This window comes from Oncorhynchus clarkii, chromosome 7 (assembly GCF_045791955.1).
Source record: "Oncorhynchus clarkii lewisi isolate Uvic-CL-2024 chromosome 7, UVic_Ocla_1.0, whole genome shotgun sequence".
Lineage (NCBI taxonomy): Eukaryota > Metazoa > Chordata > Actinopteri > Salmoniformes > Salmonidae > Oncorhynchus > Oncorhynchus clarkii.
The window spans coordinates 10,406,016-10,478,104 of record NC_092153.1 but is presented as its reverse complement, the minus strand read 5'-3'; the positions used below and the strand labels follow the sequence as shown (position 1 = coordinate 10,478,104).

General features: G+C 42.6%; 2 protein-coding genes across 2 annotated transcripts; both read left to right on the top strand.

The window, feature by feature from the left end:
* The first annotated feature begins 23,326 nt into the window (after positions 1-23,326).
* On the top strand, positions 23,327-34,865 carry LOC139414075 (adhesion G-protein coupled receptor G7-like). The gene is made up of 18 exons (XM_071161958.1): positions 23,327-23,363; positions 23,803-23,907; positions 25,579-25,615; positions 27,110-27,297; positions 27,451-27,555; positions 27,672-27,781; positions 28,355-28,498; positions 28,616-28,701; positions 28,807-28,940; positions 29,152-29,265; positions 29,714-29,883; positions 30,421-30,573; positions 30,717-30,829; positions 31,595-31,926; positions 32,149-32,230; positions 32,693-32,851; positions 34,267-34,426; positions 34,653-34,865. Exons 1-18 carry the CDS (start codon positions 23,327-23,329, stop codon positions 34,863-34,865), a joined length of 2,442 nt encoding a protein of 813 aa, XP_071018059.1.
* Positions 34,866-57,151: 22,286 nt separating this feature from the next.
* LOC139414000 (general transcription factor II-I repeat domain-containing protein 2A-like) lies at positions 57,152-61,934 on the top strand. The gene is made up of 3 exons (XM_071161885.1): positions 57,152-57,231; positions 60,918-61,510; positions 61,849-61,934. The coding sequence occupies exons 1-3, from the start codon at positions 57,152-57,154 to the stop codon at positions 61,932-61,934; spliced, it is 759 nt and encodes a 252-aa protein (XP_071017986.1).
* The last annotated feature ends 10,155 nt before the right edge of the window (positions 61,935-72,089 follow it).

Below are 72,089 nucleotides of genomic sequence, written 5' to 3'. Positions count from 1 at the left end.
CAGCAAGAACAACAATTTTCAAGAAAAAGATGTCAAGTGCTTTGAAATCTGTCTCTAATGTTGGGATCCCTCTTCACACTAGGAAGTTCAGTCTATGGCGAGGCGAGCACAGTGATAACGTAGAATCATACACACATCTGGACACTGATCTGTCATTTCCACCTTGGTCCTCACAGACATCTAGCTGATGGGCTGTAAGTTCAACCTCTGTTGTAAAATATCTCATATACCTCCACTATTGTCCTATAATATACAGTATAATGCACACAACATTTTGACCTGTTGTAAAATATGTCATATACCTCCACTATTGTCCTATAATATACAGTATAATACACACAACATTTTGACCTGTTGTAAAATATGTCATATACCTCCACTATTGTCCTATAATATACAGTATAATACACACAACATTTTGACCTGTTGTAAAATATCTCATATACCTCCACTATTGTCCTATAATAAACAGTATAATACACACAACATTTTGACCTGTTGTAAAATATCTCATATACCTCCACAATTGTCCTATAATATACAGTATAATACACACAACATTTTGACCTGTTGTAAAATATGTCATATACCTCCACTATTGTCCTATAATATACAGTATAATACACACAACATTTTGACCTGTTGTAAAATATCTCATATACCTCCACTATTGTCCTATAATAAACAGTATAATACACACAACATTTTGACCTGTTGTAAAATATCTCATATACCTCCACTATTGTCCTATAATATACAGTATAATACACACAACATTTTGACCTGTTGTAAAATATCTCATGCACCTCCACTATTGTCCTATAATATACAGTATAATACACACAACATTTTGACCTGTTGTAAAATATGTCATATACCTCCACTATTGTCCTATAATATACAGTATAATACACACAACATTTTGACCTGTTGTAAAATATGTCATATACCTCCACTATTGTCCTATAATATACAGTATAATACACACAACATTTTGACCTGTTGTAAAATATCTCATATACCTCCACTATTGTCCTATAATATACAGTATAATACACACAACATTTTGACCTGTTGTAAAATATGTCATATACCTCCACTATTGTCCTATAATATACAGTATAATACACACAACATTTTGTATCAACGTATATTCACTGTGAATTCCCTCAGAAGTTGTGTTGTCCAATGATTTTTTGGCACAAATACTGTAGAACAGTTGTTCTTTATAAAATATTACTGTTTTAAATAAATCTGTGATTATTCTCTTTTAAGCAGGTGTTTGTTTCAGTATACATAGTGAGAACAACCACTATTTTACACAATATCTCAGAAAATAGATTTAGACAGTGTAGCCCAGGGGTGTCAAACAAATGTTCCCCTCAGGCCACATTTGGTCAGATGGGACGCACTTAAAATTGATTAAGAAGCTTCTACTCCATCGGCCTGTACAGCACAGGAATCAAGCTGCAGCTGCCAGTTACATCTGTGGTAGAGGACTACAAGGCAACAAAAGCACGTCAGCCTATGATGCTGCGGGACAGCAAGGATGAGAGGGTTCGACAGGCAGAGATCGTGGTCAGTGGTCACAAGTGGTCAACCAGCGGAGCGCTCACAGAGGCGGGTCTGGGATGCACAACCATGTCAAGCTGGAAGAAAGCAGATCCAAAGTAGTGCTGTGGTGCAGATGGAGGTCTGAAAGGCTGAGGAAGAAAATAGGCATGTCAGAGTTGTACCATGAAAAAACAAGGCAGCTGGACATGCTGGGGGAGCGTGAGAGAGTGGTCACTCACCTGGAACATGGAAGGGCAGCGGATTAACTTTCTGCTTTGCTCTGTGTACAATGTTTTTGTACACACCAACAAACCTTCACACGTGGGGGTTGGCAGACAGCCCAGACAGCTGTACACTATGTGGACGACCAGACAATCTGAAGCACATGCTCTCCTCCTGCCACGCAGGTCTGACAAATGAAAAATTCAGGTGGCAGCATGACCAAATACTGACTCAGCTAGCCGCGGGACTGGAGCAAGCAAGAAGAAAGCTGAAGCATCTCACCCAGGGCTTCTGTTTCATCCACTTCCTTAGGTCAGGAGAGAGCACATCAAAGTGAACAAGGAGCAAAGGAATCTTGATTACAAAATAGTACCAAAATAATCTAAACTTGAATAAGTAGGTGTGTCTAAACTTTTGACTAGTACTGTATACCAGTCAAAGGTTTAGACACACCTACTGGTGTAGGCTGTCATTGTAAATAATAATTTGTTGTTAAATGGCTTGCCTAGTTTAAATAAAGGTTAAATGAATAAAACATTTTTGAACATGGTTTATTTTCATTTGGCCTATTTAGCATAGCTCTGTTCTGCCCTGCCCTGCCTCCTTGTGGAGCTCAAAAGTGACTGTTTCTTACTGTTAACTCCAATTTGTGATTTTGTGAATGCAATATACTATTTGTATAGCAGTGTTTATTATGTTACTTCTTTGTAATATTGTTTTATTGCTTTATCCTCATATTATATTCTAATGAATAATTCATCTTTATTCTGTACTTTCATAAACCACAAACAGTACTTGTCAATATCATACCTGGAACTGGAGCTGGACATGTTTGGAGCTGAAGATTGAGGCCAGCTTTTATATGCTAGTGTACATCCCTGAACAGTTTACCTGGATGGAGACACAGCAAGAAAACACACAGGCCAATATGTAATACTTGTCTATCTTATTGAAGTATTGGTGGTGGTTTGTTGAACAACAACAACTTATTTTACTAGAGGGAAAAAACCCAGAATATGCATAACCCATATTTAATATTCATGCAGCGACTGAACAACAACTGCATTTCCACTGCCACCTCTAAAGGCATAGTATCATGGCGGGTTACCTGTCAAGTCACCTGCCAGGTCAGTCAGTCACTAATTGTGCTCAATAGTGCTTGAGCATATGATACTCCCCAAAGCATGGTGAAATACATAGAGGTATCACAAGCTTCACACATATTCTGTCAACTTCCTCTGCTTACTTCTCCTGGTGCCAGACAGGCTGACTTTGCAGTGCCTCCGTGTGTGACTACCTTGAGCAGGAGTTTGAGGGACTTTGCAGGGGAAATGAAGTGCAGTGAGGCGTAGGGGATTGTCCACAGCAGCTCTCTCATGAGATTCTCTCTGAACTTTTGGTAGGTCATTACTTTACCTCTGAGGGAGTGGGGAGGATGAGGGAAGGGAGAGGATGATGAGGCAGTGGGTAGGTGTGTGAGATATTGTCACTTTAATTGCATAATGGAACTGTAAGTGAACTGTACACCCAATTACAAAAAATACCTTGTTCAGTAATCATCTCACCTGTTAGTTGGCGGTGAACTATGTGGCCATTGAGGGCAGCAGTGTCGATCAGATGGAAAAAGTGCATTCCACAAAGCTGTTTGTCATGTCCGCCGACATGGTTGCTGTATGGACAGTGGAGAGGACATGGACGTCTCGCTTGTCATGCCACTTTACTGCCAGCTGTTGACCATTCTCCTGGAACTCCACCTCCCCTCTCTGCATCTTCCTGCATCCGAATGCCGGCATCCCCTTCCGGTTCGACCTGACTGTGCCACAGGCCTCTGTGCTGTTGGAGAGCAGATGTTGGAAGAGTGTGGGACTGCTGTACCAATTGTCCACGTACAAAGTGTGTCCCTTGCTGAGATGAGGAGCCAGCACTGTCATCACCACGGACCCGGACACCCCAAGCCTCGTAATGTTGGATGTCAGTGGTGGACATCACGTCACACATGACAAAGAACTTGAACCCTAACCTGTGCCTTTTGGAGGGAATATATTGACGGAACGCCAGCCTACCTTCCCATAATAACAGGGACTCATCAATGCATAGGTTCTTGTATGGCACAAAGACCCGACCAAATGCTGATGTCAGTCTGGTTAGAACATTTCTTATTTTGTATAACGGGGAATTTAGGATGGCAGTAGCATTGTTGACGAAATGCAGGCATCGAAGCAGAACTAGGAAGCGGTCTTGGGAAAAGAGGGTGGCAAAGAAAGGAGTTGCAAACATAGGATCTGTGCTCCAGTATGCTCTTAGGGAGTTCTTCTTTACTATCCCCATGAGAAGAACTGGCACCAGGAAGGTATACATTTCACTAATTGTGGTTGTCTCCCATTTAGCAAGTTTCCCCCTCACTCCTGGCTCTCTCTTCTCCTGTAGCTCCAAGGCATAGCCATTAGTCTACGTCTCCCACCAGCTCCTCTGTCAGAAACCACTTAAAGCACTCTGCCTCAGATGGAATTGGCAAGAGGCGTTGCACTCCAAACTGGGACTCATCAAAGCAAACAGCAGGGCCAGGAAGGGTGAAATGGCTGTCAGCCTTACAGCTATCACAGAACTCCTGTACTTCATCCACTGTCGGTCTGCCTCCATCACCACCAGCATCTTCAAAGGGAACTGGGACTTTGTTAGTGGACAAGGGGTCCTCAGATTCAGAGTTCTCAATGGCTGGGGGGCGTCTCCTCACGGTCACTGTCAGAATCTGATTCCTGACTTTCATACTCATTGTCGGAATTTTTTTAAATGTCCAGAATTTCCGCATTTGTGAGTTGTCTCCTTTTGAAAGACATTGCTATTGCTACAACACTGAATGGCTCAGAGTGGGAGTGAGAGGTTACGTGATTGACTGCCGGCAAGCACCACTTGTATCAATAAATCACTATGAGAAAATGTTTTGTGTGGTAATTATTTATATATTTACTGTTTTATTCACATGTTTTCAGGTACTGGTGACAAATCATGCATTCTGATTCTTGCATAGATTGTAATGGGCACATATTATGTGTCACGCCCTGACCTTAGAGAGCCGTTTTATTTCGCTATTTGGTTAGGTCAGGGTGTGCATTCTATGTTCTATGTTTTTGTATTTCTTTGTTTTGGCCGGGTACGGTTCTCAATCAGGGACAGCTGTCTATCGTTGTCTCTGATTGGGAACCATCCTTAGGTAGCCCTTTTTCCCACCTGTCTTTGTGGGTAGTTAACTTTGTTTGTGGCATTTTGCCCTGTAAGCTTCACAGTTGTTTTTCCTAATTTCTTGTTTTGTTGGCATCATTTTTATAATAAAAGAAAAATGTACGCTCACCACGCTGCACCTTGGTCCACTTCTTTCAACATTATATGTGTAAAATTCTTTTTTGAAGGTTGTACTGATTATAATGACCTAAGCAAAATCCAGCTATGTGTGGAGCCATGTTTGTTGACATACAATCAATTATAGGTTTCATGTAATTGGACCAAAGATGTTATAACAAAATGAGGTGAGGAAGGATTCTGTCACGGTCGATGGAAGGAGTGGACCAAGGTGCAGCGTGGTGAGCGTACATGTTCTTTAATGAACAAAAGACTCCGAACAAAACAATACACACTACAAAACCGTGAAGCTTAAAGCTAAGTGCCATAAAGAAAGACAACTTCCCACAAACACTGGTGGGAAAAAGGGTACCTAAGTAGGGTTCCCAATCAGAGACAACGACAGACAGCTGTCCCTGATTGAGAACCATACCCGGCCAAAACATGGAGATAGAAAATCATAGAAACACAAAACATAGAAATGCCCACCCCAACTCACGCCCTGACCAAACCAAAATAGAGACATAAAAAGGATCTCCAAGGTCATAGAGTGACAGATTCACTAATTTTTTGAGAATTTCCAGATGTGAACAATGGTAGACGACACAGCCTACTCAACATGCATACTATGTATAAACAGACCAAACTAATCATGTCTTCTCTTATCTTTGGTTTCTGTGAGAAAAAAAGCATAGCTGTGCACAGAAACTACCCATAGTTGGATTAATTTCGATTTCTAGAAAGTGTTTTACTCAATTTTTTTGAACAATGGTGAGCTCACCCGTGATGTGATTAATTATACATAGTAATTGCTATTAGCTAATTCATATTGTCGTTTATGTCAGCTGAGAGATATAAAAATATGAACACTTGTATTATGTCAATCTTTCCTCAGTTAGCGCTAGGACAAATGTAGCCTACATTTTTCCGGACTGTATGATTGTGTTATGCTGTAGATTCTTCTGTGAATGTCTGAACATTCCATCCAAAAATAAACTGCTCACAAACTGCTCTGGACATAACTTTGTAAGGACTGTTTGTACAAAATGTTTCTGAAAAACGTGTGGCCAGCCCAAATGCGGATTATTGCGTCATTTGAAACTGGCTGTTCTAAATAAGCATTCTAAACAAGCATTCTAATCACACTGGTTTGATCGTATGCTACAGGGACCACTGTAGAATGATCACACAGGTGTTTTGGTACATGATAATTTGTAGAATTTCTTTCCTTAATGCATTTGAGCCAATCAATTGTATTGTGACAAGGTAGGGTTGGTATACAGTAGATAGCCCTACATGGTAAAAGACCAAGTTCATATTATGGCAATAACAGCTCAAATAAGCAAAGAGAAACGACAGTCCATTACTTTAAGACATGGAGGTCAGTCAATCTGGAAAATTTAAAGAACTTTGAAAGTTTCTTCAAGTGCAGTCGCAAAAACCATCAGGCGCTATGATGAAACTGACTTTCATGAGGACCGCCACAAGAAAATAATTAGTTGATTCGAGTTACCAGCATAAAGAAATTGCAGCCCAAATAAAGTAACAGACATCTCAACATCAATTGTTCAGAGTCGACTGCGTGAATCAGGCCTTCATGGTTGAATTGCTGCAAAGAAACCACTTTCAAAGGACACCAATAAGAAGAAGAGACTTGATTGGGCCAAGAAACAACATCCGATGAAATTGCAGTGCTCCAAATTGAAACTACAGAAATATCAATATTCAACATTCACGAAAATATAGGTGTAGTACATCAAAACAAAGCTTAACTTCTTGTTACTATGTCAGATTTCAAAAAGGCTTTATGGCGAAAGCACACCATATCTGAGGACAGCGCCCCGCATACAAACACATTAAAATAATTTTTCAACCAGGCACGTGCGACACAAAGGTCAGAAATAACGATATAATAAATGCCTTACCTTTGAAGATCTTTTATTTTTTGCAATCCCAAATGCCTCAGTGACACAATGAATGATCGTTTTGTTCGATAAATTCCTTCTTTATATCCCCAAAATGTCAATTTATTTGGCAAGTTTGATTCAGAAATGCACCGGTTCCAACTCGCCCAACATGACTACAAAGTATCTAATAAGTTACCTGTAAACTTGGTCCAAACATTTCAAACAGCGTTCCTAATCCAACCTCAGGTATCCTAAAATGTAAATAATAGATCAAATTTGAGACGGGATAATCTGTTTCCAATACCGAAGAAAAATAACACGGAGTGCGCTCCTGTTCACGCGCAACAAAAGACTAGGGACCTTCAGAGTGACACGTACAAAGAACAGCACTACTTCTTAATTTCTCAAAAGAAAAACATCTACCAATTTCTAAAGACTGTTGACATCTAGTGGAAGCCATAGGAACTGCAACCAGGTTACTAATAAATAGGGTTTCCCATAAATAGGGTTCCCATAGAAATCCATTGGAAAATCCTATGACCTCAATTTTTTTCCCCTGGATGGTTTGTCCTCTGGGTTTCGCCTGCCAAATCAGTTTTGTTATACTCACAGACGTTATTTTAACAGTTTTAGAAACTTTAGAGTGTTTTCTATCGAAATCAACTCATTATATGCATATTTTAGCTTCTGGGCCTGAGTAACAGGCAGTTTACTTGACATCATGGGAAAATCAAAAGAAATAGGCCAAGACCTCAGAGAAAAAAATTTGAGACCTCCACAAGTCTGGTTCATCCTTGGGAGCAATTTCCAAATGCCTGAAGGTACCACGCTCATCTGTACAAACTACAAACTACAAACAAACTCCCCATCAGGAAGGAGAAGCATTCTGTCTCCAAGAGATGAACGTACTTTGGTGCGAAAGGTGCAAATCAATCCCAGAACAACAGCAAAGGACCTTGTGAAGATGCTGGAGGAAACCGGTACAAAAGTATCTTTATCTACAGTAAAACGAGTCCTATAACGATATAACCTGAAAGGCCTCTCAGCAAGGAAGAAGCCACTGCTCCAAAACTTACATAAAAAAGCCAGACTATGGTTTGCAACTGCACATGGGGACAAAGATTGTACTTTTTGGAGAAATGTCCTCTGGTCTGATGAAACAAAAATAGAACTGTTTGGCCATAATGTCCATCGTTATGTTTAGAAGAAAAAGGGGGAGACTTGCAAGCTGAAGAACACCATTCCAACCGTGAAGCATGGGGGTGGCAGCATCATGTTGTGGGTGTGCTTTGCTGCAGGAGGAACTGGTGCACTTCCCAAAATGAATGGCATAATGAGGCAGGGAAATTATTTGGATATATTGAAGCAACATCTCAAGACATCAGTCAGGAAGTTAAAGCTTTGTCGCAAATGGGTCTTCCAAATGGACAATGACCCCAAGCATACTTCCAAATTTGTGGCAAAATGGCTTAAGGACAACAAAGTCAAGGTATTTGAGTGGCCATCACAAAGCCCTGACCTCAATCCTATAGAACGTTTGTGGGCAGAACTGAAAAAGCGTGTGCAAGCAAGGATGCCTACAAAACTGAATCAGTTACCCCAGCTCTGTCAGGAGGAATGGACCAAAATTCACCCAACTTATTGTGAGAACCTTGTGGAAGGATACCAGAAATGTTTGACCCAAGTTAAACAATTTAAAGGCAATGCTACCAAATACTTATTGAGTGTATGCACACTCGGAAGGTAATGAAAGAAATAAAAGCTGAAATAAAAAATGTGCTCTAATTTTATTCTGACATTTCACATTCTTAAAATTAAGTGGTGATCCTAACTGACCTAAGACAGGGAATTTTTACTGGGATTAAAATATATTGTCTGTATACAGTTGAGGTCGGAAGTTTACATACACCTTAGCCAAATACGTTTAAACTCTGTGGTTCCTGACATGATTCTGAGTTCCTTGAAGGAGGAAGAAGGAGTAGCGATTGCGGAGCCATCCGGCTCACAGAAGACTCAGGATGGAGACTACCTGTCAGGTGAGCTGACAGCGATGACACACATTGTATTTTAGATATTATACTTCCTTGCAGTCAACATTTGCTCAAAATGGCCTCTGTTCAGCACTTTTGGAATTTTCAATGCTCCCTGACTGTCTAGCTTTTGTTTGACTTTTATCAAGCTGGACAGAGTGAAGAGACTATAAACGTATGTCCATTATCATTTCAACACAGTTTAGATTTGGTTTGAGTCATTTCCATGTTGTTTTTTTTCTCCAGAAGATAAAAATAAATATATTTGTATTTATTAAGGATCCCCATTAGCCTCTTCCTGAGATCCTAACACATTAAGACACTTACATTACACATAAAACAAAATATAAACCAGTACATCATATAACATTATTATACCACTACATATCTACAATGAAAATGTATAATACCACCATACAACAATATTACAATATACTTGTGTGTGTAAAGTGCGTGAGCTAGAGTTTGTGTGTGTCCGTTTGTCTGTACCTGTGTGTGTGTCTCTGCACAGTCCCAGCTGTTCCATAAGGTTTATTTGTATCTGTTTTTTCAATCTTATTCTATTGCTTGCTGTCACGCCTGCTCCCGCTCCCCTTCACTGGCGCTCGAAGGCGCCAAGCTCCCCAGCAATACCCACTCCTGCCACCATCAGTATGCACACCTGCCTTTCCCCGACACTCACATCAGCGTATTATTCGACTCACCGTGACTCGATCACCTGTTTATTACATCCCCTATTTTCGGCAGTTCCCCATCTATGTTCCCCACTGCTGCATTGATTGTTGTTTGTCATTGTGTGCTGATGATTTTTTTAAATGTATTTTTGTCTTGCTCTTTGTCTGTTCATAATTAAATGTAAACTCCCGTACCTGCTTCTCGCCTCCAGCGTCGGTCCCTGGCAATCAGTTACCTGTTGTGGAATCGAGTTCCATAGTCATGGCTCTATGTAGTACTGTGCGCATCCCTCCCATAGACTGTTTTGGAATAGGTGATTATGAAGAGACCTTTGGTGGCATTGTGGAGTATGCATCTGGGCCAGATTGAATGGGCTCACTGGGTCGTGATGTATCCAATCGATATTGGCCTAAACTAGACAAGGGAATAATAAGATTACAATAGATATATTTCAATATATTTTGCATAAAGGATGACTTATGGAGAGTTGATGCTGATGGTAATGTAGCTGTGACCTAAAGGGGTGATGTTGATGTCACCAGGAACTATGATGCTCATACTGTACTGTATATCTGCGTTGTGCTCCTCAAACAAAGTCTGATGTGAAGTTTATACAAATTCTAATTTACATATGATTTGGTTTTTCTCTACCTCAACAGGCACTGATATTGTCACTATATATGACAGTTAGGATATCTCCTTGGTAGCGTTTCAAAATCCCAGGAACTTTCAATAAATTACATTGTTTTCTCGAAATCCTGGTTGGAGGAATGAGGAAGGAATAAGCAGGAAATCCAGAATCCTCAAACCAGGATATTTGGAAAAACAGGGAATTTATTGAAAGTTCCCAGAATTTTGCATCCCTACTCCTTAGGTACCCAGTGGTGTAGCACATTCACACCGTTAGTAAGTCTCAATGCATTGAAGTATGCATGTCACTGTGTATCTATTAATTCTGTCACTATTTATATTATTGATCTTTAACTCTGCATTGTTGGAGAAGGAGCCATAAGTAAGCATTTCACTGTTAGTCTACGCCTGTTGTTTACAAAGCATGTGGTAATTAACATTATATTTTATTTTGACACCAACATCTCTGTTTCTACCTTCAACTGCCATGTGGTGGCGCCAAACTCTTCCTCTAAAGGGGGATTTAATATGGCTGTGGAACGTTCCATCCAAACTGTTCACCAGTCTTCTCATTATTGTGCAGATAAATAGAGATGTTTATGAAAACACTTTGAGCATATTCACTGTCACTTATGTATGTCTAATTTCAATAATTCAAGGTTCATTTGTTTTATAAGGTTCATTTAGGGGTACACTCTTAGAGAACTGCAAAACATTTTGCCCACTATTTCAGGGAAAAAAGGGACAGTTCAATAAAAAGTGTTTCTTTATTATTAAAAACAATGAGTTCAGCCTTTGAGCCTCCATTAGGGCCATGCACCGTTGGTTGGAATGCAAACAGCAACAGACTGTATACTTCTATTTTGCATGTCGGTTAGAGTAAGTCATCACATCTCAGTGAGCTGCTGTGTGCAAACCATCCCTCATGTTTGGCATTAGCGGAGGGTTCTTAGGATGTACACTGACTGGTAACAGTGACATGGCGCATCAGCCATTTTTTATGTGCACATGATCTGGCTCCTCTTAGCTGCCCAGGTGACGGTGAACCAGCTGAACCTAGTGTCCCACAGTGTGGTGGCTGCTCCCTACCAGTGGGAGTACCCCTACCTGCTCAGTGTCATCCCCTCCCTCTTCAGCTTCATGGCCCTGCCCAAAAACAACATAATCTACCTGGTGATCTCCATGATCAGTGCTGGCCTCTTCTGCATAGCACCGCTCATCTACGGGGGCATGGAGATGTTCCCGGTGGTCCAGCAGCTGTACCGTCACGTTACTAAGAACTTTACAACCTCTGGGTATCAGACATAAAGATAATTGGAATTTATGAACATTGATTACAAAATTACTGAACAATTTGGTCCTTCGAGCGGATTTCCAAAATCTGTCCCAGTCGTCCGAAGATAGCACGCCGAAAACCGTGCACGGTCCCTGAAATTGGGGTTCAAAGAACAGGCCGGTATATATCTAAGGGCGACAGAGACGGTGACGGAATCTCACAAACATTGCTTTTCCCAGCCTACAAACTGTCAGTAAAGGTCAGTAAAACTTTATTTGCGGATTTGGGGAATTGACGTTCGGGCTACATTTGGAGAAATATGTTTAATGACTCTTGTGTGGTTTAGACATTATTTTTAAAATCCATGGGGCATTCTGATCTGGTGACCATTCTTTAGAATTTTGTGTAGAGAACCCTGATATAGGTAGTATTCTATGCAATTGGAAGACAGGAATTGGATTTAGAAGCCAAATGTCGTCAGCGACTTAGGTCCAAAACGACTAAGGGTATCTGCACTACCAATGTAAACTAATTAATATTGAGATCTAAGTTGGAACCTGATCAAGAGTATATTAGTGGGTCGGTAAAGAGACGAGATATAGGGGGCTATAACAAATGAATGTAAACTCTTTGTGAACATAGGGAAACTAACGGAAAGGAGGTATATACGTAGATTGTGAGAATATACCGTAGGACAAAACTATAGTTAAAAAAGCACACACATAGATCATAGAAGCACATACACCTAGATAGGGAGAATAAGCATAGTAACTACAAAGTTAACTAGCAATGGGCAGTAAATCCTCAAAGGAGGTCCCAGAATTAACGGGACATGAGAAATTATGCAGGGAAAAGATAAGAGGAACACCTATGTTGGCCCGACATGGAGAAGTAAGTACGAATTTGACAGACTTTTAAATATAGAAAAACTGGGATCAATGAAAAACAAATAAATAGGGTTTGTGGGGACAAGGTAGAGAAGCAACGGACAGAAGGGCTCGACACCGCTCGTATGTGGTTAGCTGAAGCGAGGAAGGGACCTAAGAGAGAAGAAAAAAAAGGAAAAAAAATAGATAGAGATAAAATGTTTTAATTGCGATGAGACAGGACATGTCGCCAGGGAGCGTAAGGCTCCCTGCAAACATTGTGACCGAGTAGGAGACAACCACCAAAATTACTGAGTAGAGAAAGGGTGAGAGTAAGTTTAAAGAAGGATATCAGCAAGGGAAAAGTTATGTGCGTGTGAGATAGGTTTATTAACAAGTCAAGAGTCATAAGAAGCGGTAACTCATTTACAGTGGGGCAAAAAAGTATTTAGTCAGCCACCAATTGTGCAAGTTCTCCCACTTAAAAAGATGAGAGAGGCATGTAATTTTCATCATAGGTACACTTCAACTATGACAGACAAAATGAGATTTTTTTTCCAGAAAATCACATTGTAGGATTTTCAATGAATTTATTTGCATATTATGGTGGAAAATAAGTATTTGGTCAATAACAAAAGTTTATCTCAATACTTTGTTATATACCCTTTGTTGGCAATGACAGAGGTCAAACGTTTTCTGTAAGTCTTCACAAGGTTTTCACACACTGTTGCTGGCATTTTGGCCCATTCCTCCATGCATATATCCTCTAGAGCAGTGATGTTTTGGGGCTGTTGCTGGGCAACACAGACTTTCAACTCCCTCCAAAGATTTTCTATGGGGTTGAGATCTGGAGACTGGCTAGGCCACTCCGGGACCTTGAAATGCTTCTAACGAAGCCACTCCTTCGTTGCCCGGGCGGTGTGTTTGGGATCATTGTCATGCTGAAAGACCCAGCCACGTTTCATCTTCAATGCCCTTGCTGATGGAAGGAGGTTTTCACTCAAAATCTCACGATACATGGCCCCATTCATTCTTTCCTTTACACGGATCAGTCATCCTGGTCCCTTTGCAGAGAAACAGCCTCAAAGCATGATGTTTCCACCCCCATGTTTCACAGTGGGTATGGTGTTCTTTGGATGCAACTCAGCATTCTTTGTCCTCCAAACATGACGAGTTGAGTTTTTACCAAAAAGTTGTATTTTGGTTTCATCTGACCATATGACATTCTCCCAATCTTCTTCTGGATCATCCAAACGCTCTCTAGCAAACTTCAGATGGGCCTGGACATGTACTGGCTTAAGCAGGGGGATACATCTGGCTGGATTTGAGTCCCTGGCGGCGTAGTGTGTTACTGATAGTAGGCTTTGTTACTTTGGTCCCAGCTCTCTGCAGGTCATTCACTAGGTCCCCCCGTGTGGTTCTGGGATTTTTGCTCACCGTTCTTGTGATCATTTTGACCCCACGGGGTGAGATCTTGCATGGAGCCCCAGATCGAGGGAGATTATCAGTGGTCTTGTATGTCTTCCATTTCCTAATAATTGCTCCCACAGTTGATTTCTTCAAACCAAGCTGCTTACCTATTGCAGATTCCGTCTTCACAGCCTGGTGAAGGTCTACAATTTTGTTTCTGGTGTCCTTTGACAGCTCTTTGGTCTTGGCCATAGGGGAGTTTGGAGTGTGACTGTTTGAGGTTGTAGACAGGTGCCTTTTATACTGATAACAAGTTCAAACAGGTGCCATTAATACAGGTAACGAGTGGGGGACAGAATAGCCTCTTAAAGAAGACGTTACAGGTCTGTGAGAGCCAGAAATCTTGCTTGTTTTTAGGTGACCAAATACTTATTTCCCACCATAATTTGCAAATAAATTCATAAAAAATCATACAATGTGATTTTCTGGATTTTTTTCCTCATTTTGTCTGTCATAGTTGAAGTGTACCTATGATGGAAATTACAGGCCTCTCTCATCTTTTTAAGTGGGAGAACTTGCACAATTGGTGGCTGACTAAATCATTTTTTGCCCCACTTTATGTGTGAGACCTAAATAGTCTATTGTATATGGGAAGTAGTCTGAGACTATGAAAAGTGCCGATAGATATATTAATCAGTTGAGTCGCAAAAACGATAATTTGCTCACGTGTGAGACCTAATAACTTATCAAAAGTCACAATAGTAACTATTCCTAAATTCTGATAGAAGAGAGAGAGAGAGAGAGTAAGGAGAATCATCGCCGGAGAGATGCCTTGACCTTTAACCTGTCTAGGACACAGGTTCCACTAGCGGAACCCCCCCAACATTCCGCTGAAAAGGCAGCGCGGGAAATTCAAAAATATATATTTTTAATATTTAACTTTCACACATTAACAAGTCCAATACAGCAAATGAAAGATAAACATCTTGTTAATCTACCCATCGTGTCTGATTTTTAAAATGTTTTACAGCGAAAACATATATTTATGTTAGATCACCACCAAATCCCAAAAAACACACAGCCATTTTTCCCAGCCAAAGATAGAGTCACAAAAGCAGAATTAGAGATAAAATTCATCACTACCCTTTGATAATCTTCACCCGATGACACTCATATGACATCATGTTACACAATACATTTATGTTTTGTTCGATAATATGCATATTTATATCCACAAATCTCGGTTTACATTGGCGCCATGTTCAGAAATGCCTCCAAAATATCCTTAGTAATTACAGAGAGCCAGGTCATATAACAGAAATACTCATCATAAACTTTGACGAAAGATACATGTTTTACATATAATTAAACATACACTGGTTCTTAATACAACCGCTGTGTCAGATTTTTTTTAAACCTTACGAAAAAAGCATACCATGCAATAATCTGAGATGGCGTTCAGACGTAAAATATATTTCTCCGCCATGTTGGAGTCAACAGAAATACGAAATTACATCATAAATATTCCCTTACCTTTGATGATCTTTCATCAGATTGCAGTGCGAGGAATCCTAGTTCCCAATGAATTGTTGTTTTGTTCGATAATGTCCAATTAGCTACTTTTGCTAGCACGGTTAGTTCACATGTCCAAAAGCTGGCGCTGGTCCAGGCGAACTCGGACGAAAACTTCAAAAAGTTATATTCCAGGTTGAATAAACTGGTCAAACTAAGTAGAGAATCAGGATGTTATTATCATATATATCCACTAACGTTCCAACCGGAGCATTCGTTTTTGTCTACAGAGTAATGGAACGCAAGACGATATCAAGAGTCATGTGCGCAACCAGGAACTGGCATTCTGCCAGACCACTGACTCATTCCCCTCTCATCCGGTCCCACATCACAATCAAGGCTTCATTCCACGTTCTACTGACTGTTGACATCTAGTGGAAGGCGTAGGAAGTGCGAACAGTTCCATATCTTACTGGGATGGGAATAGGTGATGAGTTGAAAATCAACCAGCCCCAGAATTTCCACTTGCTGTTTGGAAGTTTGCCTGCCCTATAAGTTCTGTTATACTCACAGACATAATTCAAACAGTTTTAGAAACGTCAGAGTTTTTTATATCCAATAGTAATAATAATATGCATATATTAGCATCGGGGACAGAGTAGGAGGCAGTTCACTATGGGCACGCAATTCATCCAAATTGAAAATGCTGCCCCCCTATCCCTAAAATTTAGGGTTATTTTTGGGGGAATTGTCTCGGTGCCGGAGTTTGGGACTACCGATAATTATAATAACAGGGTTGTTGTCGGGGAGGCTCCATCATTCCAATAGTGATGGTGGTTCGGTGTTTAAGACCTGAGTTTGGTTCCTGGTAAATGCTCTGACTAAAATCTTAGTTTTGATTCAAATTAAACTATTTGTATGTTTTGCCTGGAAAGATACGGTCACTAGTGTTTGTATAAGATAAATTGAACTTTTGAATAGATTGTCTAGGTTAAATTGAGAGACTAATTCATTCAAAATAATAGCGAAGTGAATTTAGATGAAAGACGGTGTCTGTTGCCTAAATTATCTGCTAGAATAATGTATTGAGAATTGAGTCGTATTTAAATTACTGAATCATAGAAGAGACAGTTACCTAAATCTAGTGAATTCTAAATAATAACGGAGAGATAATTACGATAGTTGTGCCCATCAAATGTTTTTTATTGTTATGGATTGACTGACATACGTTATAAATTTAGCGAAGTACATGGTACTTTTACATTTTGGATTAGAGAAAGTTGGAAAGTTTGGATTTACTCTTACGATAGAATTAAAGCAGAACTCAGTTGGAGTAAGGGGTATATTTTTGCCAAGAGGCAGGAACAAGAGGGTTGCTTGCAGCGTTGTCAACTAATTTTCAGGGTAAATTGCTGGAGGAAGGTTGATTTGTTGCTAAATGTTGTTGTGATATCATTGCTTGATAACGTAAAACTGCGTCATTACATAGAATATACAATAACATTACTCAAATGGATTTGACAGTTACAGACTCCCACTCTTTTCTGTACTTTTGGCAGTACAATTTAGAATTTTTTATTTTGCTAGGCAAGTCAGTTAAGAACCAAATCTTATTTTCAATGACAGCCTGGGAACAGTGGGTTAACTGCCTGTTCAGGGATAGAATGACTGATTTGTACCTTGTCAGTTCAGGGACTTGAACTTGCAATCTTCCAGTTACTAGTCCAACGCTCTAACCACTAGGCTACCCTGCCCCCACAATGGAGAGATGGAGAAATGTTGATTGATGTTGAAAGTTCTGTTCAAGATCAAACATATGTGACCAACTATATTCATTGGGTTTGGCTTGTCGAACGCGTACTACTGCTGCTGCAGTCAGCCAACAATTAGTTGCAATTCGCTGAAGTTGCTGCTGTCTGGGCACGGGCTGAGCGCCTGCTGCTGACGTCACTCACTGTTGTGACTGAGGGTGACAGAGAAAATATTTGTGTCATTTAGATGGAAAATGCATGCATTATAGCTTTGAGTCACTTTTCAAAAGTTGCAAAAATTTCCAAACACATTTTTAAAAGTAGCTATATTTGGCTATAAGTGAGGGAGGTCTGAATAGTTGTATCTTAAAAGTTTTGTAATAGTTCCCGGTTATTGATTTTGGTTTGAGTGTTCGGGTAACACCAGTGAAATTTAACAGGCAGTTAAGGTATACTAACGTTATAATCTGTTTCCATTACGGGGAACAATGAAAGGTCCGCAAAGTGGATTGCAGGCTGAGTTTATTTTATTTTAAAGGGACAGGGCATGTTTATCACAGTTGTGTGTGTCTAATGGCAGGGTATTCCTATCAAGCATTTTGGGGAGACTATTTGGAGAAGTACTGAATGAACATTGTGGAAATTTAAAAAATAATTATTGGAGGGAGTACATTTCCATTTTCCAAGAGACATATCTTAAAGGGGTACACTCACATATGGATTATTAGAAGTTTTGTTTTCTGAGTTTAAATTAAACACGTGAATTCTTTAGATAAAGAGATCTTCAATTTGTCTAAAATAGTAGGGAACACGACGGTAAAAGGGGTGGTATGGCTCCTGCCCTCTATCATGGCTTTCCCTTGTGGTCTGATCAGCCTCATGGGAGGGCCGTTTGGATAAGGAATTTAAGGTCATTTGTGATACTGATTTTAAGGTAAATTGAGTAACTGATAATTATGAATGAGTATATAGTTCTTTGACATAGTTGTAATTTGAACCAATAAGACGAATGAAATGGCATAGCCTTGGACTAAGGGCAGACTTTCTTGAGTCTCTCTTCCGATGGCCATAAGGGTACAATAATTTCTCTTTGTGGAGGGTTCCAGAGTAGTAACTCTGATCTGATCATGTTATTTGAAACTTCGTTTTATCTTTTGACCGGTAGTAGTATTTTTTTATATATATACGATGCTCCGGGAGAATAGTGGGTTTAAAGAATCCCCGGCAGTGGAGGGACTCAATGATAGTCAATAATTCAAAATTGCTTTCCTCAGTGGAATGCGTGCCGAGTTAAGCCATACCATTAAACAGAACTTAGTAGGGTGGGGGCGAGCCGAGCGAGGAGAGGTGGAGAGATAAGCAGTTCACTAGGAGCAGCAAGACTCAGAGGAGAAAGTGGAATTGAGGCAGGACAAGTTATGGGGAGCGGAGGAATAAACTCTGTTGAGGAGGAGGAGGAGGTTAAGGATTCTGTTGTAAACACTGACTGAAGGTTTCGAACTAGCCACTATTGATTTGGTATTACAACAGGAACAGATATCCTATTTATCATCAGTAATAAATGGGGGAGGATATGGTCCTTTGAGGTTTGGACAGAACATAGTTTAAGCAAATAAGGCAGGAAAATAGATTGAGATAGAAAAATAGAGATTTTATAAGCATTAAAATTAATTATGAAAAAAAAGATGTTGCTGTTCTTAGGGATGGTAAATTACTGTAGATAATGTATCCCACATTATGCAACATATATTAAATGATTGATGAGACTGATTTTAAGGTTAACCCATGTTATTGTTAGATAAAACACAGTGGACTCCCGATGGAGGGATTTCATTAGTACAGGAAGCAGATGATATGGTTAGCATTCGTTTTGGCTTTATTTGATCAGTAGAATTGTTTTTATTTAAATAGTATTAAAATTGACAGGGATATATGACATCTGTGGTGATTTAGGATTATTGATAGGATGGAGATTAAGGTTATGTAAGGACTTTAGAGATTGCCACCATACATATGTTTTTTCTAAAATCCGTGTGCTCAGATAATGCCAAACAGTGAGACACTTAGTCAATAGTTGGTAACAACCCATATTTGATACTGACTGCTATGAGAAAGAGCGAAAGACAGATAGGAGGAAGGGCAGACGGAGGAGCCCTCCCTGCACTGCTGAGACCTTGAAGGTTTGAGAGCAGAGAGGAGAAGGTTTAGAAGGGGGGCCAGGAAATGAGCAAGATAGGAGTGACACAGAATGGGTACATAAACAGTTACTGAGTGGAGTCAAAAGGGGAATGAATGTTTAGTTGGTTTCAGGAACTAAGGTGTAAAACACGGAAACAATGCCCAGAAATTATTCGGCACAGCAGGCCGAAATAGTAGCATTGACTAGTGCCTGTGAAATAAGAAAGGAGAGAAAGGGGTTACTGTTTAAATAGACAAGCACATATACATCTAAGAACATACAAAGCAGCACAGATAACGCTTAAAGTAGATAAGACACTTGACAGAGAATTGATACAGGATAGACATGAACGGACGCCCAAGGGAGAATTGGACATGTGGAGAATGAAAGGGGCGCTCCTACATGATAATGTCAGACAAAAGGATAATTTACTAATCTTACCTAAGTCAGTGTTTAGAGTAGGCAAGGTTGTTACCTGGGCAGAGCCAGGTATCAAAGGGGGGATGGGTAAGTTGTGGTCTAGGATAGGACGGGGCCTAAGGGGGCCTAGGAAAGGACACTTTGTGGCCTATTGGATAATAAACGAATAAATAAAAAAATTCTAGCTAACAAGTAGGTATGGAAGTTAAAGATATACAGTGGGGAGAACAAGTATTTGATACACTGCCGATTTTGCAGGTTTTCCTACTTACAAAGCATGTAGAGGTCTGTAATTTTTATCATAGGTACACTTCAACTGTGAGAGACAGAATCTAAAAAAAAATCCAGAAAATCACATTGTATGATTTTTAAGTAATTAATTTGCATTTTATTGCATGACATAACTATTTAATACATCAGAAAAGCAGAACTTAATATTTGGTACAGAAACCTTTGTTTGCAATTACAGAGATCATACGTTTCCTGTAGTTCTTGACCAGGTTTGCACACACTGCAGCAGGGATTTTGGCCCACTCCTCCATAAAGACCTTCTCCAGATCCTTCAGGTTTCGGGGCTGTCGCTGGGCAATACGGACTTTCAGCTCCCTCCAAAGATTTTCCATTGGGTTCAGGTCTGGAGACTGGCTAGGCCACTACAGGACCTTGAGATGCTTCTTACGGAGCCACTCCTTAGTTGCCCTGGCTGTGTGTTTTGGGTCGTTGTCATGCTGGAAGACCCAGCCACGACCCATCTTCAATGCTCTTACTGAGGGAAGGAGGTTGTTGGTCTCACGATACATGGCCCCATCCATCCTCCCCTCAATACGGTGCAGTCGTGGTCTAACCTGCCCACCAATTGGACCGGTAGTTGTGCACTCGTGCAGCTAGGCATGCTCTTTACCCTTACCCAGAGCCAGGTAGAAGAGAGAGAAGGAGTGCTCCGTCAGGATCTTTTGCCAATAGAGTTTACATTGAGAGCATTGGAGTTCCAAGGGGTTTACCTGTTGCGTTCTGGATTGGAATCAAGCATCTTCTGGTGATAACAGCTGCCACTAGGTTGATGGGATGACAGAATAGAATAGCCTTGGATATGTTACTGGCTGAAAAGAGAAGGGTGTATGAGGTTCGGAGCAGAATGTACTTTCATCCCCGATAACACAGCTCCAGACGGATCAGTGACCAAGGCCCTGGCAGAGAACTGGAGTAGATAATGCTCTAACAAATTGGTTTGATAGTGTGTTTGGGAAAGGAAAAAATGTCATGATCACGGTGTTGTGGGCAACTTTCACCTGTGTGACTGTGTTAGTTTTGTGCGGATGTGGTTTGATTCCGTGAGTGAAAGTTCTCATTTCCAGGACTCTGGAGAGATTGATGACTCAACAGATCGTGAGATACGGAACAATTCAAAGCTCTGACCAGTGGGATGAAGAATACAGACTTCCAGGCCTAGGAGAGGGCTCTGTGTCTTTTAATTACGAGGAGCCTCTGTTTGATGAGACCATTTTTGATGTATAGGTTTCCTTGTTTTGATGTTTAAACTGTTTATTTGATGAAGATTATAACAAAAATCCTGATATGAAGAGTTATGATTCTGAAATAGGCCTAGAACAGTCAATGTAATTACATATATTGGTAGCTGTTACTTTGATTTTGGATAACAATAGATATTTCTAATAAAAATCGATGTGTGCTTGTGAGTATAATATTTAGTCAAAGTGTGGATTGTTATGGGATTTTTAGGAATATTGACTAAATTATGTATACAGAACTATAACTGGCAAGAATTCTACCCTGTCTTTCTAGTAGTGTTAAATAATGTTTGTTCATTAGGAAGGGGTTATGTAGCATAGATCTAGGAAGAAAGGAATGCATGTGTGTGCCTAACGAAAACAAAGAGGCTCCTTAACCTATGTTTGAACCGACCCAGCTATAACTCTGGGGAGATAAGATAGGACAGGGAGAGCCCCTCCAGGTTTCCCGTATCTGGGGAGGACTTGAACTGTCAGCTGAGTGGTAAAAAACTGTGGTGAGACTTCAGTAGAAAAAGAGAGAATCCAAATGTTAGTGTGTATGTATCTGCGTAGGTTAGGATGGTATAAAAGGAATGTATCTGTGTGTGGACGAGAGAGCTCTCGCAAATAAATCTGGATCTGATCAATTGTGAGCTGGGAATTCTGTTTCATTTAAGACCAGAACTTTACAACCTCTGGTTATCAGACAGATAAAGATAATTGGAATTTATGAACATTGATTACAAAATTACTGAACACACTTGTTCACTGATTTGAAAGGAAATGACTGGAATAATAAATATGGTAGAAACTCCCACTAGACCAGGGACATGCAGCTTTGATGGGGTGGGGACCACAAAACATCTGAACTCATAATGAGGGGGCTGCAGTGCCTCGCGGGTCTACGTAACCTCATCCATACTCACACATGCAGTCAGAGCCGGCCCTAGCCTTTTGGGGCCCTATGTGGAATTTTGTGTGTGTGTCCCTGATGTTCTACACATTTTGACATGGGGCGGAGAGAAATTTACAGTTTTCCAGCTAATTTCCTGAAATTTTACGCTTTACTATTGGATGGAGAGAAAGGTTTGCAGTTTTTTAAATGATATCTGAGTGAGAGTGGCGACCACGATTAGTACAAGTTTAGATCACTGGCTAGACTATCTTACCAATCTAAACACATATTAGCAGACATGGGCTAATTGAGTGACTATCAGAGACTAACAAAACAAGAGAACAACTGCTGATGCACAACCAAATATTGAAATTGCACCTTGTGTATTCTACTATTCTAACTCTCAAAAGTAAGTTGAAACCCACATTTTTTTCTTTCATTTTTTAAATGTCTACACTGGGCCAGCAGTTGCCCATCTCTGAGTTGGACAATGCCTCTGTGAATCCAATGTTTTTAGATTTGTGGATGAAATTGTGAACGAGTGTACACTTCAGGACGAAGGAGATATTTTTGGGACATACCCATGACTAGGTCAGGGCATGATGTGGCCTAATGAGAGGAGCCATTCAGAACTGAGGGGCAGGACTGAGTTTGGAAACCCTGTTCTAAAGAAGTATACCTTCTAGTGTCCTCACATTATAATCCAGACCTCCAAGACACTTCCATTACTTTGTTTTATTCTTCCCCTCTAATCAGGAGATCGAATTACACCTGCTCTAATGCAAAAAAGTTATGTTTACCAAAACATATACTTTACCTCCCAGCTGCAACCAAGAATGTTTTGCATAGAGAAGGGTAATGCTATTGGTTGACTGGTCCTCACAGTATCCATCCATGTGTATCTAATTTATTTATCCAGTCATGTCTGATCTATTTTCAAAGAATTTGTGTCATTGTCTTTACTGATCCTGTTGACAACATTGATTGTGTTGGAGCCAATGTACAGTACTTTTCCCTTAATTTCAACACTAAATCATTAACTGGTACCTGTACGTCAATGCTGACTCTGTAATAGGTGGAGCGCAGCATAAAACCAACAGACGTCCTAATAATGTGCAGTCTGCTGACACTGGATGACTGGAAACAGCAGAGATGAAGGAGCTATGGGTTATGGTTGTCTTTGCTACAGGTAAGACTTGCTCTATATTGGATTCATTCAGGGTGATTTAAGATGTTCAGATGTATGATGCTGTTAAGTTTGTTTTATAATCAATGATTGATTGATGTTTTGTCTGTTTGCTGCGAGGGATAGCATCAATAAAGACATTGTTTCAGACTTTATTTTTATCCAAACACTATTTAGATGTATCGCTAGGCCATTGTTTACATACTGTGAATAGACTACTGTCAGGTCTCAGATACAGTTGATAACAGAGTAGCCTTTGCTATCAACCGTTTATTGGCAGTGATAATGACTTATTTCTCTCATAAACTACAGTAGAAAACATTTCTACACTGATGCAGACACAATGAAACTGGAACAGCATGGATCATCTGCTCTGATTATAGGAACTGACACTATGTACCCTTGTTCGTGTGCTTTACTGAGTTAATTATCTTTTTTTAAGTCTCTTCATCACAGGGGGATCTCACCATATCATCTGCCATTCCAACCACCATTGATATAACTACCCCAACTACTGATGTCCTTTTAAACCCTGACCCTCCAGCTAGTCCCCCACAAACTACCTACACTCCAACTACCGACACGCCAACTACTTACACTACAACTACTGCTGCCCCTTTAACACCTGACCCTCCAACTACTGACTCTCCAGCTACTGACACTCCAGCAGCCGACAATCCAGCAACCGACAGTCCAGCAACCGGCACTCCAATTGCATACCCTCCAACTACCGAGAATCCAACTACTGACACTCCAGCAACCAACACTCCACCAACCGACCTTAAAACTACTGATCTTCCAACTACCGACTCTTCAACTACCGAATGTCCAACTACTGATACTCCAACTACCGACTTTCCAACTACCGACACTCCAACTATCGATACTCCAACTACCGACTCTCCAACAACCGACACACCAACTACCGGCACGCCAACGACCGACACTCAAGCTACAGTCACTAAAACTACCGACTGTCCAACTACTGACTTGATAACAACCTACACATCAACATCTGACACTACAGCTACTGAAACTCCAGCAACCGACACTAAAACTACTGATCCTCCAACTACCAACCCTCCAACTACCGATATTCTCGCTACCGACCCTCCAGCTTCCGAAATATCATTAAACTACACTGCAAATACCAACTTACCAACTACCCACTCTTCAACTACCGACTTTCCAACAACGGACACTCCAGAAACCGACACACCAGCAACCGACCTACAAGCAACCGACCTTCCAGCAACAGACTTTCCAACTTCCGATACTACAGCTACCAACACTCCAGCAGCCGACACTCCAGCAACCGACACTCCAGCAACCGACACTCCAACTACCAAAACGCCCACTATCGACACTCCAACTACTGAATGTCCACCTACTGACACTCCAATTACCGACTCTCCAACCACCGACACTCCAGCTACAGTCACTAAAACTACCAACTGTCCAACTAACGATTGTCCAACTACCAACTTTCCAACAACTGACACTCCAGCAACCGACACACAAGCAACCGACACTCCAACTACCGAAACGCCAACTGCCAACACTCCAACTACGGAATGTCCAACTACCGACACTCCAATTACCGACTTTCCAACTACCAACACTCCAACTATCGATACTCCAACAACCGACACTCCAACAACCGGCACGCTATCAACCAGCACGCCAACAAACGACACATCAACATCTGACACTACAGCTACCAACCCTCCAGCAACCAACACTCCAGCAACGGACACTCCAACTACCGACGCTCCAACTACTGACACTCCAACTACAGTCACTAAAACTATCAACTCTCCAACTACCGACTGTCCATCTACCGACTGTCCAACTACCGACGGTCCAACTACCGACACTGCAACTACCGACACTCCAACTACCGACACTCCAATTACCGACTTTCCAACTACCAACACTCCAACTATCGATACTCCAACAACCGACACTCCAACAACCGGCACGCTATCAACCAGCACGCCAACAAACGACACATCAACATCTGACACTACAGCTACCAACCCTCCAGCAACCAACACTCCAGCAGCGGACACTCCAACTACTGACACTCCAACTACTGACACTCCAACTACAGTCACTAAAACTATCAACTGTCCAACTACTGACTGTCCAACTACCGACACTCCAACTACCGACTGTCCAACTACCGACACTCCAACTACCGACACTCCAACTACAGACACTCCAATTACCGACACTCCAACAACAGGCACGCTATCAACTGACACGCCAACAACCGACACCTCAACATCTGACACTACAGCTACCAACACTCCAGCAACCAACACTCCAGCAACCAACACTCCAGCAACGGACATTCCAACTACCGACGCTCCAACTACTGACACTCCAACTACTGGCTGTCCAACTACTGACTGTCCAACTACCGACTTCACAACTACCGACACTCCAAATACCGGCACTCTATCAACCGGCACAACGACATCTGACACGCTAACAACCGACATGCCAACAACCGAGACGCCAACTACCGACACTGCAACTACCGACACTCCAACTACCGACACTCCAATTACCGACTTTCCAACTACCAACACTCCAACTATCGATACTCCAACAACCGACACTCCAACAACCGGCACGCTATCAACCAGCACGCCAACAAACGACACATCAACATCTGACACTACAGCTACCAACACTCCAGCAACCAACACTCCAGCAGCGGACACTCCAACTACTGACGCTCCAACTACTGACACTCCAACTACAGTCACTAAAACGATCAACTGTCCAACTACCGACTGTCCAACTACCGACACTCCAACTACCGACACTCCAACTACAGACACTCCAATTACCGACACTCCAACAACAGGCACGCTATCAACCGACACGCCAACAACCGACACGTCAACATCTGACACTACAGCTACCAACACTCCAGCAACCAACACTCCAGCAACCAACACTCCAGCAACGGACATTCCAACTACCGACGCTCCAACTACTGACACTCCAACTACTGGCTGTCCAACTACTGACTGTCCAACTACCGACTTCACAACTACCGACACTCCAAATACCGGCACGCTATCAACCGGCACAACGACATCTGACACGCTAACAACCGACATGCCAACAACCGAGACGCCAACAACTGACATTCCAACTACCGACATTTCAACTACTGAACATACTTCACTTCCATACACAATGGTGTGTGGACTAATTACCACTCTCCCCATCACCTCTCCCACCACCACCTTTCCCACCACCAACTCTCCCACAACTTCTACCACCACCCCCACCACCACCACCACCACCCCCACCACAACCTCTACCACCACCCCCACCATCACCTCTCCCACCAGACCCTCTCCCACCACCATCTCTCCCACCACCCCCACCACCACCTTTCCCACCACCAACTCTCCCACAACTTCTACCACCACCCCCACCACCACCACCCCCACCACAACCTCTACCACCACCCCCACCATCACCTCTCCCACCAGACCCTCTCCCACCATCATCTCTCCCACCACCCCCACCACCAGCTCTCCCACCACCACCTCTACCACACACTCTCCCACCACCTCTCCCACCACCACCTCTCCCACAATTCCCACCACCAACTCTCCCACCACCTCTACCACCACCGCCAACATCATCTCTCCCACCACCACCTCTCCCACAATCCCAACCACCAGCTCTCCCACCACAACCTTTCCCATAATCCCCACCACCACCTCTCCTACAATCCCCACCACCACCTCTCCCACCACCATCACCTCTCCCACCACCATCTCTCCCACCACCTCTCCCACCACCACCTCGACCACCACCCCTCCTCTGGTCTGTATCAACGGTGGTAAGCTACAGAGTCAAGTTTGTATCTGTCCTGATGAGTGGACTGGAGAGACCTGTTCAGATGGTACATTCACAGTACACACCACTACACTACTATCCCTAACCCTGGATCTACCATTCACAGTACACACCACTACACTACTATACCTAACCCTGGATCTCACATTCAGAATGTATATTTCATGTTTGCATGTTGAGATGCTTTTTATGTCGATAGGGAATTTCTGCAATTCAACCAGCAAGGATAGATTCTCCTTCCCAAGAACACCGGTTGGCTGGTTTGCTTATTCAGTAGAGTCATGTGATGAGAAGACAACCACTGGTATGCTACTTTTATTCACCTAAAATGAACCCATTTTATTCACCTGTTACAGTCCTAATTAATGTTTTATTAGGTAAAACAAAACCTTGACTCTCTTTTTGTCTTGTTTCCTCCATCCGGTTTATCAGAAGCCTCAGCAAGATGTTTGAATGACACCGGCTCTCCGATGTTTGGTCCTCCTCACATTCTGCAGTGTGAATTAACCCTCAGTGACATTCAAGGAAATGTAAGTCAATAGGCATATTTTTTATGATCCTGATTCATGACCCGTCTTGATTTAGTGTTCTTCTTTCTTTGGGTCAATTACCTAAACCAACTCAACTACCTCATACCTCACTGCATTGACTTGATACTGGTACTCCCTGTATATAGCTTCGTTATTGGTATTTTATTATGTTACTATTTCCTCAGGTGCTAATTTTGATACTTTTTACCTCTGCATTATTGGGTCGTAAGTGAGCATTTCACAGTAAAGTCTACATCTGCTGTATTTGGCCCCTGTGACAAATCAAATTTGATTTACAGTTATTATCATGAGGAGTCCATCTTACAGTTTGAACACCTGGCTTTCACCTTCAACTCATGTATTCTGTTATTTTACTCTGCTTAACAGTTGATGATGAACATAATTGTTTTATTTCTTGTGTTTTACATTACATTGAATTTGCATGCATTTGCATATAGTTTTGTACTTTTTTGTACTGTCCCCTGTTTGGAATTGAACCCACAACCCTGGCATTGCAAGTGCCTTGCTCTAGTAAAATCAAATGAATACAAATCCTTCTCTGTTCCTATTCAGATCTCCAGCAGTTCAGGTGATTTACTACAGTTAGCCTTCAGTACTCAGATCCTGACCTCCCAACCAGAGCAGCTGTCAGCTGACAACATCACCACAGCAGCTCAGATCGCTAACACACTGCTTAAGTCTGCAAAAATCACAGAGGTATAACATGTTTTGAAATCAAGTCGTGAACTATGACATGTTCTGGAGAGAAACGTGAGGTTGTCACTGCAGTGATTTGAACACGAGGTTCATCCCCTGGTTTTGATCATGATGCAGGACATCGCAGTGGCAGCTATAACTACCATCAGTCAGCTGCTGAATGCCAATAAGGAGAGTACACAGGAGAGAGACGCTGTCCAGAGGTATGTGTGTTTGTGTTTCTGCATACGTTTGATTTTATGTGTGTACGTGTGCCTCTGCGTGTCTGCATGTGCATGTAAACAAATGTTTTTATGTTTCTCTCCCAGCCTCACAGAGACCCTGGAGAAGTTTTCCCTGGACCAGCACAATAATGTGTCCTTGGTGGTTCAGCCCAACCTGGCAGTCCAGTCTGTCCAAGTACCAAGTGACTCAGTAGGGATCCAGTTTACTGCTCTAACTGGTGAGTGAGACTGCTAGTGAACCTGCACACTGTAATTTAAAGGGATAATTTGTATCTGTGTTAAAATACCAGACTGGTTCAAACAAAACAACATTTCAAATGTTTCTCCTCTGTTGGTCAGTAAGGCTTGGTATGGATTACAGACAAATACAGAAGTAACACTATATTGCTCTGCTTTAAATTGCTAAATCAAATGAATCTCATTCTCCAGGAAGTTCTGGCAATTTTGTGGCCAAAAGAATTAATCTCAACATCAATACCTCTGAACTGATAGCTGACAAAGGAGGTTCTACCGATGTCCAGATTGTCATAAAATTCCCTCCAGGTGAGCCAATGTTGGTGTACAAACATAGTGTATAAACTCAAGCTTCAATTTCCTTGTTTAGGTTTCACTGAGAGAACTTAACTGCTCTTTGTGGTCGTCGAAATCAGGTAAGCAGTGTCAGATGATGTATGGATAAGTAAACTAATGATAAGTAATTTGGCTTTCACGATAAGCCTACAAGGCAAGGTCAAGCTGCTCATGTATATAAAGTCCTGATATGAAAAACATTCTCTCTCTCTCAAACACGCTCAATTAAATTCAAAGGGTTTTATTGGCATGGGAAACATATATTTACATTGCCAAAGCTAGTGAAATAGATAATAAACAAAGGTGAAAAAATGAACTGTAAACATTACATTCACAAAAGTTTCAATGGAATAGAGACATTTCAAATGTAATATTATGGCTATGTAGTGTTTTAACGATGTCTCTCTCTCTCTCCACTCAGTTTTACGTAGTAAAAACACAAACTACTCCATTGGTTTTGTGCTCTACCAAAACGACCGGTTCTTCAGGTCCAGGACTTTCAGAGCTTCTTCAGGAACCAGGAGAAGGGTCATCTCTGCTAACCTGGGACAAGTGTCTGGGTTACATGTTGAGATGCTCTTCAAGCCCACAGTAAGATTTATCTTGGAATCAGTAAACACATAGTGGTCCAAATTCTCTGGGACACATAATGGGAGGTTATCCATTATGTAAGTCAGGGGTTAGGCAGCACAGTTCCTGGAGTGCCGCAGGTATTACAGGATGTTGTTCCAACTAGGCACTTCATCTGACCAACTGAGCTATTTGTTCAGTTCAGTGATTGCCTAAAGTCAGCACACCTGGTCTTCCAGGTCATTTAAATCCTAGAACAGGATGTGCCTGTGGCCCTCCAGGACCAGGGTTGCCTACCCTTGATCTAAGATATCCATTGACGCTTATCAGCCATAAGGAACAAGGAAGCATATTTTGGCCAGTGAACAAGGAAGCACATGTTGTATTGTATATAATATGATGTATAAAATATCAACAAAAAAAATCTCACATGTGCTTAATGACCTGTTATACTTCACAATGTCCTTTATGATTATTATTTTTAAATTAAGAATACTGTGAATGCATGTGTTTTTCTGAAGGATTTTCAGTGAGTTTGTTTCTGTTCTCACTTCTCAGGCTGTTCCCAACGCCTCCCTCTATGACTTTGCCTGCGTGTCATGGAACTACACGTTGAAAGACTGGAGCACCTTTGGCTGCTCCAAAGTCAACCACTCAGAAGACGGCCTGCGATGTTTCTGTAATCACACCACTAACTTTGCTGTGCTGATGGTGAGTAGCTAGCTGCCTTCATCTCCCTTTTACTAACCACACTCTGACATATCTTTTACATCATTAGCAGGATCCAGACACATGAGGGCAATGACTTTCTATATGACTGTGACAGAAACATATTGTTTATGTTCTTTCTACAGTCATACAGGAAGGATTTTAAATACGCTGAAGCGCTAAACTGGATCACCATATTGGGATGCTCCATGTCCATCATAGGGTTGAGTTTAACAATAACATTCCAGATCGCAACCAGGTAAGATCCTACAGGGTTCCAGAACCAATTCAAAATATACAGTAACATTCCAGATCGTGACCCGGTAAGATCCTACAGGGTTCCAGAACCAATTCAAAATATACAGTAACATTCCAGATCGTGACCCGGTAAGATCCTACAGGGTTCCAGAACCAATTCAAAATATACAGTAACATTCCAGATCGTGACCCGGTAAGATCCTACAGGGTTCCAGAACCAATTCAAAATATACAGTAACATTCCAGATTGTGACCCGGTAAGATCCTACAGGGTTCCAGAACCAATTCAAAATATACAGTAACATTCCAGATCGTGACCCGGTAAGATCCTACAGGGTTCCAGAACCAATTCAAAATATACAGTAACATTCCAGATCGTGACCCGGTAAGATCCTACAGGGTTCCAGAACCAATTCAAAATATACAGTAACATTCCAGATCGTGACCCGGTAAGATCCTACAGGGTTCCAGAACCAATTCAAAATATACAGTAACATTCCAGATCGTGACCCGGTAAGATCCTACAGGGTTCCAGAACCAATTCAAAATATACAGTAACATTCCAGATCGTGACCCGGTAAGATCCTATAGGGTTCCAGAACCAATTCAAAATATTTGGTGCTTCTCAACCGTGTAAAGAAGCCCTTTGTCTGATCCAAGAGGACTTGATAGGTGAAATATTTAAAACCCACTATTAATGAACCAACACATCCATAACTACACATATAACTTCCCTAACATAGTGTTGTCTATCACTTATCCCCAGGAAATCACGCAAAACCAACCCAACTGTCCTCTTAGTGAGTGTCTGCGTGTGTCTCCTGATCTTCACCCTGCTCTTCATGTTGGGAGTGGACAACCCTCATAAACAGCTGGACAAACCTGAAATACTCGAGGACAACGTTCTCCCCCCCTCCGACACACACACAGAGCAGGACAGAGGGCCCTGTACTGCAGTGGCGGTCCTGCTGCAGTACTTCCTGTTGGGGACATTCACCTGGAACACGCTGTTCGCCACACATGTCTTCCTGATGATCAGAAACAGCCTGGCCACCAGCCCGTCACACTTCACAGCCTATACCGTGGCCATCGGATGGGGTAGGACAGCATGGAGAAAAATACATTATTTTGTTGTTTCAGAAGCTATGGCTGGCATTAGCCCTGGGCTCCTTGAACCAAAACTAATGCTAGGTGATATTTTCAGGCTCTAGTTAGCCTGAAATAGAACTTAAAAGCAACTTGTATAGAGGATGTATGTGTAGTGTATATTTCTGCATGCAAATCTACCAGGAAATAACAACATCATTCTCTGTCTTTTAGGACTGCCTGCGGTTGTGGTGGCCCTCACCTTAGGAATTAGTTACAGAGTGGATGATCCACTGGGTTACAGGCAGGAGGAATTGTGAGTCAATAGTGTACTACACTACTACTGTACTACTTCTCTGTACTGGATTGTACTATACTATACTGTACTATACTATACTGAACTGCACTATACTACTTCTGTATTACTTCACTGTACTGTACTATACTACCACAGCTACACCTGAGTACTGTTTTGTGCTGTACATCAAATTTCTTTCTCTGTGGTTATTACAGAATAGGTTCAATTTGAATTAAAGTGGGGCAATTGATTATCCCTGTCAGTTTTTGTATACATGTTTATTATGCATGTGAATAATTGGCAATATTAAAAGTAAAAAAATATAGATAGAGTATATTATGAATGATCAATTTTTCTCCATAGTTTCTTGTTTACTTATGCTACACACCAGGTTTGTTTAAAACCACGTTCTTCAAATAACAGGCATTCTGTTTTGTCTGTCATAGAGTCCCACTCTAACTCATTCATTTGACCTCTCAGTTGCTGGCTTGCAGCCCTCGATCCAAAGGGGAACTTTGATTTCAAGCTGCCAATGTTTTGGGGGTTCCTGATACCTGTGGCATTCATGCTTATCTTCAACACAGTGATGTTGGTATATTTTGCAGTTACAACAGGCAAGACCAACCCACATTTAACCAGGTAACATTAATGGGGGCATGAGGTAGAAAGTTGGAGTCACAAAGATCCGTCTTGATTTAAATGCCTACTAACAAGCTTGTTAAGTTTAAATTGTCTTTCAATGAAAAGCCTATTATAAATTATTTATTTATTATTAGTTATTAGGAACCAAATCACAATTGAATAAGCACTGTGCTCTAACCCACTCACCCACTGGAAGTCAAATGTTATTCTACCACAGCATTACAGCAGTCTATTACAGCAGTCTATTACAGCAGTCTATTACAGCAGTCTATTACAGCAGTCTATTACAGCAATCTATTACAGCAGTCTATTACAGCAGTCTATTACAGCAGTATATTACAGCAGTCTATTACAGCAGTCTATTACAGCACTCTATTACAGCAGTCTATTACAGCAGTCTATTACAGCAGTCTATTACAGCAGTCTATTACAGCAGTCTATTACAGCACTCTATTACAGCAGTCTATTACAGCAGTCTATTACAGCACTCTATTACAGCACTCTATTACAGCACTCTATTACAGCAGTCTATTACAGCACTCTATTACAGCAGCCTATTACAGCAGTCTATTACAGCACTCTATTACAGCACTCTATTACAGCACTCTATTACAGCAGTCTATTACAGCAGTCTATTACAGCACTCTATTACAGCAGTCTATTACAGCAGTCTATTACAGCACTCTATTACAGCACTCTATTACAGCACTCTATTACAGCACTCTATTACAGCACTCTATTACAGCAGTCTATTACAGCAGTCTATTACAGCACTCTATTACAGCACTCTATTACAGCAGTCTATTACAGCAGTCTATTACAGCACTCTATTACAGCAGTCTATTACAGCAGTCTATTACAGCACTCTATTACAGCACTCTATTACAGCACTCTATTACAGCAGTCTATTACAGCACTCTATTACAGCACTCTATTACAGCAGTCTATTACAGCAGTCTATTACAGCAGTCTATTACAGCACTCTATTACAGCACTCTATTACAGCACTCTATTACAGCACTCTATTACAGCACTCTATTACAGCAGTCTATTACAGCAGTCTATTACAGCAGTCTATTACAGCAGTCTATTACAGCACTCTATTACAGCAGTCTATTACAGCACTCTATTACAGCAGTCTATTACAGCAGTCTATTACAGCAGTCTATTACAGCAGTCTATTACAGCAGTCTATTACAGCACTCTATTACAGCAGTCTATTACAGCAGTCTATTACAGCACTCTATTACAGCACTCTATTACAGCAGTCTATTACAGCAGTCTATTACAGCAGTCTATTACAGCACTCTATTACAGCAGTCTATTACAGCACTCTATTACAGCAGTCTATTACAGCAGTCTATTACAGCACTCTATTACAGCAATCTAACTATGTTGGTTATGTTTCCCAGTACAAGACACACATCGATGAAGAAGAAGTTCCTCAGTAGCTTCTCTCTGGCTGTGGGGCTCGGTCTCTCCTGGATCCTGGGCTATCTGTTGCTCATTACACAGAACCAGACCATGTACACCATACTCAACATCTCCTTCTGTGTACTCACCACCACTCAGGTAGTAAACGTATGCACTCACTACTGTAAGTCTGCTAAATGACTCAAATGTAAACTAGAAATATAAGTGTCTATTGTACCACAGAACCAGGCATGATTTACAATTGGACACAAACTAAACATAAATAAATTGAGCTGCTCCTTATGGAAACACTACATTTTGTTTGTCCTTGTGTGTTCCTGAAATTACTTGATAACTTCTTTGTGTTTTTGCTTTGTCTCCACAGGGCTTGCAGATTTTCATTTTGTTCACAGCAAGAACAGCAATTTTCAAGAAAAAGATGTCAAGTGCTTTGAAATCTGTCTCTAATGTTGGGATCCCTCTTCACACTAGGAAGTTCAGTCTATGGCGAGGCGAGCACAGTGATAAAGTAGAATCATTCACACATCTGGACACTGATCTGTCATTTCCACCTTGGTCCTCACAGACATCTAGCTGATGGGCTGTAAGTTCAACCTCTGTTGTAAAATATCTCATATACATCCACTATTGTCCTATAATATACAGTATAATGCACACAACATTTTGACCTGTTGTAAAATATGTCATATACCTCCACTATTGTCCTATAATATACAGTATAATACACACAACATTTTGACCTGTTGTAAAATATCTCATATACCTCCACTATTGTCCTATAATATACAGTATAATACACACAACATTTTGACCTGTTGTAAAATATCTCATATACCTCCACTATTGTCCTATAATATACAGTATAATACACACAACATTTTGACCTGTTGTAAAATATCTCATATACCTCCACTATTGTCCTATAATATACAGTATAATACACACAACATTTTGACCTGTTGTAAAATATCTCATATACCTCCACAATTGTCCTATAATATACAGTATAATACACACAACATTTTGACCTGTTGTAAAATATCTCATATACCTCCACAATTGTCCTATAATATACAGTATAATACACACAACATTTTGACCTGTTGTAAAATATCTCATATACCTCCACTATTGTCATATAATATACAGTATAATCCACACAACATTTTGACCTGTTGTAAAATATCTCATATACCTCCACTATTGTCCTATAATATACAGTATAATACGCACAACATTTTGACCTGTTGTAAAATATCTCATATACCTCCACTATTGTCATATAATATACAGTATAATACACACAACATTTTGACCTGTTGTAAAATATCTCATATACCTCCACTATTGTCATATAATATACAGTATAATACACACAACATTTTGACCTGTTGTAAAATATCTCATATACCTCCACTATTGTCCTATAATATACAGTATAATACACACAACATTTTGACCTGTTGTAAAATATGTCATATACCTCCACTATTGTCCTATAATATACAGTATAATACACACAACATTTTGACCCGTTGTAAAATATCTCATATACCTCCACTATTGTCCTATAATATACAGTATAATACACACAACATTTTGACCTGTTGTAAAATATCTCATATACCTCCACTATTGTCATATAATATACAGTATAATACACACAACATTTTGACCTGTTGTAAAATATCTCATATACCTCCACTATTGTCCTATAATATACAGTATATTACACACAACATTTTGACCTGTTGTAAAATATGTCATATACCTCCACTATTGTCCTATAATATACAGTATAATACACACAACATTTTGACCTGTTGTAAAATATCTCATATACCTCCACTATTGTCATATAATATACAGTATAATACACACAACATTTTGACCTGTTGTAAAATATGTCATATACCTCCACTATTGTCCTATAATATACAGTATAATACACACAACATTTTGACCTGTTGTAAAATATCTCATATACCTCCACTATTGTCCTATAATATACAGTATAATACACACAACATTTTGACCTGTTGTAAAATATCTCATATACCTCCACTATTGTCCTATAATATACAGTATAATACACACAACATTTTGACCTGTTGTAAAATATCTCATATACCTCCACTATTGTCCTATAATATACAGTATAATACACACAACATTTGACCTGTTGTAAAATATGTCATATACCTCCACTATTGTCCTATAATATACAGTATAATACACACAACATTTTGACCTGTTGTAAAATATCTCATATACCTCCACTATTGTCCTATAATATACAGTATAATACACACAACATTTTGACCTGTTGTAAAATATGTCATATACCTCCACTATTGTCCTATAATAGACAGTATAATACACACAACATTTTGTATCAACGTATATTCACTGTGAATTCCCTCAGAAGTTGTGTTGTCCAATGATTTTTTGCATAAATACCGTATATCCTGAACATTTGTTCTTTATAAAATGTTACTTTTTTAAATAAATCTTTAATCATTCTCTTTTAAGCGGATGTTTGAAGTTATTCAAATTGAAAAAAAACACTATTTTACACAATATCTCCGAAAATAGATTTAGACAGTGTAGCCCAGGGGTGTCAAACAAGTGTTCCCCTCAGGCCACATTTGGTCATTAGCGAGGTCAGATGGGACGCACTTAAAATTGATTAAGAAGCTTCTACTCCATCGGCCTGTACAGCACAGGAAGCAAGCTGCAGCTGCCAGTTACATCTGTGGTAGAGGACTACAAGGCAACAAAAGCACGCCAGCCTATGATGCTGCGGGACAGCAAGGATGAGAGGGTTCGACAGGCAGAGATCGTGGTCAGTGGTCACAAGTGGTCAACCAGCGCAGCGCTCACAGAGGCGGGTCTGGGATGCACAACCATGTCAAGCTGGAAGAAAGCAGATCCAAAGGAGTGATGTGGTGCAGAGGGAGGTCTGAAAGGCTGAGGAAGAAAACAGGGAGGTATGAAACACTGAGGAAGAAAGCAAGCGTGTCAGAGGGAGGTCTGAAAGGCTGAGGAAGAAAACAGGGAGGTATGAAACACTGAGGAAGAAAGCAAGCATGTCAGAGGGAGGTCTAAAAGGTTGAGGAGGAAAGCAGGCATGTCAGAGGGAGGTCTGAAAGGCTGAGGAAGAAAACAGGGAGGTATGAAACACTGAGGAAGAAAGCAGGCATGTCAGAGGGAGGTATGAAACACTGAGGAAGAAAGCAGGCATGTCAGAGGGAGGTCTGAAAGGTTGAGGAAGAAAGCAGGCATGTCAGAGGGAGGTCTGAAAGGTTGCGGAAGAAAGCAGGCATGTCAGAGTCGTGAAAAAACACAGCAGCTGGACATGCTGGGGGACATGCTGGACATGCTGGACATGCTGGGGGACATGCTGGACATGCTGGACATGCTGGACATGCTGGACATGCTGGACATGCTGGACATGCTGGGGGACATGCTGGGGGACATGCTGGGGGACATGCTGGACATGCTGGGGGACATGCTGGACATGCTGGGGGACATGCTGGGGGACATGCTGGACATGCTGGGGGACATGCTGGACATGCTGGACATGCTCGGGGACAAGCTGGACATGCTGGGGGATATGCTGGACATGCTGGGGGACATTCTGGACATGTTTGGGGACATGCTAGACATGCTGGGGAACATGCTGGACATGCTGGACATGCTTTGGGGACATGCTGGGGGACATGCTGGGGGACATGCTGGGGGATATGCTGGGGGACATGCTGGACATGCTGGGGGACATGCTGGACATGCTCTGGGACATGCTGGGCATGCTGGGGGATATGCTGGACATGCTGGGGGACATGCTGGACATGCTGGGGGACATGCTGGACATGCTGGACATGCTGGGGGACATTCTGGACATGCTGGACATGCTGGGGGATATGCTGGACATGCTGGACATGCTGGGGGACATGCTGGACATGATGGACATGCTGGGGAACATGCTGGACATGTTGGACATGCTGGGGGACATGCTGGACATGCTGGACATGCTGGGGGACATGTTGGACATGCTGGACATGCTGGGGGACATGCTGGGGGACATACTGGACATGCTGGACATGCTGGGGGACATGCTGGGGGACATGCTGGACGTGCTGGACATGCTGGGGGACATGCTGGACATGCTGGACATGCTGGGGGACATGCTGGGGGACATGCTGGGGGACATGCTGGACATGTTGGGGGAACGGTGTGATGGTGTTTGGGTACTTTGCTGGTGACACTGTCTGTGATTTACTTATAATTCAAGGGACACTGATAAGAGAATTATGTTCTCCAGGTACATCACCCAATTGAATTATTTTACTCTCAGTCTGTAAACCAGAATTTGTAAGCTAAATGGTCGAAAAGGTTTATTCACGGAAAGTTCTGAAGTCAAGAATAGAAATCAATTCATTTTATACTGACTTCTCACGCCCACACATACACACAAACATACACACACACACACGAAAATATGCACACACATGTCCTGCTACGCACACACTGTCTGTCTCACTTCCCAGCCGACAGAGATAGTGACTTTGTCCTTATGACGTACTCCCCGTTCTCTCCCAAATCTCCAGTCAGGTCGGCACCAAGCTCAGACAGTCTGTGTTTAAAATACCATAAAGGCACATTGTTTTACCCTAATTCTGACTCGGACTACACATTTATTGATTATGATTTCATACATTCTAATCAATTCCATACAATTATATGTTTCAGGGTGGAATATTCTAATCATTCAATTAACAGACAATTCTCACCTATCAGACACTTATCCATCATGGCTACCACAGCATTCTGCAGCGATACGCCATCCCATCTGATTTCCGCTTAGTGGGATTATCATTTGTTTTTCAACAGGACAATGACGCAACACACCTCCAGCCTTTGTAAGGGCTATTAGATGATCTGGCCTCCCGACCTCATCCCGATTGAGATGATTTGGGATGAGTTGGACCGCAGAGTGAAGGAAAAGCAACCGACAAGTGCTCAGCGTATGTGGGATGTCGTGTCTGGACTATTATTTATATCAAATCAGTTCTCTAGGTTTAATTAACCAAGGCAAGGTGACTTGAAACATGACCGAATACAAACTGTGTAGCTATTCCCTCCGCAAGGCAATCAAACAAGCTAAGTGTCAGTATAGAGACAAAGTAGAGTCGCAATTCAATGACTCAGACACAAGAGGTATGTTGCAGGGTCGTCAGTCAATCACGGATTACGAAAAGAAAACCAGCCCCGTCGCGGACCAGGATGGCTTGCTCCCAGACAGACTGAACAACTTCTTTGCTCGCTTTGAGGACAATACAGTGCCACTGACACGGCCCGCTACCAAAACCGGCGGACTCTCCTTCACTGCAGCCAATGTGAGTAAAACATTTAAACATGTTAACCCTCGCAAGGCTGAAGGCCCAGACGGCATCCCCAGCCGCGTCCTCAGAGTATGCGCAGACCAGCTGGCTGGTGTGTTTACGGACATGTTCAATCAATCCTTATCCCAGTCTGCTGTCCGCACATGCTTCAAGAGCGCCACCATTGTTCCTGTTCCCAAGAAAGCTAAGGTAACTGAGCTAAACGACTACCGCCCCGTAGCACTCACTTCCGTCATCATGAAGTGCTTTAAGAGACTATTCAAGGAACATATCACCTCCACCCTACCTGACACCCTAGACCCACTCCAATTTGCTTGCCGCCCCAATAGGTTCACAGACAACGCAAGCGCAACCACACTGCACACTGCCCTAACCCATCTGGACAAGAGGAATACCTATGTGAGAATGCTGTTCATCGACGATAGCTCAGCATTTAACACCATAGTACCCTCCAAACTCGTCATCAAGCTAGAAACCCTGTATCACCGCCTGGTACGGCAACTGCTCCGCCCACAACCGTAAGGCTCTCCAGAGGGTAGTGAGGTCTGCACAATGCATCACCGGGGGCAAACTACCTGCCCTCCAGGACACCTACACCACCCGATGTCACAGGAAGGCCATAAAGATCATCAAGGACAACAACCACCCGAGCCACTGCCTGTTCACCCTGCTATCATCCAGAAGGAGAGGTCGGTACAGGTGCATCAAAGCAGAGACAGAGAGACTGAAAAACAGCCTCTATCGCAAGGCCATCATACTGTTTAACAGCCACCACCAACATTGAGTGGCTGCTGCCATCATACTGCCTCAACTCCAGCCACTTTAATAATGGAAAAATTGATGTAAAAATGTATAGCCACTTTAAACAATGCCACTTAATATAATGTTTACATATCCTACATTACTCATCTCATATGTATATACTGTACTCTATACCATCTACTGCATCTTGCCATCTTTATGTAATACATGTATCACTAGCCACTTTAAACAATGCCACTTGTATATGTTACATAGTCTACATTACTCATCTCATATGTATATACTGTACTCAATACCATCTACTGCAACTTGCCTATGCCGTTCTGTACCACACTTATTCATATATTTTTATGTACATATTCTTCATCCCTTTACACTTGTGTGTATAAGGCAGTTGTTGTGAAATTGTTAGGTTAGATTACTCGTTGGTTATTACTGCATTGTCGGAACTAGAAGCACAAGCATTTCGCTACACTCGCATTAACATCTGCTAACCATGTGTATGTGACAAATAAAATTTGATTTGATTTGATTTATTACGTGATTAAACTAATCATGTAAACATGAATTAACTAGGAAGTCGGGGCACCACGGAAAATGTTGAGATTTACAGTCATAATTTTCCGAATATAACTGTTCAGATATTTTAATATCTAATCAATTCCAGTCTATCAATTAGTTATTATTTCCTCCTCAGTTCTCATTTCTGAACGTCGCAAACCCTTGTATATCTGCACAAACTCTAGTCTAAATCATGAATCAGCGACATACAAATTGGCTTAATTATTTATTCACTAACTAACTAAATAATCACACAGAATTACATAACAAACAAACAGTAGATACTTGGGTTACCACATTATACAAAGAACATGTCCCTAGTGGACAAAGCCGATATGACGGCTTCAAAGACAAAGAAAAGGGGTGGGGACTGAGAAAGAGCGGGAAAGACTAAATGGTTTCACTACACTCAGATAATAATTATATTAATGGAAATGCTAATCCTTTGCACATGAACGGCCGCTCATTCCAGAATAATTGCAATGTATATATTAATGCCCGTATGTCATTGTTGTCTTCTCTGTTGGAATCGCTTGTCCGTCTGCTGGTGAGTCAGTTCATCAGAGAGTCTCTGGTTAACTTCCCCAGAAGTCACAATGTCCTTTGTGGTTGTAGCTTTCTCCGTGGCTCTGGATAGTGTCTGTTGTAATGGATGCGTCAGGCTTGTTCTTAGAATAGATGTTTCGGTTGTTGTCTGTATTCTCGTACTAGACTTACAGAATTTCTAGCTACAGACTAGTAATTATATGTCTATGATTTGTTCTTATTCTGTAGTGATCAATAGTTTCAGAGTTTAACCATTTCCAGCCGTGTAGCCAAAACTACAGCTGTATGGTCCCATGGCCTATAGAATTGTAGCCATTCCAACGTGGGGACTATGTCCCGGCATTCTTTGACTTCATGTATATTTTGCAGGAAGTTGGGCTGGGCTCACGGGTCTGGGCTCACGGGGGTGTGGCCACTGACTGACTAGTTAAAACTTTATAACTAAACAAGTATCTCGTTTAGGAGGCCAACATGACATTACATCTTCTCACAAATAGTTCCATATTCAATCATATATTTTACACAATATTCAGGTAGAAAACTAGTAACTGAGAAATGTACACTTCCAAAGCAACCTTAATTCTGTGCTACTGTACTTCCTGATGTTGTGACACTGATCATTATTTGAGTTGTTTGTTTCTATGTTTTGCTTGGTCAGGGTGTGATATGAGTGGGCATTCTATGTTGCATGTCTAGTTAGTCTGTTTCTATGTGTTTTGGCCTGATATGGTTCTCAATCAGTGGCAGGTGTTTGTCGTTGTCTCTGATTGGGAACCATATTTAGGTAGCCTGTTTTGTATTGTGGTTCGTGGGTTATTGTCTATGTTATGTTGCTTGTTAGCACAGTGTTTCTTTAGCAGTCTTGTTTGTTTGTTTGTTTGTTTGTTTGTTTGTTTGTTTGTTTGTTTGTTTGTTTGTTTGTTTGTTTGTTTGTTTGTTTGTTTGTTTGTTTGTTTGTTTGTTTGTTTGTTTGTTTGTTTGTTTGTTTGTTTTAGTGTACTTCGTGTTTTTCGTCCATCCATTAGTATGCATTCACACCACGCTGCCCTTTGGTCTCCTCAATACGACGATCGTGACAGATGTCACAAAATTAACAACTTCGACAGGATTGTTCTTTAAATACCCACGGACCATTCCCACATTCTCAAAAATCTAAATAATGTTTAGTTGTCCAATTTTGGGGATTAGGAGTTGAACAAAGAGAAGCTATTTGTTCCATAGGGGGAGAGAGTCTCTGACAGGAATTTATGACCTGTTGTCAAGTCATGAAGTTTGTGATGAGAGTGAGAGAGGGGGGGAGCCACGATATACACCCCAAAGGGCTACGTTGTGACAGGGAACTCCTTCAAGACTGTATATAAATTGTCCGTATGTATTATGTTTGTTTATTATCCGTCTGTATATTCTGTTAGTTTTATTAACACCATGTCACTCAGTCAAATTTCAAGTATTTGGTGAATAAAGGTGATTCTGAGTCCCTTGAAGGAGTAGCGATTGCGGTACCATCCGGCTCACAGAAGACTCAGGATGGAGACTACCTGTCAGGTGAGCTGACAGCGATGACACACATTGTATTTTAGATATTGTACTTCCTTGCAGTCAACATTTGCTAGAAATAGTCCTCTGTCCAGTGCTTTTTGAATATTCCAGGATCCCTGACTGTCTAGGTTTTATTTTACTTTTAACAAGCTGGATAGAGTGAAGAGACTATAAATGTAGGTCCATTATAATTTCAACACAGTTTAGATTTGGTTTGAGTCATTTCCATGTCGTTTTTTTTCTCCAGAAGATAAAAATAAATATATTTTGTATTTATTAAGGATCCCCATTAGCCTCTTCCTGAGATCCTAACACATTAAGACACTTACATTGCACATAAAACAAAATATAAAAAAGTACATCATATAACATTATTACACCACTACATATCTACAATGCAAAATGTATAATACCACCGTACAAAAATATTACAATGTATGTGTGTGTAGAGTGCGTGAGCTAGAGTTTGTGTGTGTGTGTCCATTTGTCTGTACCTGTGTGTGTGTGTGTGTGTGTGTGTGTGTGTGTGTGTGTGTGTGTGTGTGTGTGTGTGTCTCTGTACAGTCCCAGCTGTTCCATAAGGTTTATTTTTATCTGATTTTCTTATTCTATTGCTTGAATCAGTTACCTGATGTGGAATAGAGTTCCGTGTAGTCATGACTCTATGTAGTGATGTGCGCCTCCCATAGTCTATTTTGGAATAGGTCATTGCGAAGGTTTGCATCTGGGCCGGATTGAATGATATTGTCAACAGGCAATGAATGATATTGTCACTATATATGACAGTTAGGATATCTCCTTACTGGTACCCCGTAATGTAGCACATTCACACCATTAGTAAGTCTCAAATCATTTAAGTATGCATGACACTATGAATTTACTCCTTCTATCACTATTTTGTATTCATGGATGCCAAGAGAAGCCAGGCTTCCCCCACAATAAAAATAATGTATCTCAAAGGAGAAAGCATCCTAGCGAGCAAAAGAGCGCCCTCTGTCTCTCTACGTGTAGGCCACCTATCTCATTCTGTCTGGTCCAAAGGAGTACGACATTGTTGCTGCTCGTAGCATTGAAGGCAAGTGAAGCACGCTGGCCTCCCTTGACAAGAAAAGTATAAAACGATTAGCGTTGAGCTAAGCGAGCTCAACTATGAGTGGTCCTGGCCCACCAAAAAAAAGTGTCAAGCAAGGCCAGATTGGATTTTGGTTTACTCCTATCAAGTCCCATTGAGAGCATACGTCATTGACGGAAAAACTTGAATTGTTGCTTCTCGTTGTGTTGTTGTCCCCCGGTGGCTAGCTAACAAAAAAATGCCCTTTCCTAAATTAGCCATGTTTGGAGATAGGGATTTGGCCTTGTGCTTTTACTTAATTCTCTGTACTATCCAATGATTATAATGGCGATTCTGATCCAACCATTAATTCATACATTGTTGTGCCTCTTGCCTGAGAGGATGGAAGTTCAATATGTAGCTACAGTAACGTTAGATGTAGAAGGCTAATGTTTTAACTCGCTAATGTTGCCCACGAATGGAAACCAGGTAGCCTAGGACAACAAAAAATTAAAGCATGTACTGTATGACAGAGTGATAGATAGTTTTCTCAACATGAAAGAGAGGAGGGTGGAATTGGTGTTTCTCTACAAGTAACAGTTAGGGTGAGTCAACATGTTTTTCTACTTTTACTCACACAGAAATCAGAACCATTGGCAGCCACAACATATTTAGCTTGCATTGATTGGATTCAATTGTTTTGGTATATTTTAGTTGACACTGTATTAGACTCAGCAGAGGGGATTTGATGATGTTCAAATGTTTAAGTTTTGCTGGAATAGTGGAGGCAGCTCCTGTTTTACATTTTTAGACCTTTTTTTCCCCCAATTACGTGGTAGTCACAGTCTGATCTCATCGCTGCAACTCCCATACGGACTCAGGAGAGGCGAAGGCCGAGACCGGTGTCTCCTCCGAAACACAACCCAGCCAAGCCGCACTGCTTCTTGACACAATGCCCACTTAACCCGGAAGCCAGCCACACCAATGTGTCGGAGGAAACACCGTACACCTGGCGACCGTGTCAGTGTGCACTGCGCCCGGCCAGCCACACAAGGACACCCCTGCCGGCCATGTTGTGCTCCGCCACAGCCAGCTGCAACAAAGCCTGGACTCGAACCCCAGAATCTCTAGTGGTACACGCAATATGCTTTGTGGACTTCATTGGAAAGAGCTATACGGTTTTGTGATAAAACAAATGTGTGGTTGAATTTATTCTGCCACTTAGTCTTCTTATTGTCTCGGCCTTTATACTTATATATCACGGTCGCAAGGAAAATGAATTAACAGGTTATAGAGCAAACTAGAAATTATCACAACACATGTTGAAATATGGCTTTCTTTTGCTGGGGGGGGGGCTTGGCTTCACTAGTGATTTTACCCACGTACCGGTACTGATAAGTAAACATTTCACTGTTAGTCTACACCTGTTGTTTACGAAGCATGTGACAAATACAATTTTATTTTTATTTTGACGCATCCTCTGTGTCTACCTTCAACTGCCATGCGGTGGCGCCAAACTCTTCCTCTGAAGGGGGATTTATAATGGCAGTGGAACAGTCCATCTAAACTTCACCAGTCTTCCTCATTAATGTGCAGATAAATAGTGATGTTTATGAAAAGCCTTTTAGCATATTCACTTTCCCTTATGTATGTCTAATTTCAATAATTCAAGGTTCATTTGTTTTATAAGGCTAATTTAGGGGTTCTTAGAGAACTAAACATTTTGCCCACTATTATAGGGAAAAAGTTGTTTATTATTAAAAACAGTACAGACTTTGAGCCTTCATTAGGAACATGCACCTTGGCTGGACTGCAAATAGCGACAGACTGGATGCTTCTATTTTTAGTCGGTTAGAAACTAGAAACCATTCTACGTTTTAAGTTAATTGAAATGTGGAAACAACGTTGAAACAAAACACATTCATTTCACATGTGAAGTGTTCCACAAACACTTGTTTTCACATGAAAATCATGTTTTCACATGTGAGTTGTTCTATAGATTCATGTATACATGACAACACATTCAAGCCAGATAGATGTCTCCCCCCGCCCCCCTCCATCTGATTTAAACAGAAACAACAGGGGAGGCATGCGGGAGAACACAACATCACAATAAAGAATACATTCTCTGGGTGTTGGAAAACGCAAGGCCTTTAAAACACAACAGTCTGTTACCACAGCAACGGCTCAGCTGGAAGCTGACTGGATCCAGGGTCATCAACCAGGGGGTGAGAGTTTGTGGACAGTCGATGTCGAGATTCTCCAGCCCCTATCCTGAGTGTGTTTTTGAGTGAATGTTGATAAATAAATGTTGGCTGGCGTTCGGCCCTTCAGTGTGTGTGTGTGTGAGGTGATTCATCTAGGACAATTTTGACCTTGAAAGGAAAACAATGAATGTCTCCCACTGAGATAAATGTTGACTGGCGTTCTGCCCTTCAGTCTTTGTTATGGATCCCTCGGCTGTTTCTCAAATACCCTTTCAGCAAGTTATGTGGGGAGTCAATGAGACTAACTATACTCTGACTATGACCACATGAGTAGAACTGTCAGGATGTATTTCACGTGTTTGAGGAATCTGTGTGATTTGGATCGACCACATTGTTTGTATCTACCTCTGGATGAGAAGCCTGAATCCTGTTCCTTCCGCCTCCCCTCCTCTCCCTCTCCTGTGCTGTCAACGCTTGGCTCTGGTCTCCATTACGGCCCTTGAATGTATCAGCTTCAGCTAATATTAGAATAAGAGAAACAACAAAAGAAAGGAAAATAAAATAAGCCTTTTTTTCTTTCAGGGGCTCGTCAGTCTGACCCAAAAGTTTAGCACATTTCGTGACGTGCCTAGGAACCTCGCCATGTGCCGGGGGCTGTGACCTCACGTGGGCCTGATGATCTAAGGCATATGTGGCGAAGGTTTTGGGATCCACACCCCGGACTGTTTCACGGGATACACCCGAGCACAAAAAAAGGCGGGAGGGAAATTAGAGAGGGATTCCCCGGCCATGCCGGCATTCTGACAGCTCTTGCTCCTTCACGCTTCTTCCCCCTCCATAGTATCTGTTCAGTGTCATTCGGTGAGATGGGTGTTGTGAGCAGGGAGGCAAGGAGTGGCCAAGGCTCTTCCTGATGGTTGCAGTCTGCTCTTCCTCTGAGAAACAGGATGTGTGGAGTGATCTAGTGTAGTGTGTAACATTAGTGTAGATATCTTATATCTCAAACAACATTTTTACCTGACAGCCGAATCACTCCGTGCCAATGTGCACATCCTACATTATATTGGCAATGATTAGTGAAAAAGCTTTAACTTGTAGCTTTCTATATCACAGTTTGTTTTTCACATTCACACCGGCATCTACTAATAACACATCAACAGCAGTACCATGAACAACAGCATTTTGTCTAAAGGTAGATAGATTTGACTCCCTAAGGGCTGATTCGATGGACATGCCCTCCTGTGTTCTGAGGATGCCGTTGTCCAGGCTGTTCTCATAGACTAGACGTAACATAGTAAACAAAAATCTGGGACACTCAAATTAGAAATATATGTTATGTTTGGTATGTTTACATAAGACTGGATGGCAAAAACCTGTACGAATCTCATCACGGACAACTTTATTTTAGCTAATTAGCGACTTTGCAACTAATTATTACTTTTTAGCTACTTTGCAGCTATATAGCTTTTTAGCTAACCCTTCCCCTAACCTTAACCCTTTAACCTAACTCTTAACCTTAACCCTATTATATAACCCCTAATCCTAACCCTTAGCCTAGCTAACGTTAGCCACCTAGCTAACGTTAACCACAACAAATTGCAATTTGTAACAGCATAACAATTGTAATTCGTAACATATCATACAAATTGTAATTTGTAACATATCATGCAAATTGTAATTTGTATAATATCCTACAAAATGGATGATGGACATCCACAAATGAATACATATCATACCAAACGTAACATATCATACTAATTTGAGTCTCCATAATTTTCATTTACTATGTTATATCTCCCCTCAGTCCAGGTTGCAGGCCTTTGTCAATTTGTTCCTATTGGACATATCCCAAGACCAGTGACGAATAGCATCTGTGGAAGAAATATGACTGGCTTTAAGGGTAGAGAGAGAGAGAGATCGTGTGATTAGTGATATCTACCATGCCAACTTGTTTCTTACTGTAGTTCTGAGCTTGTAGCTTCTCTCTCTGTCTCTCTAGCTCCCCCTCTCACTCTCTCTCTCTCTATCTCCTCCTCTCTCGCTGAGCTCCAGACCCACTGCCCATCAGCAACGTCTATCTCTTTCTCTAATGGAAAAGGTGACTCCTCTGAACAGAGCCACAGGGGTTCTGCTCTTGCCCTTCTCAATAAAGAGAATCATCTCCATTACAAAATGGCCTGTGATGATTTAAAACCAGCCCAGGGTGGAAACATTAGAGAATAATGCTTCTGATGATGAGGATCCCGGCCTCTGCCTGTTTTCATATGTCAGCTTTTATTTAAAGCCATTGTGGGGTTTAATTGTGAGCCATTGAGGAGGATTGATGGGTGCTGCATTAGTAATCCTTTCCCAGTTCATACCTGAAGATGCCAAGGACTGGGAAAGGAGCAGTAGAAATGACATCACACATGGTTTCATGAAATTGAAGAAATAAAGAAGAAATGCTAAGAAATAAAATGCTAAGTGTAAACTAAGCCATTATTAATTGCTGTTGTTGTGGTTTGGAAATCTCGTTTGTACCAAGAGATACATTGATATTTCATCAAGCACCTGTGCACACTTTTATGGTTAAAGTGTACAGCTATTTCCAACCATTTATTAACATACAACATCACCAGTTGGCAATAAAAGGGAAGGGAGAGGACACATGAATAGTCTGGTCTGGTGTCTTCTTTGCGAACATGGAAGAACTTGAGCGTTAGTTAGCATGTGAAAGAACAGCGGAATGGCTGATAGAATATTCCTGTGGTGTTATGGACCATATGGAAGCATGTCCTGTTTTCAGTCTGAACTGGGGTTTACCATCAAAGTGGTCATAGTCATTTTAATACGACTGAGTGCATTCTATAAGATTTCTCCCCTATGAAGACCCTGCTGTGTTGGAAGTGGTGCGGGGCTCACCACAGACACAGGCTAATAGGACCATGATGTGCCCCTGATCCTTACTGCTATATTGAAGCTGTCCCCCGTCCTGTTACCCAACCACGCTATGCTGCTGAGGGGAGGGAGAGAGACCCGGAAACAGCAGTCAGACCTGTGGAATCTCACAGAGGAACTGAAGCTCATAAACATGCCCCCTCCACCTCCCCTCCTCTCCCATCACTGGCTCTTGGTAAAGAATCGGAACACTCAGTGAGGGTCTGCGTCTCACTCTGCCCTCCTGTGTAGCTCAGTTGGTAGAGCATGGTGCTTTCAGTGCCAGGGTTGTGGGTTCGATTCCCATAGGGGACCAGTACACAGAAAAGTATGAAAATGTATGCACTCACTACTGTACGTTGCTCTGGAGAAGAGCATATGCTGAATGACTAAAATTATATTTGACTCTGCTGCAGACTCAAGTATCTTTCTGGAAGGGGTTCTCTTCTCATCCACACCCTCTGCGATGTCAGGTCACCACTCTGGCGGCAGTCAACATCAACTACCTGTGAAGAGGCTAATTGAAAAGATGCCTCCCTTTTATTGTCCTGCAGGACTCATGCTGAGCTGAGCTGAACTGGATTTAAGAAAAAGCCCTTGTGAAGTGATTGATATTGTGCGGATGATGACTCAACTCGTAAATTAGCTCTCTCCCCGTGAATCTGGTCTCCTCTCTTCTCTGTGTCTTTTAAAGAGAGGAATTCCTGGGTATTTGGCGAACAAGCAGCTGGCGTTAAATCACAAAGATGGATGACTGCCTGGCCAGTCTGATTTTTCCTTGCCTGTGTTTTCACTTCAGGCATGTGTCAACAAAAGCAGCAATGCAAAAGACTTCCCTTTAATTCGGGAGGCTGGCAAGCAGTGTGTTGCCATAGCGATAGTAGATCATGGAGTATCTGAGGCTATTGTCACATAGCAGTATAATCTATACCACAGGAGGTTGGTGGCACCTTAATTGGGAGAACGGGCTTGTGGTAATGGTGGGAGCGGAATAGGTAGAATGGTATCAAATACATCAAACACATGGTTTCCATGGTTTCCATGTGTTTGATGTCATTCCATTTGCTCTGTTCCGGTCATTATTATGAGCCGTTCTCCCCTCAGCAGCCTCCTGTGATCTATACATTCTGTATCAGCTGGCTGGGAACTACGGCGTTAAACTATACACAGTATCTTTGTGTTTCATCGACACACTTCATTTCAGTTAGTTAAAACCCCTTCTGGTCTCTACACCTGGTTTGTGCTTTAATAACTTTCCTTTTCAGCTACAGCCATCTCTCCATGCTGACCTCAGAGCCATATAAACACTCAACTGGTGGACCTGTGATATGGTCTGAACTATACAGTATGTGTGTGATCTAACAACATAACCACTCCTACAGCAGAGCATGGGCTATAGTGAGGATATCTTAGCTAGTGCATGTGGTGGAGCTGGAACAGCTTGAGTGGACAGGAGAGTTCTCCATTCTGATAAAACTGAAATAGAAGTGTTTCTCTTTCCAGAGTCTAAGGTAATCAAGTTTCATAGGACTCTAGTATTCAAAGGACTTTGTGAGAATGCTCCCCTGGTATAGGATTTCTGTCAGTCAAACATGGGGCAGACACACGACAGCTTTTTCAGCCACCTCAATAGAGTAGAGAAATCACCTCTGAAGTGAGACAGCTGGAATAGTGATTACATTTACAGAATGTTGTGTGTGTGATTTTACGGAGAACATTGATGATTGATTCCTCATAATTAAGTTGTCACCAAAATATCACTCCAAAATACACCATAGCCCTACTCCACAGTGTTGATGTCAAAACATGTATTTTCCTGTTCTGGAAAATGAAACACTTGTTCTTTAAGAGGCCTGGTTGTGTAAGTGAGTGAGTGAGTGAGTGAGTGAGTTAGAGGTGGTGGTACTGCATCATGCTACAGGGCTGGATAAAGCAGTGAGCACCACAGACACATATGGTGTTTGTTTAGAGTGGGGAGGGAAGTTCCCTCAGCTTTGTTCTCCTTAAATACAGCTGTATGTCAGGTGATGTTTTGAGTCTCTAGAATGTTTCACTGTGAGAAGAGGAATGAAAAGGCAGTGATCATGTGTGATTTGGGGAGTGTGAACTGACAATCCATGCCTTTGATTCTCAGAATTCTATATTTCTATGACATTATCACAAACACACACATTGATAAGGCCTTTAGGGGTGCTAGTCATCACAAACATACACTGTTGACAACTTTTTAGGGTCCTATACAGATTTTTTAAATATTTGTTTACCCCATTTTTTCTACCCAATTTCGTGGTATCCAATTGGTAGTTACAGTCTTGTCTCATCGCTGCAACTCCCGTATGGTCTCTGGAGAGGCCCAACCAAGCCACACTGCTTCTTGACACAATGCCCATCCAACCTGGAAGCCTATGCAATTGCACAGTAACCAGGTTTACTGATGATGCTATCAAAGTCACAAGCATTGTTGTTGCACTACAGATTTGAACGCATTTCTTCAACAAAACCTGCAGACGCTTCAGGACTGGCATTGAGAACTGTTGCTTTAGATCATGTACACTGAAAGCACAAAGTCTGTTGTTGGCCACCATCCAAAAGACAGACAACAGGTGGAATTACTCTTTATGGCATTTTTGCTAGTTATTTATCCCCTGTGTGTCTAATGCCTTAAACTCATGATCAAGAGCATAATGTATTTAATAGCCATGAGCCATATGTAAGGTCTCTGCCACACTTCACTGGTGGTTCCAATAACCATGTTTATGGTGCCTGGAACTGAGACTTGTTTTATAGCCATTATACTGCTGATCTGGTCTTAGAGTATCTCTATAATAGTTGTGATGTAGACGCCAAGCGCTCATAGATTTTTTTTATTTTTTATTTTTATTTATTTAACCAGGTAGGCCAGTTGAGAACAAGTTCTCATTTACAACTGTGACCTGGCCAAGATAAAGCAAAGCAGTGCGACACAAACAACAACACAGAGTTACACATGGAGTAAAACAAACATACAGTCAATAATACAGTAGAAAAAGTATATATACAGTGTGTGCAAATGAGGTAAAACAAGAGAGGCAAGGCAATAAATAGGTCATGGTGGCGAAATAATTACAATTTAGCAATTAAACACTGGAGTGATAGATGTGCAGAAGATGAGTGTGCAAGTAGAGATACTGGGGTGCAAAGGTATGCAACCATATTACATAGAACTGTATGCAACCATATAGATATGCAACCATATTACATAGAACTGTATGCAACCATATAGATATGCAACCATATTACATAGACATTACTCCGGGTGTCACGTTCTGACCATAGTTCTTTTGTGTTTTCTTTGTTTTAGTGTTGGTCAGGACGTGAGCTGAGTGTGCATTCTATGTTGTGTGTCTAGTTTTCCCGTTTCTATGTTTGGCCTGATATGGTTCTCAATCAGAGGCAGGTGTTAGTCATTGTCTCTTATTGGGAACCAAATTTAGGTAGTCTGTTTTGTGTTGGCTTTTTGTGGGTGGTTGTCTTCTGTCTTCGTGTGTCTGCACCAGACAGAACTGTTTCGGTTTTTCCACATTTGTTATTTTGTAGTGTATTAAACATGATGAACACTAACCACGCTGCGCTTTGGTCCTCTCCTTCGTCCACAGAAGAAAGCCGTTACATCGGGGTAACTGCAAAATGATATTACACTAGTTTTTAGGTACTGTAACACTGCAATTATTGCTGCTTATTCTGTTTTCAGACCATGTAAAGACTTTCAGATGCCTTGTAAACGTCAGATGCATTGGTCTTCTTTGACAGTGGGAATCAAGTTGTTCATTTACTACTCTACTTTACCACTGTATCTTTTCTTCAGTTTTTCCTCTTGGAGATGTGGTCAGCACCAGCCTGTGCTTTCCCCCGCTGGGTTGAACAGGAGGTTACTCCGTCCGCAGAGGTTCGTTTCTACACCCGTTTAGCGTGGGAGTCGAGAGGTCGGGGACTTTTTTTGGAGCAAACATGTTTTGGTTGTGACGGACCACTGGAGCAGCAGTTCTTGGAACAGTCAGAAGAGGATTAGCAGTGCTCTGTCTGTAGAAATAATCTAAACATCAAATATAATTTTCATAATTGCTCACAGCTGCGATGGTTGAAATAGTTGAGGGGTTACTGCATCGTGACATGATGACGGCAGACAGACGTCTCTCTCTGATGTGTTCAGAGAATCATTGTAATTATACCACAGGTTGGATTATGTCTGGTTTCTGTATTTTACTGCTCTGCTCTTTGGTTTTCTGTCTGAACTGGTTTAGGTCTTGTGTTCAGACGAGACACACATGAGGGGTCCAGAGTGTCTCAATGATCAAATTCGAACAAGGCTGTTATTTGTATGATATCCGGCTCGGAAGGAACATTCTAGCTGAGAGGAGATAAGGGTTTTCCACACTCATTTTTCGAACAAACAGCAGTTAGACTGAAAGGTGTTGCTCTCAATTATACTCTCTATCACTGCCATTGAAGTTGAACAAACATTTTTTTAAATATGGATTTAAGAATTTGTTACGATCCTTGCACTTAGTGTGCAGTAATCAAGTTAACTTTTTTTTTTCAAATGCTCCACTTAGGTAACTTCCTGTGTCTGCTAAGTAATTTACTATTGCTGCTCACTCTGGGTGAATTAAACCTTTGTTTGAGTGGGTTTTTTTCCTGAAATGCGCCATTCCCATGATTGTCCATCACATTGAGCTTAAGCCCTCTTCAGCACACATGACTGTGGAAACAGATTCCTTCTCCTCGAAGAAATAGAAAACATTCTGACAAGTGATGGTGTTTAATTTCCTGGCGTCCTCCGGGGGCCTCAACCCCAGGCAAGTTATGCTCTCACAAGGAATTGCTTCAACTCACAATTATATATATATATATATATTCTTATCAGTGTGTAAGACAGTCATGTTAAAATACATTTTTAAACTGCAGTATGTGTTGGAGTCTCAGAGCAGAGTAGCGATTGAGTCTCTAAAGTTTTACAGCTTGAGCTTTGTCGATCTTTAGTTCCTTTGAGGCATATTCACAGGATATACTCAACCTTTAAGATATACTGTATGTATTCCTCTCTTGGACTACAGACCATGGACTACAGACCTAGGTCTGCAAACCTTGGACTACAGACCCTACCATGTCTCAGAGGTTTAATATACGCTCTTAGGGGAAAAAAGTGTAATTCGGCTGTCCCCATAGAGAGCCCTTTGAAGAACCCTTTTTGGTTCCAGGTAGAACCCTTTTGGGTTCCATCTAGAACCCTCTGTGTAAAGAGTTCTACCTGGAACCAAAAAGGGTTATTCTATGGGGTCAGCCAATGAACCCTTTTGGAACAAGAGTAGTCTTAATGATTTCAGTACTGTTTGGAATCACTGTTTCTACCTCCCCAAGGCTCTTGCTAATAACTCTTGTTTCTGTGTGGCTCATTTAAGATCTGGTTTGGCAGCGGACCGGTCCATTGTTGTGACTCGAGGGTTGGAGAAAACTTGTTTACAGGTGGTTTGGACTGATTCAAACACTCTCTCCCCCCGCTGCTCCAGGTCTTTCTCTGTGAGGTTCTGCGCCATTTTCCAGTCTGTTCAGGAGATTTACGAGCGGGTTCCATTTCTACCTCTCCGTTTCTAGACATTTGAAAAGGGCCTATATTATCTTATTTTTATGCCAGGGGTCCCAATGCCTCTTGGGTTACACTTGTACTCTTTACCAGGAAACTGGCTTCCTGTTACCTGGCAACTGGCTTCCTGTTACCTGGCAACTGGCCTAGCTACCTCTCCACCAATGAGTGTCTGAAAGAAGGAGACCTATTTTACGAGGGCGGTGGAGGGATCTGGAAGGATGTGTTTGTTTTTAGGAATAGTCCCCCGGGAAAGCAGTCCACCGCACGCTTCCAGGATCCCAGTGTGTCGACAGATCGTTTATCAGGACGTTCGCTGAAGAGGGTGGTATTTCACTCCTCAATTGAAACAGGAGCATCATCCTCCCTTCGTCTGCTGGGTTTTAAAGCGCGGTCTGGTCGTCAAACTTCTCCCGATGACTTTGAGTAGGCCTCACGGGAGGCTGCAGGGAATTTTATCGAGGCCGACCGTGGGGAGGAGAGGAGGAGAAAAGAAGAGGAGAAGTAAAGAGAGCAAAGCAGAGGACAGGACAGGAGAAGAGACTGAGAGGAGAAGAGAAGAGAAGAGAGGAGACAGAGGAGCGAGAAGACTGAGAGGAGACAGAGGAGACTGAGAAGAGAGGGGAGAGGAAAGGAGGGAGGGAGAGGAGAAAGGACAGCGGAGAGGAGAGACTGAGAGAAGACTGCAAGGAGAGGAGAGAAAAGAGGTGACGGAGAGGAGACAGAGGAGGGAGGCTGAGACAACAGTAAGTCCATGCCAGTCTCTCTCTCTGAGCTCACAACATTAGATCATTGCCCATCTCAATCACGATCAAGACACAGAGCCATTTTAGGATGTTCCAGTGGTGATTCTGTGGTACCGTCTTTCATCTTGTTGATCCTCAGCTGCTCTGCTACTGGAGTTTGATACACTCAAAGACACATTGATGTGGTGAGGCCCATCAATGTTATGCTACAATTATCCCAGACACATGGATGTGGTGAGGCCCATCAATGTTATGCTACAGTTATCCCAAAGACACATGGATGTGGTGAGGCCCATCAATGTTATGCTACAGTTATCCCAAAGACACATGGATGTGGTGAGGCCCATCAATGTTATGCTACAGTTATCCCAAAGACACATTGATGTGGTGAGGCCCATCAATGTTATGCTACAGTTATCCCAAAGACACATTGATGTGGTGAGGCCCATCAATGTTATGCTACAGTTATCCCAAAGACACATTGATGTGGTGAGGCCCATCAATGTTATGCTACAGTTATCCCAAAGACACATTGATGTGGTGAGGCCCATCAATGTTATGCTACAGTTATCCCAAAGACACATTGATGTGGTGAGGCCCATCAATGTTATGCTACAGTTATCCCAAAGACACATTGATGTGGTGAGGCCCATCAATGTTATGCTACAGTTATCCCAAAGACACATTGATGTGGTGAGGCCCATCAATGTTATGCTACAGTTATCCCAAAGACACATTGATGTGGTGAGGCCCATCAATGTTATGCTACAGTTATCCCAAAGACACATTGATGTGGTGAGGCCCATCAATGTTATGCTACAGTTATCCCAAAGACACATTGATGTGGTGAGGCCCATCAATGTTATGCTACAGTTATCCCAAAGACACATTGATGTGGTGAGGCCCATCAATGTTATGCTACAGTTATCCCAAAGACACATTGATGTGGTGAGGCCCATCAATGTTATGCTACAGTTATCCCAAAGACACATTGATGTGGTGAGGCCCATCAATGTTATGCTACAGTTATCCCAAAGACACATTGATGTGGTGAGGCCCATCAATGTTATGCTACAGTTATCCCAAAGACACATGGATGTGGTGAGGCCCATCAATGTTATGCTACAGTTATACCAAAGATGGGTTGCTGTGGTAAGCCAGACATCCTTGTGGTAGAGGCAGTTAGCCCTTACTGACGGTGAAATGGGTGAACTCACCATACAGGGGAAGAGAATACACCAAATGTCCCTTTTCTCACAAATGAAGATACTGTTGAGTTGTCCAATTGGTTTGTTTACAGTCTGAGGCAGAATTATCAACCCTATCAATGAAATGACATATAGGAATATTTCTGTCATTTCTTTCTGTAATTTCTATTTTGGGCTATCTCTGGTACTTCTGCGCAATTATTTGCCATGCAGTGTATTGTAATGTATTTAAGTCTTATTGGCGACAGAGTGGAAATGGATTGTGACAAGAGCCAAAAAGAATCTGCCCACTCCATCAAGCAATGGGGACAACAACACAGGGCATCCACGGGACCTCATGGAACCATGGACCACACCTGCAGAAACTGGACAACAGGGTGAAGTAGAGGAGATACCTATCATAGACTTCTCCCAGCTGACGCTTGACATGCCACCTACGGCACCTCCAGTGGTAGAAACAACCAGCTGGTATCATCAAGTAGAATCAGCCAACAGTAACACAGGAGCAGCAATGTGGGAGTTAGTAGTGCATGACCTAGATTTAGAATAGGAAGCTTCCGTTTAGACACAGGTCTAAGATTACGTAATAAGCGACCTACAGTGCCGGTGTAAGCAGTCTACAGTGCCGGTGTAAGCAATCTACAGTGCCGGTGTAAGCAGTCTACAGTGCCGGTGTAAGCAGTCTACAGTGCCGGTGTAAGCAATCTACAGTGCCGGTGTAAGCAATCTACAGTGCCGGTGTAAGCAGTCTACAGTGCCGGTGTAAGCAGTCTACAGTGCCGGTGTAAGCAATCTACAGTGCCGGTGTAAGCAGTCTACAGTGCCGGTGTAAGCAGTCTACAGTGCCGGTGTAAGCAATCTACAGTGCCGGTGTAAGCAATCTACAGTGCCGGTGTAAGCAATCTACAGTGCCGGTGTAAGCAGTCTACAGTGCCGGTGTAAGCAGTCTACAGGGCCGGTGTAAGCAGTCTACAGTGCCGGTGTAAGCAATCTACAGTGCCGGTGTAAGCAATCTACAGTGCCGGTGTAAGCAGTCTACAGTGCCGGTGTAAGCAATCTACAGTGCCGGTGTAAGCAGTCTACAGTGCCGGTGTAAGCAGCCGGTGTAAGCAGCCGGTGTAAGCAATCTACAGTGCCGGTGTAAGCAATCTACAGTGCCGGTGTAAGCAATCTACAGTGCCGGTGTAAGCAGCCGGTGTAAGCAGCCGGTGTAAGCAATCTACAGTGCCGGTGTAAGCAATCTACAGTGCCGGTGTAAGCAGTCTACAGTGCCGGTGTAAGCAGTCTACAGTGCCGGTGTAAGCAATCTACAGTGCCGGTGTAAACAATCTACAGTGCCGGTGTAAGCAATCTACAGTGCCGGTGTAAGCAATCTACAGTGCCGGTGTAAGCAGTCTACAGTGCCGGTGTAAGCAGTCTACAGTGCCGGTGTAAGCAATCTACAGTGCCGGTGTAAGCAGTCTACAGTGCCGGTGTAAGCAATCTACAGTGCCGGTGTAAGCAGTCTACAGTGCCGGTGTAAGCAGCCGGTGTAAGCAGCCGGTGTAAGCAATCTACAGTGCCGGTGTAAGCAATCTACAGTGCCGGTGTAAGCAATCTACAGTGCCGGTGTAAGCAGCCGGTGTAAGCAGCCGGTGTAAGCAATCTACAGTGCCGGTGTAAGCAATCTACAGTGCCGGTGTAAGCAGTCTACAGTGCCGGTGTAAGCAATCTACAGTGCCGGTGTAAACAATCTACAGTGCCGGTGTAAGCAATCTACAGTGCCGGTGTAAGCAGTCTACAGTGCCGGTGTAAGCAGTCTACAGTGCCGGTGTAAGCAGTCTACAGTGCCGGTGTAAGCAGTCTACAGTGCCGGTGTAAGCAGTCTACAGTGCCGGTGTAAGCAATCTACAGTGCCGGTGTAAGCAATCTACAGTGCCGGTGTAAGCAGTCTACAGTGCCGGTGTAAGCAATCTACAGTGCCGGTGTAAGCAATCTACAGTGCCGGTGTAAGCAATCTACAGTGCCGGTGTAAGCAGCCGGTGTAAGCAGTCTACAGGTGCAGTGTCAGTGTGCCAGTGTGGTTTAGACACAGCTCCAGAAACTTGCGAACTTCCCCTGTAAAAAGGTATATAAAGAGAACAGAGATCATAAGACAGTATGATCCTCACTGACATATGAGACAGACTTCATATGGAGAATCATCATAGGTAAATGTACTATTGCACTATACACTTTTTGTTAGACTAAAACAATATTTGAGAACTGGATAATTTTGGCTAAGTACTTATTGGATCACTATCTGAAGCGACCTGGTTGAACTTTGTGAACCCAAAACTGAGTCTCTGAAACACAGAGGTCTAAACACCTCTTGATCACAGACACGGCGGCATTCACACAGTGAGACATCAGGACCAGAAGTGATTAGCAATACAAGGAAACAGCCAAATACCAGTTACAATATATTGAGTCTATACACAGAGTTGGAAGTGTACTAAGATATTGGAATTGGGAATCTAGCGTTAGTGCAGTGAGAATACCGATTACAGGAAAGTGACCAGGGGGGCGGGGCATTTAAGGTAATTTAACTATTTTTGCTATTTAGTCAATATTGTTAGAAGTGTTAACGCATTTAAAGTTTTGCAATATTATCTGGCATAGCTTAAAGCTTTGAGGATTGATTAAGCATTATTGTTGTGTTAAGAAACTGTATAACCATTGAATTGTAATAATGTGTTTAAGACAAAAAACAGAGTGACTTAATAAAAGCTTGTAACTTTGACAACTAGGCCAGATTAACGATCTGGAGAGCAAATGCCTTTGACACTCTCACTGAACAGAAAGTGACCCTGGTTATAGGTTAAAGTGATTGCACTAAAGAATGTTTCATTGTGTGGACAATAATATATTTTTAGGAGAGTCAAAACATATACCAATACTAGTTTCCAAGTGACTACTAGCTGACGAGCATAATAACTAATAGAAGAAGTTACTAGGTATTGATATATACATAGGTAAAGAAACTTGAAAGTAAGGAAATATAGGAGGAATGCATAACACTTAGAATATTTAAATAGGAGTATATCTATCTAAGACCTCATACTAGACCGGAAAATAAGGGAGTGACAACGTGAACGAAGGAACAAACCCAACTCACGCGAAGGGACATTACGAATAAATAGAAGGGTTGGTAGGGCCGCACGGCTAGGCCCTTGTTACAACGAAGTAACTAAAAGAGGCTTTTGCCGCAAGTATTGGGCAAAAGTCAGCACCGTGACACGGTAATGATATACAGCAGGCCTGGGCAAAGAGTCCTCAACCTGATTCAATACGGCCAGCAGAATCATGCTCAGATCACATAAAGATTTTGTGACAGTAAAGTTTTGAAAAAAGTATTCGTTACACAAATTAAAAGCCCAATGAATACTCGCCTTTGTGTAACGATTTAACTCCCATTACTTACCTTTATTGAGGTATCAGGGAAAGCTGTGTGCTTAGTGTGCAAAGAGAGCATCGTTGTCTTGAAAGACTAAAACTTGTCCCTACACTCTAGATGAAGCATGCAGAGAAATATAGGAATATGTCTTCTGAGCAGAGGGCAAGTGCATCGAAAGAGTTGCTTTCTTAGTTGCAAAAGCAGCAAGGACTTTTCACAAAACTGCATTCAGCAAACAACGAGATTGCAAGAGCTAGCTATTTACTGTCCCACAAAATTGCTAAATTGCTATGTACTCACCCATTCGCTGAGGGTGAATTCATTAAATAATTTTTAATTGACTGCAGCAATACTTTGCCCCAACAAGAAGGAGCTGTTTGAAAATGTTTCCCTGTCAAGACGAACAGTGACACGCCATGTTGAGGACATCACAGAAAATATGGAACAACAGTTGAAAGGCAAGGTACAGGATTTCACCTATTTCTCCTTGGCCCTGGCTGAGAGCAGTGATGCATGTGAGTAGTGATGCATGTGAAGAGCACAACCACAGGGAAAGATTTATTGGAGGAGGTTAATAAGTGTGTGGCAAAGCTGGGACTGTGTTTTGAAAGTTATCCAGTGTGACTGCTGACGGGTGCCCCCCTTTTGAAAAGGAGACCAAATCAAGTAGCTGAGCTGAACCCAGATCAGAAAATAATTTTCCTGCATTGCATTATTCACCAGGAGGTGCTCTGTATATGTGTTCTGAAAATGAGCCATGTTGTGGATACAGTCACTAAAGTGGTACACTTCATAAGAGCAAAGTCTTTAAACCAGTTTGTCTCACTGTTGGAAGAGACAGAGTCGGGTCATGTAGATCTCCCCTACCACACAAACGTGAGATGGCTGAGTTTGGGGAAGGTGCTTAAAAAGGTGTGGGACCTGAAGTCGGAGATTGCTGAGTTTTTGCAAATGAAAGGAAAATATGTGGATTTCCCTCAACTGCAAGAGACAGAATGGTTGGCTGTTTGTGCCTTCAACGTGGACATCATGGCCCTCATGAATGAACTGAATTCCAAACTACAAGGGAAGGGCCTTTTTGCCCATCGGATGTACAGCTTTGTCAAAGCCTTCAAGAGAAAATTACTCCTCCTGACCCGCCAAGTAGAAGCCAACAATCTCACCCACCTTCTGACACTACTAGTCTGTTCCCTATCAGATGACCAGCGGGAGCAGTATACATCGCTGCTGCTGCGTGCTTTGAATAGTGAGTTTTCTCATTGTTTTGAGGATTTCAAAGTGTTGGAAAATGACATGCTGTTGGTTTCCTCTCCTTTCACCTTCAATGTGGATAACACTCCCATTGACCTGCAACTTGAGCTTATCGATATTCAGTCTGATGCAGTGATTGGAGAACCATTCAACACAATGTCACTGACAAGGTTCTATGCATCTCTCGATGAACAAAACTTTCCAAAGTTTAGGAGTTCTGTTCAGAAGATGTTTGTCCTGTTTGGGTCAGCCTATGTATGTATATCACATTTTCAGTGATGAAATATAACAAGTCAAGGCACAGATCATCTCTTACTGACTCTCACCTCTCAGCAATCCTGCGCATAGCGACGCCAGAAACTATACCTGACTTCACTGCTCTAGTCAATGCCCTTCAGAGACTTCACTCCTCACACTGATTTGAGTAATTGAAATGTAATGTTGAGCTCTCTCTCTTTTCTTGTGTTTTTGTGCATACCCGTTAAGAGTTCTGTCCGTGGTGCTGACTTTTCCCTCCATGTAGTTCATTGCATGTTTAATAATGAAAATACCTACCAAAAGGAGAACATGGACGTGGTTTATTTCTGTGCATGTTAAAACAGTAAAATCAGTAGCATATCTGGATGTGATTTACAATAGCTATATCTGTCAACACAGTCATACACATGATGTATAATCCTGTAATATGATTCTGTCCTAAGATGGCACAAAATACATTCTAATGTGGCCCTCCATGGAAAATAATTGCCCAGGCCTGATCTACAGTATTTTCTTAAGGATGAGAGAGCAGAACTGTAGCAGAGACTATGCCAATGACACCCAGTTGGAGGTTTAAATCCTGATGACTTTTCAGGGAGAGCTTTCCTCATATAGAAGTACTTAGCTGTATTTCCAGTGCTGGCTGGCTTAGTGGAACTCAGCCCTCTGAAGTCATCTTTCCACGGTCCGCACTGGGCTGCATCTCCAAGGTGTTGTGCTGCTAGCATTATTACTTTCCAGTCTGTTTGTCACCGTGTGGTCCTAAATACTTCATGTGTGTCCGTCCCCCATTGTTGCTGCTGTCTGGCCTGGCGCGGTACTATCCACCAATTAGAATGCTAGCTCATCCCTTCCAGGATCAATCACCAGGCTCCCTGGCGAGACGGTGTGCCGGGGACCTGTGGTTTGGCACCAGGACAGAGTCTGTCTCTCCTAACCCTAACCCCGGAGGAGGGACTGTCCTAGCCAAGGAACTCCTGGGACGGCGGTAATTTGTCTTGGTGTGTTGTCATCTTCAGACAGTTATGAGACAATGGTTATATTATGGTTAGGGCTACCACACTTTATTTACAGTTTTGTCTGGTATTTAAATAAATTGTCGTACCAGTGTGTACTTTCGAATAAATGTTTTCACTTATGATTGAAACCCTTCCTACTAGGCACAAACGTCAGTTCAACGTCTAATTTTGATTTACATTTGGTTGAGTTGTCAACTAATGTGAATTCAATGTGAAATCAACAAAACATTTAACCATGTCATTGGATTAAGGTTAAAAGTTGGTTGAAAAAAATATGAAATGACTTTTTTCAAATCCAATCAGTTTTCCACGTTGATTCAACGTCATCACATTTCATTTTTTTGGTTGAAATGACAACGTTGATTCAATCAGTTATTTTCATCATTAATCCATATTCTGAAATGTTAATGATGCACTATGCAGAAATCTCTTTCTGCCATTTACAGGTTGATAAAATTCTATTAGTTCGCCTAACTTCCAGTTTATGTGACAAAACAAGCAAGTATAGTGTAGATAGTACAATGATTATCTAAACTGCTGTGAAATAAATTTTCCATAACCAAAAATATAGTATTTTCAGCTGAAAGTAAAATGCAAAAACTAAACTTAAGAATGGGAAGAATATAAATAACGCACATAGAGCAGATCTACCACTTCTTAGACTTGCTTTCAATGAGAATAACACATCTATAACTCACATTTCTATGTGAATTTGGTCAGGTATCCACAAAAGTTACACATTTCAGCTTTAACTAGGAGCAGACCTTGATAAGGTTTCTCTTATGTCCCACTGTACATGTAGCTACTTTACATGCTGAACTTCAAGTCAAGATGATGGAGCATCCTGTCAAGGTTCTGGAACAGATGTACCACCTTCCTCTATGCAGATCATTTCAGATGACAGGTGAAGGACTTGGGTCTTTTCTGAGGAAAAATATCAGGGGCCAGATGGTCAGTGAAGGTTTTTCTAAGGGTAACAATCCCCTCACGTTGATCAATGACTGTGTCAGATTAGAGGGAGGTTGTGACTACTTTGATGCTGTTTAGGCCTATTCTGTTCCTGGCTCAGTGAGTGAATGAATAAACCAGGAGATGTTAATTGAGCGATAAAGTATTTTCACTTGTTGACTGATAGAAGCCAGACCTTTTCTTTTCTCAGCAAAGTTCTCTCTGCCCTCTGTTTGGTTCTACTATAATCATTTGGGAACAGTGGTTTTACCAAAGTGTGTCCACAACGGTTACAGCAGCCGTCATCCCCCTGTAGTCTGTGGCCTACTGTTTTATACAGATGTAGGATCTTAATTTGATCACCCTTTCGGCGGAGAACTTGTAGTTTATTTGAGGTTTAAAAAGGTTTCTGACATTTGTAATTTCCCCACGTTGAAATTTCATGCCTGATTTTTTTCCGTTACAACAACGTATCAACCCCTACAAAAATGTCCATTCATTATAATCCACAATAATTGTATCATCAATTTCTCTCAGCCTATCATCAGTCATTTGTGTAAGTGCTTGTTGAGTGTCCTTCCCTATAAGCATGCTGAAATTCTGTTGTCAATTTGTTTACTGTGAAATAGCATTGTATCTGGTCAAACACAATTTTTTCCAGAAATTTACTAAGGGTTGGTAACAGGCTGATTGGTCGGCTATTTGAGCCAGTAAAGGGGGCTTTACTATTCTTGGGTAGCGGAATGACTTTAGCTTCCCTCTATGCCTGATGGCACACGCTCTCTTGTAGGCTTAAATTGAAGATGTGGAAATATCGTCTGATATTATCCTCAGTAATTTTCCATCCAGATTGCCGGACCCCGGTGGCTTGTCATTGTTGATAGGCCACAATAATTTCTTCACCTCTTCCACACTAACTTTCGGAATTCAAATGTACAATTCTTGTCTTTCATATATTTGGTCCAATATACTTGGATGTGTAGTGTCAGCGTTTGTTGCTGGCATATCATCTCTAAGTTTTCTTATCTTGTCACGTTCTGACCTCTATTTCTGTTGTTTTGTATTTATTTAGTATGGTCAGGGCGTGAGTTGGGTGGGCAGTCTATGTTTGTTTTTCTATGTTTTGGGGCATTTCTATGTTTTCGGCCTAGTATGGTTCTCAATCAGAGGCAGGTGTCATTAGTTGTCTCTGATTGAGAATCATACTTAGGTAGCCTGGGTTTCACTGTGTGTTGGTGGGTGATTGTTCCTGTCACTGTGTTTGTTGTCACAGGATAGGACTGTTTTGCGTTTTCACATTTCTTGTTTTTGTTAGTTTGTTCATGTGTAGTGATTTATTAAAACATGAATAACCACCACGCTGCGCTTTGGTCCGCTTCTCTTCCTCCTACAGACGAACGCCCTTACAGAATCACCCACCTACCAAGGACCAAGCGGCGTGGTAAACAGAGGCGGCAGCAACAGCAGCAGCAGGAGAAGCGACTGGTGCAGCAGGAGCAACAGCAGCAGCAGGAGAAGCGACAGGTACAGCAGGAGCAACAGCAGCAGCAGGAGGAGCAACAGCAGCAGCAGGAGAAGCGACTGGTGCAGCAGGAGCAACAGCAGCAGCAGCAAAATCAGCAGTGGGAGAGGCTGCACTACTTGGAGAGATGGACTTGGGAGGAGATTCTAGACGGGAAAGGACCCTGGGCAGAGCCAGGAGAATATTGCCGCCCCAAGGCCGAGCTGGAGGCAGCAAAAGCAGAGAGGCGGCATTATGAGGAATTAGCACGGCAGAGCGGATGGAAGCCCGAGAGTCACCCCCAAAAATTTCTTGGGGGGGGGCACAGGGGGAGTGTGGCAGAGTCAGGAGTTAGACCTGAGCCAACTCCTCCCGTTTATCGTGAGGAGCCAAGGAGGAGCTCAGAACCAGAGCTGGTGTTGGAGGTGAGCGAAGCAGAGACTGTGAAGGAGTTAATGGGGAAATTGGAGGAGAGTGATATGAGGGACTTGCTGGTTTGGTGCATGAGGCACGACATTCGCCCGACGGAGCGTGTCAGAGATTTAATGGCACCGGGGTCAGCTCTCCATACGCATCCTGAGGTACGAGCGAGGGGTCTGGTGAAGACTGTGCCAGCCTCACGCACCAGGCCTCCTGTGCATCTCCCTAGCCTTGCACGTCCTGTGCCATCTCAGCACTACAGTGCTCCTAGCAGTGCTAACAGTGGCGGGCGTGGTGCTGGTCAGGCACCGTGTTATGCAGTTGTGCGCACGGTGTCCCCAGTACGCGTGCTTAGCCCGGTGCGCTACATCCCAGCTCCCCACATCTGCCGGGCTAGGGTGAAGATCCAGCCAGGGCGGTTGGTGCCAGCCCTGCTCTCAAGATCTCCAGTACGCCTTCACGGTCCGGTCTATCCGTCACCACCTCCACGCACCAGCCCTCCGGTGGCAGCCCCCCGTACCAGGCTGTCTCTCCGGCCCATCCTTACAGGGGCTCCCTCCTCTCCAGCGCTGCCGGAGCCTCCCGCCTGTCCGGCGCCTCTGCCGGAGCCTCCCGCCTGTCCGGCGCCGCTGCCGGAGCCTCCCGCCTGTCCGGCGCCGCTGCCGGAGCCTCCCGCCTCTCCGGCGCTACCAGGGCCTTCCTTTTCTCCAGCGTTGCCGGAGCTTCCCGTCTGCCCAGCGCCAGCTGAGCTTCCCGTCTGCCCAGCGCCAGCTGAGCTTCCCGTCTGCCCAGCGCCAGCTGAGCTTCCCGTCTGCCCAGCGCCAGCTGAGCCTCCCGTCTGCCCAGCGCCGCCAACGCCGCCCGTCTGCCCAGCGCCGCCAGCGCCGCCAGTGCCGCCCGTCTGCCCAGCGCCGCCAGTGCCGCCAGTCAGCCAGGGGCCGCCAGTGCCGCCAGTCAGCCAGGGGCCGCCAGTGCCGCCAGTCAGCCAGGGGCCGCCAGTGCCGCCAGTCAGCCAGGGGCCGCCAGTGCCGCCAGTCAGCCAGGGGCCGCCAGTGCCGCCAGTAAGCCAGGGGCCGCCAGTAAGCCAGGGGCCGCCAGTGCCGCCAGTCAGCCAGGGGCCGCAAGTAAGCCAGGGGCCGCCAGTGCCGTCAGTCAGCCAGGGGCCGCCCGAGCAGCTGCCCCTCTGTCCAGAGCAGCTGTCGCCCCTCTGTCCCAAGCTGCTGCCGCCCCTCTGTCCCGAGCAGCTGTCCCTCTGTCCCGAGCAGCTGTCCCTCTGTCCCGAGCAGCTGCCCCTCTGTCCCGAGCAGCTGCCGCCCCTCTGTCCCGAGCAGCTATCGCCCCTCTGTCCCGAGCTGCTATCGCCCCTCTGTCCCGAGCAGTTGTCCCTCTGTCCCGAGCAGTTGTCCCTCTGTCCCGAGCAGCTGCTTCACCTCTGTCCCGAGCTGCCCCTCTGTCCCGAGCAGCCCCTCTGTCCAGTGGGGTCATTGAGAGGGGTGGCCATGGTGAGTAAGCCAGGGAGGCGGACAATAAGGCGGACTAAGACAATGGTGAAGTGGGGTCCGCGTCCCGCTAGAGCCGCCACCGCGGACAGACGCCCACCCAGACCCTCCCCTATAGGTCAAGGTTTTGCGGCCGGAGTCCGCACCTTTGGGGGGGGGTACTGTCACGTTCTGACCTCTATTTCTGTTGTTTTGTATTTATTTAGTATGGTCAGGGCGTGAGTTGGGTGGGCAGTCTATGTTTGTTTTTCTATGTTTTGGGGCATTTCTATGTTTTCGGCCTAGTATGGTTCTCAATCAGAGGCAGGTGTCATTAGTTGTCTCTGATTGAGAATCATACTTAGGTAGCCTGGGTTTCACTGTGTGTTGGTGGGTGATTGTTCCTGTCACTGTGTTTGTTGTCACAGGATAGGACTGTTTTGCGTTTTCACATTTCTTGTTTTTGTTAGTTTGTTCATGTGTAGTGATTTATTAAAACATGAATAACCACCACGCTGCGCTTTGGTCCGCTTCTCTTCCTCCTACAGACGAACGCCCTTACATATCTTGCCAATGAAAAAGTCATTAAAGTAGTTAGCAATATCAGTTGTCTTTAATGCTTTACTGGGAAGCTTATCAGAGGTAGACGTGCTCATGTTATTTACATTGGAGCTGATAGTGCAGGGCGAGCTGCACGTTGTCTTCCTACTATTGCACACCGCCTCAGTGCTAACAGTGTAACTCTGGTTTATAAACTCATGATTACTGCTTACAATAGCTGTAGGATAAACAGATGTATTTGGTGCAATTAGGGGTACATAAATTAAATGACTTACATTGTGTTTGCCAATGCCCCTAAGATCATGTACATTTGATGCAGCATTAAGACGACTCATTGTCACAATGGTAAGGATTAACTGAGCTAGTCTTGATTCATTTACCAGTCATTGTTTCAATGCAGCCTTGAAATGCGTCCAGGCGCCAAGATGATTTGGATGGACTCCCTCATTCCTGTAGAGTATCTTCTGTTTCCAGAAGGTGTAACGGTTTACTTCTGTGGATGAAGGATCAGACCAAAGCGCACTGTGGTTAGAGTTCAACATGTTTAATAAAGACCATAAACGTGAACACTACAACATACCAAAACAACACATGTGAAAAACCCAAACAGTCCTATCTGGTGCATAGACACAAAGACAGAAGACAACCACCCACAAAACACAACACAAAACAGGCTACCTAAATATGGTTCCCAATCAGAGACAATGACTAACACCTGCCTCTGATTGAGAACCATATCAGGCCAAACATAATATAATAACCACTCAGCTCACGTCCTGACCAACACTAAAACAAAGAAAACACAAAAGAACTATGGTCAGAACGTGACAGTACCCCCCCCCCCCCCCTCTGGGTGGACATCTGTCCGCAGTGGTGGCTCTCTCCCACTACACCATAGTCTTTGTCCGCTTTAGTCTCCTCCTAGGAACGGCGACCCTCACCGCCGACCTAGGATTGGCAACCCTACTAAAGGGCCCCACTGGACTAAACAAACTCCTCCAGACTGAGGGGCAGCTCCGGACTGAGGGGGTAGCTCAGGACTGAGGGGTAGCTCGGCACTGAGGGGTAGCTCGGCACTGAGTGGTAGCTCGGGACCGGGAGGTAGCTCAGGACCGAGGGGTAGCTCAGGACTGAGGGGTAGCTCAGGACTGAGGGGTAACTCAGGACTGAGAGGTAGCTCAGGACTGAGAGAGAGCTCAGGCTGGTTGACGGCTCTGACAGCTTCTGGCAAACTAGACATACAAAATAGAATGCCCACTCAGCTCACGTCCTGACCAACACTAAAACAAAGAAAATACAAAAGAACTATGGTCAGAACGTGACAGAAGGTGTCAATGTTATCAATAAAAGTGACTCCAGCAGAGCTACAGTAGTCTTTTAGCCAGATGTGTAATGCCAGCAGTCTGCTGAATCTTTCACACCCACGGCCCACATGGACTACGACATTGTCAGCTCCCGGCATCTGGGGTAGAACAGTCAGAAGCAGCCTTGTGATGCCCTGTACTCATGCTCCTGGGTAACACAAGGTTTTGGCCCTGGGAACCGAGATATTTTTCACCATAGAGCTGCCTCTGATGACAGATGGTGATGTTGATTGGGCCGGTCTCTCAGGCAGCCTCCGTCTGGTGAGGCTCGGAGCTCCGGGGATTTTAACTTGAGGTAGAAGCCACCGGAGAGGGAGACAAAACCGAGAACGAAGATGCAGGTACCTCTGGATCCGATCTTGATTGGGAAGTCACCAAGGACCAAGTGCCCGGAACCTCTGGATCCAGGGAGGCAAAACTGTTTCTGGTCTGTGTCAGACCTCCGTTTCCAGAGGACACCTTCTTCAACTTCCACGGCGGCCCCATGCCTGGTTGGTTGGGTCGAGAACAGCTCTGTTCTCCAGGGAAGGGGGAGACCCCTTCGGGGATGTAACCCTGCCTAGCACCGGCCAGTTTGCTGTGGGGAGCCGACACAGCGGCGAACCTTCCAAAGTAGGTGGGCGTGGGTTCCCCAGGAGCATATGTAGGATTGATACTTGCTTGCTAAGAGTAGCTACTTCGCTCCTGTAGTCCTCCGCAAGCAAAAAGTTGCAACATTGAAACTAAGCGCGGTCCACATTAACACAGTTAATGCAAAGTTAACACAGCTCCTGCAACGCTGGAAACGTTCAATAGCTGCCTCCATTTGAGATTGCCGAGCCAGCTAGGCTAGCTGGGCTTTAGCTGTTTCTCCCCCTATATGGAATCTGGCCTCTTCCAGGGACAGATAGCAGCGCTCAAAGCAATTCAGCCCAACAGAGCCGCAGGATTCAAAATAAAATAAAAGTATATACAAACACTGTCATATAAAAACATTGCTTTTAAACCGAGATCTTTAGTTGCTTTCGGCATTCGACAGCGTTCAACAACAACAAACATCCTGGCAGTGTGAGTCCTGGCCAAGATAGGCAGCACCAAGTCATTACAAAAATTACAGACAAACAACATGAAAAACTACAAGTAATCTAATAAAAACCATAGAATTCACAAGAGTATAACAAAATCAAAAACAGCAAATTAAAAACATTGACAGGTCAGGGAATTAGTCTCAAGATCATTCATCAGTGATTTAAAAATACCAATAGGGACAGGTATTTTGTAAGGCGTTCCAAGACGATGGCGCAGAGTACATAAAAGTCCTTTTACCAAATTCAGTTCGGACATTTGGAACAGTTAGCAGGATAAAGTCCAGCGAACGAAGAGAGTACCCACCACATTTCTGAACAATAAAAATGCCCAAATAAAAAGGTAGTAAACCCAAAATGGCTTTGTAAATAAAAGTATACCAGTGACTGAGCCTACGGGTGACTAGAGAAGGCCAGCCAACCCTGGTATACAAAGTGCAGTAAGGGTTTTGCAGTTTAAAATCAATCTCAACGTGCCATGGTAAAGAGTGTCAATTGATCTCAAACACTGAGCGGAAACATTCATATATAAAATATCCCCATAGTCTAGTAAAGGCATAAATGTAGCTGATACTAGCCTCCTCCTGGCTTCAAAAGAAAAACAGGCCTTATATCTAAAATAAAATGCCAATTTCAGCTTAAATTTTTTTGTAAGTTGTTGAATATGCAATTTAAAAGAGAGGCCGTCATCAATTAAAATTCCAAGATATTTATGAGGTTACAACCTTAATCTCCTTGCCCTGACAGGTAGTAATAGGTGAAAGGTTCAGAGGTCTATTTCTTGCTTTAGAAAACACTGTTAGTTTAGTTTTGTCAGTGTTGAGGATAAGCTTCAATTGAGACAAGGTATGTTGAACAGTATAAAAAGCAGTTTGCAAGTTCTGGAAAGCTTTTGTAAGAGACGAGGCACAACAGTAAATAACAGTATCATCAGCATAAAAATTAAGTTGCACATTTTGGACATTTGTCTAAATCATTTATATAAATAGTGAATAAGAGAGGAACAAGTACAGAGCCCTGGGGCACACCATTAAAGACAGACAATTCAACAGACATAAGCCCATCAAATTGAGTGCACTGAGTTCTATCAGACGGATAGTTAGCAAACCATGCAACTGCATGCTCTGAAAGACCTATACTCGACAATCTCTGCCTTGGTATATAGCATGATCAACTTTATCAAAAGCCTTAGAGAGATCAATAAAAAGTGAGACACAGTGCTGTTTTTTGTCAAGGGCTTCAGTGATATAATTTAAAACCTTCATGGCTGTTGTAATTGTGCTATGCTTCTTCCTGAAGCCCGATTGGTACATTGATAAAATAGAGTTAGTAAATAAAAACTCTTTTAGCTGTTCACTCACAAGGGTTTCAAGTATTTTCACCAGGGGTGACAGCTTTGAGATTGGCTTATAATTATTTAAAAGAGTTGGATCTCCCCCTTTTAAAAGTGGTAGGACAAATGCGGATTACCAGATCTTTGGAATTTCATTACATTCCAGGGTTAGATTGAACAGATATGTAAGTGGTTCAGCTATGAAATCAGCTTCCAGATTTAAAAAGCAGAGATCCAAAAGATCAGGACCTGCAGGCTCTCTCTGATCTAAGGATTTCAGGGCTTTATGTACCACCTGCACTGAGAATGGCAAAAAGCTGAAAGTTTGATATAAAGTGCTCATTGAAACAATTCAGCTTTTCAGTTTTGTCATATACAGCAACAGAGTCCTTCAAAACACATGACGGTAATTCATTAACATTACTGTTACCAGACATAGACTTAATAGCCTTCCAAAACTTTCTAGGGTCATTCAGGTTTTCTGTGTTTACCCAAAGGTTTAGGCAAGAAAATAGTCGTGGACAGGCAAAAGGTCAAAACCAGATCAGAGTCCAGGAGGTACAGAGTGGCAGACAGGCTGGTGGTCAAGGCAGGCAGAATGGTCAGGCAGGCGGGTACAGAGTCCAGG

What these genes read in the sequence shown, in the direction of transcription:
- LOC139414075 (XM_071161958.1), top strand. Translation starts at nt 23,327, where the DNA reads ATGAAGGAGCTATGGGTTATGGTTGTCTTTGCTACAG. An exon ending in AAACCCTGACCCTCCAGCTA is followed by an intron (nt 23,908 to 25,578) that starts GTCCCCCACAAA and finishes CTCCAACTACAG; the next exon opens with ACACTCCAATTACCGACACT. An exon ending in ACATTCCAGATCGCAACCAG is followed by an intron (nt 30,830 to 31,594) that starts GTAAGATCCTAC and finishes ACTTATCCCCAG; the next exon opens with GAAATCACGCAAAACCAACC.
- LOC139414000 (XM_071161885.1), top strand. Translation starts at nt 57,152, where the DNA reads ATGGGGACAACAACACAGGGCATCCACGGGACCTCATGGAACCATGGA. An exon ending in AAACTGGACAACAGGGTGAA is followed by an intron (nt 57,232 to 60,917) that starts GTAGAGGAGATA and finishes CCTTTTGAAAAG; the next exon opens with GAGACCAAATCAAGTAGCTG. An exon ending in GCTGCTGCGTGCTTTGAATA is followed by an intron (nt 61,511 to 61,848) that starts GTGAGTTTTCTC and finishes CTCACCTCTCAG; the next exon opens with CAATCCTGCGCATAGCGACG.